General features: G+C 29.4%; 10 protein-coding genes and 1 non-coding gene across 15 annotated transcripts in view; 4 read left to right on the top strand and 7 right to left on the bottom strand.

Annotated features, from left to right (window-relative positions):
* Positions 1-4,672: 4,672 nt before the first annotated feature.
* LOC113852707 lies at positions 4,673-6,098 on the bottom strand. Of its 2 annotated transcripts, none has more exons than XM_027483053.1 (2): positions 5,568-6,098; positions 4,673-5,417 (listed from the first exon to the last, which is right to left on the bottom strand). In XM_027483053.1, exons 1-2 carry the CDS (start codon positions 6,055-6,057, stop codon positions 5,053-5,055), a joined length of 855 nt encoding a protein of 284 aa, XP_027338854.1. In that variant the 5' UTR covers positions 6,058-6,098; the 3' UTR covers positions 4,673-5,052. The 2 variants fall into 2 exon arrangements, with proteins under 2 accessions (XP_027338854.1, XP_027338853.1); XM_027483052.1 differs by having other exon boundaries at positions 4,777-5,420; positions 5,568-6,078.
* Positions 6,099-17,388: 11,290 nt separating this feature from the next.
* Positions 17,389-19,967, bottom strand: LOC113866123 (transmembrane protein 184A-like). Its single transcript, XM_027501014.1, has 4 exons — positions 19,889-19,967; positions 19,226-19,627; positions 18,791-19,081; positions 17,389-17,918 (listed from the first exon to the last, which is right to left on the bottom strand). The coding sequence occupies exons 2-4, from the start codon at positions 19,610-19,612 to the stop codon at positions 17,709-17,711; spliced, it is 888 nt and encodes a 295-aa protein (XP_027356815.1). The 5' UTR covers positions 19,613-19,627; positions 19,889-19,967; the 3' UTR covers positions 17,389-17,708.
* Positions 19,968-22,478: 2,511 nt separating this feature from the next.
* On the bottom strand, positions 22,479-23,654 carry LOC113852061 (disease resistance protein At4g27190-like). Its single transcript, XM_027482319.1, has one exon. It carries the CDS (start codon positions 23,652-23,654, stop codon positions 22,479-22,481), a length of 1,176 nt encoding a protein of 391 aa, XP_027338120.1.
* A 74-nt stretch (positions 23,655-23,728) lies between these two features.
* Positions 23,729-25,492, bottom strand: LOC113852063 (putative disease resistance protein At4g10780). Its single transcript, XM_027482320.1, has one exon. The coding sequence runs from the start codon at positions 25,490-25,492 to the stop codon at positions 23,729-23,731; it is 1,764 nt and encodes a 587-aa protein (XP_027338121.1).
* Positions 25,493-27,294: 1,802 nt separating this feature from the next.
* LOC113866099 (quinone oxidoreductase PIG3) lies at positions 27,295-29,478 on the bottom strand. 4 transcript variants are annotated; one of them, XM_027501007.1, is made up of 6 exons: positions 29,319-29,346; positions 28,915-29,222; positions 28,725-28,806; positions 28,424-28,531; positions 27,952-28,110; positions 27,438-27,810 (listed from the first exon to the last, which is right to left on the bottom strand). In XM_027501007.1, exons 1-6 carry the CDS (start codon positions 29,344-29,346, stop codon positions 27,614-27,616), a joined length of 882 nt encoding a protein of 293 aa, XP_027356808.1. In that variant the 3' UTR covers positions 27,438-27,613. The 4 variants fall into 4 exon arrangements, with proteins under 4 accessions (XP_027356793.1, XP_027356808.1, XP_027356805.1 ...); XM_027500992.1 differs by having other exon boundaries at positions 27,295-27,810; positions 28,915-29,478; XM_027501004.1 differs by having other exon boundaries at positions 28,782-28,806; positions 28,915-29,413.
* A 1,380-nt stretch (positions 29,479-30,858) lies between these two features.
* LOC113852615 (60S ribosomal protein L26-1) lies at positions 30,859-33,142 on the bottom strand. The gene has a single exon (XM_027482930.1). It carries the CDS (start codon positions 33,077-33,079, stop codon positions 32,639-32,641), a length of 441 nt encoding a protein of 146 aa, XP_027338731.1. The 5' UTR covers positions 33,080-33,142; the 3' UTR covers positions 30,859-32,638.
* LOC113853397 lies at positions 32,160-32,242 on the bottom strand. Its single transcript, XR_003502569.1, has one exon. It is a non-coding gene; the product is annotated as a small nucleolar RNA R38 (small nucleolar RNA).
* An 836-nt stretch (positions 33,143-33,978) lies between the features above and the next one.
* Positions 33,979-36,531, top strand: LOC113852867 (endonuclease 1). The gene is made up of 9 exons (XM_027483255.1): positions 33,979-34,113; positions 34,200-34,380; positions 34,467-34,574; positions 34,661-34,716; positions 35,029-35,112; positions 35,197-35,292; positions 35,619-35,683; positions 35,782-35,855; positions 36,290-36,531. The coding sequence occupies exons 1-9, from the start codon at positions 33,979-33,981 to the stop codon at positions 36,412-36,414; spliced, it is 924 nt and encodes a 307-aa protein (XP_027339056.1). The 3' UTR covers positions 36,415-36,531.
* Positions 36,532-40,736: 4,205 nt separating this feature from the next.
* Positions 40,737-44,790, top strand: LOC113852916 (lysine histidine transporter-like 8). The gene is made up of 6 exons (XM_027483315.1): positions 40,737-40,847; positions 41,743-42,147; positions 43,089-43,222; positions 43,501-43,928; positions 44,022-44,153; positions 44,305-44,790. The coding sequence occupies exons 2-6, from the start codon at positions 41,762-41,764 to the stop codon at positions 44,788-44,790; spliced, it is 1,566 nt and encodes a 521-aa protein (XP_027339116.1). The 5' UTR covers positions 40,737-40,847; positions 41,743-41,761.
* A 15,830-nt stretch (positions 44,791-60,620) lies between these two features.
* Positions 60,621-64,545, top strand: LOC113846659 (PAP-specific phosphatase HAL2-like). The gene is made up of 3 exons (XM_027475156.1): positions 60,621-61,157; positions 62,971-63,658; positions 64,054-64,545. The coding sequence occupies exons 1-3, from the start codon at positions 60,770-60,772 to the stop codon at positions 64,355-64,357; spliced, it is 1,380 nt and encodes a 459-aa protein (XP_027330957.1). The 5' UTR covers positions 60,621-60,769; the 3' UTR covers positions 64,358-64,545.
* Positions 64,546-71,184: 6,639 nt separating this feature from the next.
* LOC113852621 (uncharacterized protein F12A10.7) overlaps positions 71,185-71,412 on the top strand; it is an 832-nt gene continuing 604 nt past the window's right edge. The window contains exon 1 of the mRNA XM_027482937.1: positions 71,185-71,412. This exon is cut by the window's right edge and continues 604 nt beyond it. Within this exon, the coding sequence (XP_027338738.1) occupies positions 71,293-71,412 (120 nt within the window). The 5' untranslated portion in view covers positions 71,185-71,292.

Below are 71,412 nucleotides of genomic sequence, written 5' to 3' on the forward strand. Positions count from 1 at the left end.
CTTCAACCTTAGGGCAATATTGCTTTTAATGGGGTGGGTAATGTTATGAATTCAAATGGAATAGGAGAAATAATGATTAAGGATATTTTATTATGCTTTTTGCTAATGTGGAGGAGTGTGTGGTTTCTACAGAAATAAGGAAAAGTGTTAGGAAAAAAAATAACTAACTCCAAGTTGCATGATTTTGTACGGGGCTATAAATGATACTCAAGGCATAAAAGTAGCGAGGAGTGAGGACAAGAGTTATGTAGAGCCTTATTTTCTTTCTCTAAACATTCTCCTTGTCGCTGAGTTAATTCTCTGTATTGGTATAGTTGTCTCATTTATATAGATAACTATATTTCTTTATCATTGAAAGAAATACACTATTCATAATACTATATAAAGATATTACCATATTAATACATTGATTTCCTTTGTTATCGAGTTGTTATATTGGTGGTTTTTTACAAGTTTATTAAAATTAACCATTACTAAACCTGTTTCTAATATATGTGATCATATTTTACATAATTTTATTTACTTTCTTTTTGGTATACAAAGAGGCGAAGCCCCAAGAAAAACTTTAACAAAATTAGGAAACATACGATCAAGACCATCTTGTTTATTGCTATCTCACATCTTGATTTAAAAAATTAATTAATAATATATATATATATATATATATACTATAAAATATTACCCTTAATCTTGGGTTTTTTTATTTTTTAAAAAACTATTTATTAAAAGATAAATATTTCAAATAAATTTTTTGATTGATTTTTTTTACCACATGTAATTAAAAAAAAAATCATCACAAAAAGGGTGAAATTTTCCAAATCTTAACACGTGTTGAGATTTGAGAAGTTTCACCCTTTCCATGTTTGATATTTGCTTCTTTTTTTTTAAAATAAAAAAAAGAAATTAAGTATTGTCACTTGTAGGACAAGACTTGTGAGATTTTGACACATGTTCACGTCTGCAAGTGAAATTTTGACATGTAGTCACATATGCAAGTTTTACCTTGCATATGACGAGACTTTATTTAAAAAGAATAGTATAATCATATGTAGGGTGATACTTATTAAAATGAGCATTGAGATTGCTTTGTTCTTTCTATAAAAAAGAAATATATCATACAAAAATTGTGCTACACCAAACCACCTTGTCACCTCTTTATCTAGTAATAACAATAGTGAAACAAGTCTAAATTGAAACAAAAGATTTAACTTAACATGCATGAAAATGGAGACTATGGAATTATGGAGAAAAAGAGAGTGATAGTTGGGATTGATGGTACTTCACGCTCAAAGTATGCAATGATGTGGGCATTAGGTCAAGATGATTAACACAATGATAACTATGATCCCATACAACTTAGGTACAAAATATTTCACAATTCAAAATTTTATTTTTAAAAAATACTAAATATTACCACCAAATGTGCAAAACTTGTGAAATCTTAACACTTCTCAATATTTGATAAGTTTTGCTCTTTTATTGTGGCAACACTTGTTTTTTTTTTTTTAAAAAAAAAAAAAATCTCAACAACCAATAATGAAAAAACTAGTAAAATGTGACAAACAATTTCCAAACAACAAATTTTTTGTAAAAAATATATTTTTTAATAATTAAATTTAAAAAAATAAAAATAAATAAAATACCGTTAATTTAACAATAATAATAGTAATAATAATAAGATTTTATTATATCTTTCTAACTTTAACACATAAATCTATTAGTTTTTTAATAAAATATTACCTCTTTCTGTGCTTAAACTTATTCTCAAAGATAAAACTAAACAAAATTAGAATAGTTTTTAGTCTTAATTATAAGAAATAAAATATATTTTTAAAATTATTAATTATTAAATACTTTTTATGCTTTTATTTATTGTTAGGTTTGATTAATAAAATCTTTTCTATTTATTCACATAAGTAAATATATTAATTTATTTAATATATAAAATATAAATTTAAATATTTAATATTATATATATTTTTAAGGTAAAATTAGTGTTTTTGTTCTTCAACTTAAAGTTTAATTTAATTTCGTTTTCTAATTCTTTATAACTCATTTTAATTTTTTAATATTTATAAATATTTTAAATAAGTTATTTTTTTTTATTAAGAATCTAACTTCATTAATATTTTTTTTAAAACTTTTCTCACATGTAATATTTATGTATTGTTCATTCAATACATTATTTATTATCTTTTTTTATCAACTTTCTTGTTTCAACTTTTTTTTCCAACTCTTCCTCTTCATTTTATCTTTTTTTCATATTTCCTCTTTCTATTAAGCACCCTTAATTCCATCAAACTCATCGCCACACAGTTGCTCCTAACACTGTCTCCTCCTCTCTCACTGTTATTGCTTCCTTATCTTCCATCACTATCTCTTCTACATTGATAAGAACAAAGATATTTTCCTTAAGAGTGACAAAATAACCAGTCTATCCTAACCTGCCAGAAGCTTGCTCAAAAAGGCTAATTTGAGCCTATTTCATTTAAAAAATATGTTGAATTTTTCAATCCAACCAGTTTAAGAGTGAGGACAGACTAACCAAATATGTGAAAAAAGAAAATAAAAAATGGTTGATGAACTATGGATCAATGGATTAGCTAAGTGAAAATTAACAAAAAATTTTAAAAATTACAATAAATAAAAAAACATTTAAAAATATTTTTATATTAATAAAAATTAATTTTTTAAAATTTTTAAAAATAAAATATGAGCTGACAGGTTAACCCATCCTAACTTACCATTGGCAGGCTAAAACAGGGTGGGTCGATGAGTTCAAAATATTCAGTTTGACTTACTAATTTTAATGAGCTAAGTGGCTGACCCATCAAGTCAAACCTACTTTGACAACTCTAATTATCCTTTCAAGGTCGTGACAACACTTTAAATGCCCATCATATTTACTGCTCTTGTTGTGTAAAGTTTTAAAGAGAAGAAGAAAAGAAAAAATAAAAAAAAGAAGAAAGATTGAAAAAGAAAATAAAAGGAAAGAAAAATGCTAAGAAAAGAGAAAATAAAAAAAAAATACGATCAACAATACATAAACATACAAAGAAGAAGACAATTAAGACACATGTCCCAAAACAAAAAGTTTAACAAAAGATAATATATTTAAAATATTTTTAAAATTAAAAGATTAAAATTAATAAATAAAATTAAAAGATGAAATTTAAATTGATATTTAAATTGAAGGATGAAAACAATGATTTAAAAATATAAAAAATTATAATATATAACTATCTTTTATTAATTTTTATAAATTAAATATTTATTTGTTATAAATAAAATTCGTGCAACGTTGAGGAGAAGATTTAAGAAAGTGAAAGATGTATGTCACAAGTATGGGCACAATTAACTAGCCTATCCACTATCATTTATGAGAGAATTTTAAGACCCCATCCTTTCTTCTTAAAATCATAGATAGCTCTTTGAATAGACACGTCCCCTTGCCTTTCTACTCAACTATTTTTAGGAAGAAACACAATTTCGGTAACACATTTTGCAATTTCGATTTTGCTTTTTATTGTTTTGTTCTGTTTCTGGGTTGACTTTTACTCAATTTATAATGACGTTCCCATTGGGCGAAGGCCGGTTCTCTTACATTCAAAGTTTCGGACTTCGTTTCCTCTTTTCACATTTATTTTATTTTATTTTTTAATTAAGTTTTTGGTGGACTTTGACGCTATTTTTTAGTTGGGGTTTTAATTTAGGGCCACGTGTTCCCCCACATTGAATATGGAAATCCCATCAAAAAAGTTTTTCTGTTTAATTTTTATCTGGTCCAGCGTAAAATCAACTTTCCCTCATATTCAGTAAAAGAAAAGAGCACTGCATCGTTTCGTGAAACAATGTAAAATTTGTATTTCTTGGATGTGGGAAAATTTCACAAATAAATAAATAAAAACTTATATAATTAAGTTGAATAAAAAACTTAAATTAAATATAAATTTTTTTATATTTGCACTACTGTGAAAAGATTATATATATATATATATATATGCACACACATGTAATACAAAATCTAGAGATTTATTCAGTAAATTAATAAATCAATTAAAAAGTTCTATTACTAGCATATAATTTTCTGCAGATAGATTACAAACACGATTCACAAATTGTTAAATTTATGTAATTACTTAATTCTTTGTATTACACTTTCACTGAAATGGTAGGGAATATATCGAGATCGTGGTTACTAATTTGAAACAAATATGAATAAATAGTTTTTCTAAGCTAATAATTTTTTTTTAAAAAAAATAAATCAATTATGCATTAATTATTTATCGAACATATTTATATATAGGTGATGTATTTAATAAAAAATATGTTAAAGTGAAATAAATAAATTTTACTACCAAACACATGGATCAACCTCTGAATAAACAGTTTTTTTATTATTATATATAAGTATTTTTAATCTGTAAAATATTGCAAAGGATAAAAAGTGAAATATAAAATTTTATTAAAAATTACAAAAATAAATGTTATTTAATGCATTAATTATATTAAATTTTATAATTTATTTATAAAAACTTATATTATAATAATAAATTTAGAAGAAGTTAGTCATACCATATTTTGAAGAGATGATTAGCTGTAAGTAATTAAATCACTTTTTAACAACTTAAATCAACAATCTATAATTTGTGTGCACGTGTGGATTATTTTCAAATAAGCTATATTTGCTTTATTTTTGAATACGATAAAATGAAATTAGAAGCATTTAAGGCATTATCATGCTAATCAGCACATTCCTAAGAGTTTCTCTGTGTGTTTTGCTATTCTAAGCTGAACTTGAACCACATTTTTCATAAGTGGATCACAAGGGAACAAATAAAAGAAATAATGATTGTCATGACTCTAATCCAACCATAAACTTATATGGCAAAAAAAAAGAAAGAATTAAATACCCCTATTGCAAAGACCATTACTCTCTACACTGTAACTACACCTGTTGAAATATTTACAATGTATTTGTTTTTTTGGTAACTATACTATGAATATTCCTACAGAATATGAATGTGTTTTTACAGCAGAAAATGAGTGAGATTAAGCAGCACCACGGTTAATCATCTGCATGTATTGTTCCAAGGATTGTTGTCTTTGCAACCGCATCTCCTCGTTGAACTTGTGTATGAACGCTTCCACGCGCCGATTCAACTCGTCTTGACTCAGAGAGGGTTCTCTCCGCAGCCTCGCAGCAGACGCGCTCACCGTCTTGCTCCCATCGTTGAATGTCTCACACTTGTTCACAGTTGCTTCGGGTGGGCCCGCGTTGCCGCCGCTTTGCCACGTGTCACACTTCTTCATGTGTCGACTTAACGGCATGGATCGACCTTCCGTTATCGCCTTCCACGTGTTCTCCAACGTCTCGTGCCGTTTCACCTTTGCCACCACCCTCAACGCTCTTCCACCTACTAGTCCAAGTAAACGCCATACTTAATTACATGCAATTCGCAAAACGACAACATGCGCTGAAACTGAAACACTTATTCTACCTTTCTTTTTTCTTTTTCTTAATTAATAATTCAGATAAGGGAAAAAATGAGCGAGAAATCTAATACCTTCATAACTGGCTTTAGGCGGTTTCCGGTGACCGAACCTAGCAGAAACGAGAGGTTTCTCGTCCGGATATAGATATTCCGGCGCAATCTCCGTCGAGTCTGTTCTCATCAGCGTCATTCCTTCGTCGATTACTTTCTTCTCTTCCTCATCCCCCTCATCCTCTGCTTCTTCAACCGCGTCTGATCCGTTAACCAGCACGGCCTTCATTTCCAGAAGCGGCGGTTCCGGAATGACGTGCACCGGAGGAGGCGGAGGAGTTGGTTCGGGAGGGTGGTTGGGTTCGGCGGAGGAGTGATTGAACCTGGAGGAGGCGACGATGGAGATGATGATGGCGTTGAGGATGACGTAGAGATAAGGAGGCTTGAAGCACAAAAGGAAGAAGGTCCACAGGATAGGTAGGTTGGTGGTGGCGAGTGGAAGAGAGGCTTTGAGCCCCAACGCGGCGAAAACAACGGCGACGGAGATGAGAAGAACTTTCCAAGAAAACATGTTTGTTCGCCGGAAAAGTTAATAAGCTTTCAAGTGTTTGAGAGTGAGTGAGAGATAGAGAAGAGAATTTATAGAAAATGGAGTGGAGGGACGCTAGTCATGATGGAATCTGAACCGTTGGATACATGGAATCGATTAATGTGTATGACGTGGCTACTCGTGTAGGACCCTCTTGCTCTCGGTTTACTTTGCTTGGTCACTGTGTGGACTGGGAACTAGGCACCTTCCATATTTTTCTTCTTTTTTCTTTTTGTGAAGAAATTAATAGATATTATTAATTATGAAATGGTAGTTAATAGTAGATGTAGACTACATTCTTATTCTATATAATTATAATTATTACTAAAGTTGATGATGGTGGTGGTGGAGCCGTTCACCGCTGAGCCCGTCCAGCGTATTGAACCTTCTTAATTATATTGACCGATTAATCACGGAAAAGAGAAATGGTAATTTAAAGGTGGATTGGTAAGCTTCTGAATTAAGTTATCAACAAGCTACAACGATGAATTATAATTTAGGACATATCAAATCAAACAAAGGATAAGTAAAGAATGGTTTATGATATAATTATGAGAAGTGGGGTGATGAATTATAATTTATTAGGACTTTTTTTTTTCCGGATAAATACATATATTTCACGAAAGGAACGTTGTAGATTGACTGGTGCCTGGTGGATTCGGTAGAATGGCGACAGAAAAGGAACGGGTTTGGATATTTGTAACTTTTATTAATTTGTCCATAATCCAATTGACTTATAGTTAAAGAAATTTCAAAACAAATAGTCTATAGAAGTATATTATTAGATATAATTAAATTTTCAAAAATTCAAATTCTTAGTTTTTAATTTTATCTAAAGATAATGTATTATTGTATAATCAGACCAAATAACCTAGATTCATTCTCTTCTTCACAGAATTCATGAAAAATATACTTAATAATAACAACAATAATAATAATGTATTATTAATTAAACATAATTTCTTATTTGTCGTCAATTTGAGTAATGCCTATTTTTATATTTGATCATAATTTTATATATAATGTTATTTTTATTTGTTTAACCAATAAATTCTAACAGTATATTATCTAAATTATTCCCATCAAATCTTATAAAATTAAATGATGATAAAAAATAATTCTTATATATTTTAAAATAATGTATTACGTTAAACTTAATATATATGTTGGAGGAATAAAAAATAGATTAATATAAAATTTTAGAAACATAACTTATAGGATATAAATTTTTTAACATAGGAAAGTTTTAAAATAAAATTATTTAATAAAATATAATTAAATAATATATATAAAAAAAAACAAATTAATACGTGTGTGTCTGATTTATTCTCAATAATCAATCAACCGTTACTCAAGGAGGCTGCACAAGGACCCGCAAATGCTGATGCTTTGTGTGTGGTTCAAGGTTTTCCCTTCGCATGTGGCTTAAATAATTTTAAAATTTAAAAACATTTAAGATTAGTTATTAAATATATTGCATATATTATGTTAAAAATTAAATATTTTTTAATAAAATTATATATATATATATTTTGTTATCGTAAAGCTATAAAATTTATTTTATTTATTGAGTCATTTATCTCAATAGCGGAAATGACTGAAAATATTTTTGTGTCGTTTAATTTTTTCGCAATTTATTTTTAAATTTTTTTAAACAATAAAAAATTTATTTAAAGCAAAAATATATCAACATAACAGAAAATTGACTATTAGTATTTGTTTTAGAAATTAAAATAAAAGTTTATACTAAATTTAAACTTAAGTATATATACTAATAAAATTTATATATCAAAATTAAGCATATGAGAAAAAATAATTATTGTTCCCATCACCAACTTTAATTTTTATTTAGATTAAAAAAAAAACTTTCTCAACAGTATTGACTCTAAATTTTGATGTTAACTATTTATCGTCATACGACATCTCTCGTCTTTAAATTAAAGGTGTGTTTTCTTTTCATTATTAGAAGTACTTAGTAATTAGTAGTAAATTTAATTTAATTTAAAATTTTATAAAGACAAATAATTAGTTAAATGTAAAAAATAAATAAATGTAACTAATGGCCAAAATTAAAATATACTATTATTTTAAAATTTATGAAGTGTAACTAATCCTTTTTCTTTTCTTTTACATATATTAATTGATTAGACAAATTATCATAACTCAACAATCTTGTCGCTCCTTATATATGTTCAGCTGATTAATTTAGATTAAATGTATATTTTTGTCATTTTATTGGACGTTAAAAATATTGATTAATATACAGTTAAGTCGCTTTTGTAAACAAAACAAGTGTAACGTCAACAACCCCCCACGTCAACATATGTAGATGTTGCTATATTAGCCAATTTTACTAGTATATATCACTCTTTTTATAAACTGATTACAGATAATGAGGTATAACTTCTCCAGAAAGGGATTTGTTTACGTCAACCTAGAAAGCATGGGAGCTTTAGTGTTTCAAAATTGGAAAAAAGGATATTGTAAATTATTTTGACATGAGTGATAGTTCAAATTCTAATCTTTCATGTCTAATTAATTATGTCTGACTATTCCATGTAGCTTTGCATTTACCTCATTTCTTTTTATGCAATGTTTGCGGGTTGCGAAGCAGTTCATATATATATATCGCAGCATATTTAATGAAGATGGGCAACATGTGACATCATTTTAAAATACTTTATTGTAAGAGATTGAAGAGTGTCGTATCAAAATATCAACATAAAATGCGAAAGAAACATGCTAATTAAAATACTACATTACTTGCTATTGTAATATATAAAGCGTATTGTTATTTGTGATATTTGTCAATATTAATTTAACTGATAAGATTATACATTTTAATGTTTTCTAAAAAAGTATATGATAAATGATCAGAGATTAAATTAAATTTGGCGTTATAATATAAATACTATTAGTATATACGCATAAAAAAAATACTCTTGTAACAAAGGATTAATAAAGTGGCGTCAACTGCAAGTGCGTGCATGCATCATATCACATTCCACTTGTTCTTACAGGAAATAATCATGAGATAACAAAGTGCGTTAGTTATGATCATATTGAAAAAAAAATCGTATAGGGTGAATTTAATAAGTAATCAATTGCGTCTATTTTATGCATTTGACTAACTATACAATTTTGTTTAGAGTTGTTTTCGGAAGAAAATAACAGAATTTTATTTTAAATAAATATTTTTTAAAATAAAATATAATTAACATATTAATATAAATTTTATCATCATAAATAATATATAATTTGTTAATTTAAAATTAAAAAATAAGTCCTCTTCTCCAATTTGTTTTTCCAAACTGTCCTTACTTTACTCTTCCCTCTCTCTTTCTGGCTTAAACTTGAAGATTATCCAACAAAATTGGACATGGACGGTCATCATAGTTTTCATGCAAAATGAAGTCAGCAAGGCATAGGAAGAATATTGACTTCTGGTTAGGGAACAAGGCTTGCACAAGTGGATATATCAGTTCCATTGTTTAAATAATTAAAATCAATATTATGCATAAGATTACTCTTTTTTTTTTGTTTTATTTTGCTACATATACATATCCCAAAACTCACTCAAAAAATAGATAAAAAAACTAAAAATTGTCCCAAAATTGTTTAAAAAACATTTTCTAGTCGATATGCAAGTTGGTTACATATATAAGCGACATTCATATCTTTTTTTTTTTTTTTTTTTTTTTTTGTCTATTCGATATTATATTCCTAAGTGAGTATCTTAGCGGGTGACGGGTGGGCCATCTTTAAAAAGAGAAAAGAAGATAAAAAAAGAGGAAGGTGTAGTGTAGTAAGGTCATTAATTCCGAGCAAAGAGGATTAAAAAATTGAATGTTGTTTATAATATCTGAGAAAAAAGACAATATAACCGATTGATAATGACAAACCAAAATCTTAATTTGGACTTTTCAAACCGTAATTTGAGGAGGTTCTGGATGAAATATGCACACCACAAGCAGAAGCGGATTGGTTTTGTTTTGGTGCAGAGGGACAGTTTCCCACTTGGAAAGGCACAAATCTAAACTCTACCACCTGGTTTCTCCAGTTAAGAGATAAAATGGTCGGTTCAATAAAAAAACAAAAAGCATTAAACTTGAGAGCTTTCTTAACTTGATCCCTCTAATTGACTCCTCGTCTTGTTAGTTTAAAGGACGAAATTGCCTTGCAATTGCACAAAAAGTAGACAAAAACTTGCGTGTAATGCTGCCAAGCTCTACGGCCAAGGTAAAGAAACCCTTTCAACAAGATATTCCATATCTAAATATTAAAAAAAAAAATTCATATTTTCATATTATATATAAACTACTTTTATCTTGATAACTTTTGTGTGGTTGAGAGAAAAGAAAAGAAAATTTTAAAACAAATTAAATAAAAATTTTGAATTATTATTTCTAGAAAAAGTATTTTTTTTCTCCTCTTTATTTTTTTAAATAAATAAAAAATATTATTATCTATTTTTTTTTTTTTACTTTGTCCAAACTAGCCTTTAGTATTTTACAAGAGCATATTAAACCAAGGTGCTCTGGTCATTAAGTCCCCGAACCAACATTCTCCGTGAATTTGGCAATAATATAATTGTATTTATCATTTTTATGTATTTTGATGATGAAATTAAATTTTAGTTCATAGATATTGAAGAGTATGGAAGTTTAAAAAATATTTTTGGGTACGTCGTAGAATTAACTAAAGAGTAAATGATGATAATTAAATTAACGATGCTTGCGTATTTTCATGTGAGATATGAAAAGATATTAAAAAGCAAACGCGTCGTGATTTAGCAAAAGAAAAGGTGGGAAATTGATGGGGTTTAAGAGAGAGTTTGTGTCGGCAAAAGAACTGCAGCAGAAGCGGCTTCAACATTATCCTGGAAATTAATGGAAGATAATTATCATCAATCGACTCCTGTTTTAATTGAGAGCCTATTAACGAAACAGTTGTAGGCATTGGAGTCCATAACTGAGTAATAATATATTATCCTTCGACCACACCGAAAAGGATAAGCACGAGTCCAAGTTTCAGATTGTCAATATTGAGTAGTCAAGAGGGGAAACCTATGGATAAATAGGTAATATGTAGGGCCATTATTATTTAACTCTGTTAGCTTAGCTGGCGAGTAGATTAATGGCAGTTGGTAACGTTGAGATCATACACTAATTCATTTGCCTCATTCTTCCTTCTTATGCGAATGCTAAAGACAGAGATCATTAAATAGACATAGACTGTTTGATTTGTCGGGTTGAGATTATGGTAATTTGGCAACTGAACAAACGAGTAATTACGTGGAATGGTCCGTTAGTATTCGCTGTATGGTCAAAAAAATTAAAAGGATAGAGTAACGGTAACGGTTAGTAAGTATACACGTTTGAAGTGAGGAGCGTGGTGGGTGCTGTAGCTCGACACCGTTTCCATACACCGCCCATTGCTCAGGAGAAGCACAGCTGTTAGGCTCAGCAGGTCACAGCTAGGGGATATTTCTTACGTTGTTCTCTCCCGCTTATTGCCAATTAACAATTTAGGGTTTTGGTTTTATGATTTTTTCCAACATCTTAAATAATATACTTTTCATTTTGTATTTTTCTTCTTGAGTAATTACTTGATTGGTAGTTGAATATTTTGGTAAGCATGACATTATTTCCTCTTAATAATTCTCCTAACACTTTCTATTTGCTCAAATAAGAATATTAAAGAAAAAGGAAAATATTTTTAATATTAATATCTAAAATTTTAAAAATATTTAATATTTTTCTGATTAATAAGTAAAGTGATTGTTGAAAAATCATTATGAGAAAATCTAGTTATTTTTATTTCAAAATGTTAGTAATTTTGTTTTAACCAGTTAAAAAATTTAAGATAATTTGTTAAATATGTATAGCACTAGCCATAGTGTGGAATCCCGAGTCTAGACAGAATTTGTTAAAAACCATTAATTTGATCTATTTAAATATAGGTCTATGGATGTTTTTAGGAACTGATTTCTAATTGAGCATGAAAATCGTATGAGTGTATAAAGAGTTTTTGGGGAGGAAGCAAATTTAAGAATGATATTTTTTTTAATTAATAAAAAATTACTTAAATTATTATAATTTTATTTAAAATTTATTTTTGAACTTTTAATCATATAAAATAATTTATAAAATTATTGTAATTAATTTTATTTAATATTTTTAATAGACAATAAGACTAATTTATTTAATTTTTGTTAAATATTATTAATTGTCCATAAGTTTTTATTAATTTTAATTTTAAAATATTTTTTTTAGTTAAAGCAACTGATATTAAAATCATTAATATTATTATATAAGCTATATATGCATTTGAAAAAAAATAATTTATTCATTTTATATAATTAAGAATATTAATTAATTTATTATTATTTTTATCTTATAATTTATTTTAAGATATTTAATCTTAAAAATAAATATAATTTATCAATATCTAAGAAATTATTACATTTCAAAGATGTTTTTATTTTTCTTTCAAAATTATACTATCTAGTACCTTTGACTTTTAATACTAAATCAAAAATAAAAAATATTTTCATATATTTTAAATTGTTCAAATTTACTTTAAAATGTGGTAATTATTTTATTTACAATGTATAAAAAATAATCAATTTAAAATAATTTTTCAGGAGATTATATAATTTCATTCTCAATAATTTCATGAAATTATTTCTTTATACAGCTAATATGTTTTTTTAATGAAATTTAGGCTCTATATCCATTTCAAAAGTAATTTTTTTGATAAAAGTTAATTCATTTTTAAATCTATTTTTCTATACCTTTTAAAAAATAAAAGAAGACCTTTTAATTGTTCAATTGCATCATCAATACACATATTTTTTTGTCGCAATCAGGCAGTCACAATGGTACGGTAAAAATGTGGTTAAAAAAAATATCTTTTAAGAATAAAAACGTTTCCTAAAAAAATCAGAAAAGTCGCCACCAAAGTTTATTAAAGAAAACATTAAAAAAATTTTGAAAATTGATCTTTGAAACAAAAAATAAGTCAAGAAGTCATTTACATATAGGAAAGGTATTAGCATCCTACAACGTCTATTTTTTTAAAAAAAGTTACCTTAAATTAATTGTGTAAAATTTATTTTAATTTTGAAAAATATTTATTTAACCCCTAAACAATAATTATTATTATTATTTTATTTTAAAAGAAGAAAAATCATTTATTAAAATGTTGATGGATACCTTAAAAAATATTATTTTGACTTGACGGGTCTGATTTCCTCTCCTACGTATCCCCGAGTGTAATAGAAAACTCAAAACCACGTAATTCTATATAAAAATTGCAAAGTTGGTTGATTAAAACTAAACTTAGTAAAAGAAAATTTGTTTTGAGATTAAAATTATTTTCATAAAATTATAATGTTTAGGATACAAGATAACGCGGTTATACATGTATCCTACGAGAAACAATATAGAGGATGAAGGAAGATCACACAATTATATTGTAAATCGTTAAAAATATTTTATTTGTAAATGAAGTATTTGGATTTTAATTTTGATTATAATTAATGTTAAAAGAGAATTTAAGATAGCGTAAGTTACACATAAATCTTTTATAATTTTTAGACAATTAAAGGTAATGTAAATCACACATCGATATTATAAAAATAAAATAAAATAAAAAATCAAATATTTAGTTATTTAAATTATCAAAATTAGCAATATAACTTAAAAAAAAATTATATATGAAATTAATTCTATTTAATAAAAAGATTAAATATATTTTAATAAAAAAGTTTATTATTATTTAATTAAAGGATTAAACTTCTTTTGATAAATTTATAATACATAGAACCTAAAATAATGTTAATACACAAAGGTTTTATCAATTTATAGCACATAGCGGTAGAGTAGTTACACGTTAATGTTATAAATAGATACAAATATTTTATTATTTATTTATTTAATATTAAATTTCATCATCAAATATTTAAAATTATATAATATGATAAAAGATAATAATATTAAATAATATAAATAAATTATTGAAATGCAAATAGTAGAATAATAAAAAAATTAGGATTAAATCAATTATAATTATTTTTTATTATTATTCTAATTACTATTTTTTTAAAAAAATAAAAAAAATATATAAATGAGATTAAGGGAACTGAATAAAAAAAAAAAAAGAATGAAATATTTTATTTAACATAAATGAAATATGAGATAGATAAACATTTTCGGATAAAAGATGAGTAAAAAGTAATAATAGAAAAAGAAAAAAAATAATCTTGATTAATAAATAATAATAATATTAATATATATATATATATATAAAAGAAAAATAAAGTCAAGTTGGTCTCATATTTCTCTGTTTCCCCGTTCTTTACCATATACCTATTATAAAATATATAAAAAATGAAAAAGAAAAAGGCATGATTTCATTGATTTGAAAGGCTTACTTTATGTGTGTGTATAGCATATCCAGTGTAGGTATCGGGTGAATATTGCAGTGTCTCCAGCCTTGCACTTTTGTTTACGTTAAATTAAATAAATAAATAAATAAATAAATAAAAATATAAATAATGGTATATGTAAGTTTAGCTTCTTTCTTTATCTTATTTCACATATCCACACCCAGCAAAAAATTATATAGCTAACTCTACTTTCTCAGCTTTCTCGTTTTATCTTAGATTCACGTTCATTAAGCAAACTTTTCAAACCTTGCAGCCAGAAAACAATACAAGCGATACTCACAATGAAGAAAAGAAATACTTGGTAGTGGTGAGATAATAGAAATAATATTTTTCCTTCTCCTCTTTAACTTTTGATCCATATTTTCTTCTTCTTCTTAATATTCTTCCACTCTTGATTTTTAAACCCTCTCTAATAACCTTGCTTTCTTGATTTTTCATTCCCTCTAAAAATTGTTCTCTCCTCTCTGGAAAATTTTTGCTTTCTTTTTTAGAAGAAAAAACCATCCTTCTAAATTTTTTACTTTGGATTTTATGCTGGTCATTTAGGATTTTGTACAAAACACAAAAAATCTTAAGATTTCCTTTTCCATACTTAAAAATGATTGTTAATGTTGAGGTATAAGCCTGTACAATGCAGGGCTTTCGTTTCCAGAACCAATCTTTTTTTTTTCAAAAATTGTCTATTTTTCTATAAAATTTTATTATTTTATTTTTATATATTTTTTAAAAAGATTAGAGGCAATCCCTTGAAAGAAAAATGATTGGTAATCACATTTTATATTATAAATTTTTATTAACCAAATTAACTGCAAATAATCTTTCATACTAAATAATCATTTCTAACAAAAAAATTAAAAATTTCAAGATGATTTAGTTGTTAAACAATTAGCTTCATTTTTATTTTAAGATAATCACTAAGTTTGAAATTTTATAATTTTCTAATTTTCAATATGACTTTTTCAACGTGTTTATAAAAATTATTTAAGAATTAAGTTATGTATATGATCTTGTAATATTTTTATATAAAATTAAAAATTATAATATATAAAGTATTGAATATATAACTAAGTTAAAATAATAAAAGTTAATTGTCAACAAAATGAACTTAATTATCTTATTTTGATATCTCGATTTATCCTTTGATAAATATCTATGTTTAATTTTCAAATTTTGATGCTTTTTTTTTTAACTTATACAAATTATTTTAAAATTAATAAAATAAAAAATAGACTTAGTTTGAGATCAATCTCTCAATTAAAGAATATACCAACAAAATACATCAACAAATAATAATTTTTAAATTTTTAACTTTTATGGTCTTACCTTCAACATACTCAAAAGAAATATATCAAATGTTAATATTGACAATAAACTAGCTTCTTTCACCGCTTTAAATAAAAACAAATAGTAATATAATTATAAAAGATAAGAAAAAAATAACTGGATATTAACTAATGACATTCAAATTAAATATTAAATTAAAGAAAAATTTAATAAAAATTAAAAGAGTAGAGAATAGTAAAAAAAAAAAAAAAAATAGATGTAAGAAGAATATGATTAATATTAAAAAATTATTTTTTGGGGACCTAAGCTGCTTGGGCTTCACCAATGAAGGGTGATAGTATGATAGTTTTTTTTCAAAGAAAAATGCTTTTGCAAAATGTTTTATAAGCTTTTTATGTTTTTTCAAAAGCTACAGTTTTTTAGCTTATGAAGAAAGAAAATGATTTTTTTTATTTTTCTAATTATTGTAAATCTTTTATGTTTTTTCAATCAAACACTTTTTTATATAATAAAAAAACAAACAACACGTGTTAAAATAATTAGACCAATTTCAACTTGATACCAAGAAGTTGATGATTGTGTTGAAGCCATACCACAATTAGCTAGTAAAAATGAAATTCCGTGTCTTATAAAGGTCAAAACCAAGTCAGGGCCCCTCATTTGAACGTTTCCAACGACAGAAAATTGATTACAAAAAAAATAAAATAAAATCGATTGCAACAAAAATGTCTCATCATTAAATGTTTTCAATTATCAAATGTGATATTTAACTCCACCGGCAAATTGAGATGTCACTAATGGTATATGCATATGTCTGCATAAGTTCCTTCAAAGCATTGCGTGAGTGGTGCTACTCTCAAATGAGAAAACTCCTCCGGTACCACATTCCACATTCTTTTATATCGATGAACCCCAGAGGCATTCCAACTATAATGTCATCAAGGTCATCTTTATTATGTCTAATGGTGTTCTGTCATCATAACCCAAAAATACATTCTATTTCCACATCAACCATATGAGAAAACCAGTGGGAGAACTATTTGATTGTTAAATTAACATGGGTTAAAGAAAATTATCGTTTTGAAGAACACCGTCATAACTTTGCCGTCCGGGTCATCATAATCAAAATTGTCATATTAAAGAACTCCAAACGCCCAGACAAATAAGGAAAAGAACCCAGTTGCTGTTGTGTCATCAGGGTATGTGCTTTTATAGGCGCAGGGTATATTTAGAGGATGTTGCGGTTGCACGTGAGAAAAGATGCTCTAGGCGGTTGATAATAAATAAGAGGTGAAATAACATTAAGAGTTACGTATGCCATAAATTTGCCCATGGAGATTGTTAGGAGTTCGGAGAGAGGGAAGGCACAAGTTGTTTAGGATAGTTAATGTAGTTATTAGTTAATTAGAAGGGGTAAGATAAAAGATGTATGTGAAAAGGCATTCACATCTATTATCACTTGAAAATTGAGTATTAGTTCTTTGTAAAAGGAGCAATCCTTTGTGAAAGAGAAACCTCTGAAGGAGAGCTCTCTCTCTCTCTCTCTCTCTCTCTCCTTTGTACTCATGTTGGAATCAATCAAAGAAATATATTTTTCTTTCCCCTTCTCTATTTTCTAATTCAAGTATCTAACACAGTAATCACAACAATAATTATCATAAGCAAATTGCCATCCGCTAGATAGTAGATAGCAAGTGATGAAATAAATCCTTTAGTAGGGCAGGAAAATTACAGCAAGAAAGAAGACGAAATCTTCTAAGAGGTTATGGATGGGACCTTATACAGTACGAATAATATTCTTTATATAAAGAAAATTGGCATCAATGTTTTCATGTTTCTAAAAAAGAACTCTCACATACATCCCTACAACTGACTCTCTTTCTTTGACCATACCATATCACTCATTTTTCTTGTTTTGTTTAAGCATTTGCTCAACTTGCCCACTATATGGTGCAGCATGATAAGCATACTGTTGAAGAACAGAAAAGATAACCATCTCTAGACATACCAAAATATTCTGCATCGCTTCCTCAATATGCTCCACATCTAACTTCAAATGACGAGATTGAAGGATGCCCATTGCTGCTAAGAAGTCCAGCAACATTCCCTGCATATGACCATAGAAAATTCGTTAATTTCATGATAACAGCCCTAGGTAATGATACCGTTGTACATGAAGGATAACATGCAAAGAATTGAAGGTAAAGGTAAAAGGCAAACTGATGAATCAAGCAAACTGAAGGACAAAGTTATAAATCCATATTGCAAAATGTAACTGGCAAATCAAGAAAAGGAAAGACCCCTACGTCAAACAATTCTTGACAGAAAGTAACTGATAGGATACTGAACATCAAAATCCAAAGCTGTGTAGTGTTCAAAATTTGAGGCAAAAGTTAAGACCCTTAATTCTTAAGAATATCACAAAAAATTCACAAAACTGTTAGAGTTTTGAGTTTTGACTTGTCATAAGTAGTAGACAACCTCTGCAGAAATTGAAGTTAATTAAGTTAAATGATTTACTAATTTTATCCTTTGTCATCACTGGTCCCAGAGAGCTTGAGACCATGCAAATTGACTCTATCGGTAAATGACTTTGCCTCTTCATTTAATGTAAATATTCCCCCAAACTACAACACAATAGGAGTTTATGTTGCAAAAATAATAAACTTTAGTTCGATCGAATGTTTTTACAAAACAACCAAGCCTTTTTCTACTAGGTGGAGCTAGCTACAAGTATTAAATAACATCATAATGTCATATAATATAAATCAATTTTATAGACAAAGTGTCAAACTATTGACTTCAAAATTCTTCTTAATTGTTTCACCTATAGTATTCTTTTTTATATTTCCCTCTACCTCTAACACCATAATCCAGTAATCCACTACTATTTTTGTGTGTGTGTGAGCTCTAAATCTTTTCTACAAGGTCATTGAACTCAGCTAGCCTGAATACCATATAAAGGATGATAAAGTTCACCTGCCAAAAGCAGAAGAAAACAATTCCTTTGATGCATAGGAACTTCGCTAGAGGTTTGTGTGGTGCCAGTTCTTTTGCAAACACATGGTAAAAGACCACCAGAGAATACAAGGCCAACGACACAGAAATGTTGAGAATGGCAGTGAATATCCAGCTCAACCAAGTTGGATACAGTCCAAGTAGCTGTAATATAATCATCAAAATGGAACACACTGGGCGGATGACAACAAACTGCCATGTCCAATATTTTAGAAGCTTCAGAGTATGGTGGTTCAGCCGAACAGTATGAGGCTGCAGAAGATAAATTAACACTATTGTTAATACCATGACATCACCAACACATCATATGCATCCATGACCATTCACAAAAGTTGTGTGGATACTCATTCAACCATAAATTCACCACAATTCTAAGTGTGCAGAAGCAGGCCTTACCTGAAAGAGTGTCATTGGAAAAGAGTGGTGAATTTCCCTGCCTTTAATTTCATCGGGTACAATGTTTCTACTAATAGATATGTTCAAGTAACTATACATCAAAGCCAAAAACTTGGCAATGACGAGAGCTTCATAACATTCTTTAACAGACTCCAAAAAGGTGAAAAACTCCTTGCTTCCTCTAATATCCAACAGACCCACAAAGGAGACAAGTGCATAGAGAGGAGCCATAAGGATGATAATGAGAATAGCCTTTTGCTCTTTTGGGTTCTTCCAATAGAAGAGATGCTGAGAAAGTAACTGCGTTGTGAAATGCATGGAAAGCATAACACAAAACGCAGATCCCAGCACAGTAATCTGTCCAGGATTTAGTGCACTTAGATCCATTATTAATCTTAAAACCTGCACAACAAATTCAGATATAGATCAATCATCAAACTAACCCCAAAGAAAAAACCTGGGACCACTCTAATTTCGCCAACAAGACCAAACCATGTTTGTTTGATAACAACCTAGTTCCTCTCGAAATTCACGTACATAAGGATCACTTTGATTTGGAAAAAAAAAATAGACAAGTTTCCGGTTCGGAAAAGAAGTAAAAAGCAATTTTGATTTATGATAAACCAAAGGGACAAGGAAAAATGGCACTTCAATGAAACTCACCTTAATCGACGCGGCCTGAATAGTTTGACTCGAGCTTCCTTCAATGGCATGGAAGTGAAGAAAAGGTTTATTGAATGATAATTGTGTCAAAGTAAATTGAGATACGTGGCACCAAAAACATCTTGCCACGCTGCTATTGATTATTGTCAGCATCTTTGTGTGCTTCTTGAAATTTCTTACGCTTGATTTTATTTTATGTTATCGTGTATACGAAAATACAAAATAAAATGGCCTAAACTTAATTTAACATGGAGGATCCTTCTCATTTACGGATAATGTATTAGGTGAAAAAAAAAAACTAGTATCGTAAATATTAAATTAAATTATAAATTTAATTTCTATTCATAACATGTTTTTTAAATAAAAAGTTATAATTTAGTCCATGTATAAATATTTTTATATTAATCATTATCATTAAAAGCATGATAGCGACGTTAAATAAAAATACGAAAATATAAAAAAATAATTATATAAAAATTAAAATGTGACTAGATTAATTTATAAACAAGTATCAAGTATAAAAATTAAATATATACTTTAACAAATAATAAAAAAATTTAAAATTAATTTTACAAAATAAACAAAGTACTAAATGAAAAATTTACAAAATTTTAAGAGACTAGAAATATATTTAAGTAAACTTATATTTAATGATATCTCACATCTCAAAAATTATAATTTTTTTAAATATTCTATGAAAATTAATATACAATAAAAATTTTAATGTTAATACTTGATTTATTCATTTGAAGATAAAATAAGAGATAAAAATAAAAAAATATTAATTCTAACTTTTAAAAGTAAATTTAAACAACTAATTATAGTAAGCTTTTATTGAAATGAAAAATATTTATTTACACTTTTATAAATTTAATATAATGCATGCATTTTCGTCAATAAAATTTTTTCATTTTAAATGTTAAAACTCAATTCAAATGATTAAGATTAAAAGAATATTATAAAATAAAATAATATTTTTTTCAGTCAATGATAAGTATATTTTGAATACAAGATTAACAAATTCAACACTAAGAACTCAAATTAATATTTTTTTTTTATTTTATATGTTTATCTTTTATTATACATTAAGAATGAATAAAGTATGAATATTAATATTTTGACTATAATTTTTATTGAAGATCAATTTTTATAAAATATATTTAAAAAGGACTTTTTTCTTAAAAAAATTAATATCTTTAGAATATGATATAAGCTTGCTTAAAGATATAACTTTTAGTTTTTAAATATTTTGTAATTTTTTCATTTGATACTTTATATTTTTTATTTAAATAAGTTTATAATTTTATTTTTATTTTTAGTTTGAATACATATTTGATTCTTATAGTTGATATTTATTTATAAATTAGTTTCTATATGTAAAATTTATGTTTTAGTTCATATTTATGAGTTACTAAAAAAATTTGAATTTTGAATTTTGTTACTTATGGTGATGAAACTAATGTAAAAAATAATGGTAAAGCTCTTTCAACCACGAGATGATTCAGGTTCCTAAACTTCTTTTCAAATTATTTTTCTTCCTTAAAGTGGAGCTTATAAGTGAGGGCAAAATCCGTTGTTGTTCTTAGTCATTTGGTGTATAAAAGGAAAAAAGAAGAAGTACCTTGAGTTCATTGAGATACTAGAAAAGCATGGCTTGTTATACACCAGGATTTTAAGGGAATACGACAAGACTGTCACTAAACAAGAGTTTAATATATGTTACATTTAGAGATGAGAAAACATTGCTTGATGACATAATTTATTATTGTCTCGACGCATTAGAGGAGGAATTTGTTGTTATTCCTTAACAAAAAAGGAGACCTTTTCTTCATAGATAATTAAGTGGCACTTTATTCCAAAACATCATTTGATTGACTTCACAGGTTTTTAACTGTAAATCATATATCATATTGATATAGTGGTAGATTAATTTTTAAATTAATAATTAGTTTTACTACTATAAGATGTGAAACTCAATTAAAAAACTAGTTTTACTGTTATTATTAGCAAAACTCTATCTGCGTGACATGTGTCATTGAGAGGAAGTTTCGCCCGTAACAGTGACAAAACTTAAGTTAAAAATATGTTTGGTCAGTGTAAATGATGAAATTGGTGATGGTGTGTCTAAAAATACTCCAAACAAGAAAATTATTTTGATAAAATTATATTTTAATAAATAGTTTATAAAAAAAATATATTAAAATAAAAAAGGCCCCAAAAGATCAGCAAAACAAGGGGTACAGCTCTTAAATGAAAACAGCCTCGTGCTTGAATTGATGATGCTGGAAATGTCAGAAAAGAAAAGGAACAAGATCATGCTTATTACGAACATATTGGTGAAAATAGTACACAAGGCAAAATGAAGAAACGTGTGAAATTTTCAAGGGATGAGAGGGCTGTAACTTGTAAGACCGATATTTTTACCTGTGAGATATTGGCAATGCTTATTATGATTTCTCTCACAAATAACAAGCTTACTTTTTGTTAACAAACTTATAAATATTTAAATACAATGGAATAATTTATAGAATTACTATTCGTGGATGAAGGTAACGTATAAATGCCAATGAAAATCAAGAGAAAACATAAATTATAACGAGTGTACGTGGCGGCCAAAATAATCATTGGAAGAACTACCAACTTGATCTGACACCATTGGCACCTCTAAGAAATAAGTTTGCATTATTTGCTTGGCAGCAGGTTCATCCCACTCAAGTGAATCCCACCAATATTTTGTTCCTCTAATTTCCAAAGCAGGTGGTACCAATAGTTGCTGGTTAAAGCAGCCTACTGCATCATCCAGATCAAAAGGTAACCTCCTGAGTGCATCACAAGAAATCACATGAACACAACAAAGAGAACCTAAACTGATGAACCCACTATATATATTCTTTAATTTAGGCATAAATTCCAACCTCAACTTTTGTAACTTTGGCAAGAGAATTTTAGCTAAATGAATATTGTCTCCTCCTTCCCAACACATCAAGTCCTGCATACTGTTACAGTGACTGACTCTAATTTCTTCAAGATTTACTAGTTGGAGCAAGAGGGTCCCTGATAATAGATTCTTCAAATTTGGACAGCACTCAACATTGATGATCTTTAGGCTCATAAGTGTAGATGGTGTCACTACTTCACTGCATATCGTCTGCAAATTTATCAAAAATCTCAGCACCAATGTCTCCAGAGTAGATAAATCATTCTTCCCCGGGTCAACAATGTTTTCTACACTGTAACAGCAAACTACTGTACATTTTCTAAGCTTCTCTACATGCAACAGGCAAGTTGTTAGCTCTGTAACATCAGAACAATCAATAAACTTCAACTCAGTAGTATTTGCTGGGATTAGAACTCCTCTTTTTGCAAGGGAAATCCCAAGAAATGCCACACTCCTTTTCTCTGAAACTTCTTGCAGCTCTCCGGGTCCAACATTAAACTTGAACTTGTCCAGCTGAACCCAGTGACCAGATCTAGTATATAGATCATAGAGGTCAAAATACCAGAAATCCACTTCAAGAGAAGATAAAGTTGAGGAGGATATGATTTCATCAATACTGATTTCAGGGCTGGTTGGTGGCAGTGGTATTTGAAAGACTAGAGCATTAGATGCCAATAACTCTTCCAGAAGAGTTAGTGTTGACAGCAAACCAGATGGCAGGATTTGAATCATGGTGTTGGAAATATTCAGCCTTCTCAGGTTGCCTAACTGTTCTGTTCCATGTGGAAGTTCTTTTATGTTACGGGAGCAAGAGAGATCTAAAGCCATTAACTTTATGAGTTTTGCTAAAGAAGGGATTGCTCTTAAGTTCCAGCAATTGCTCACTAACAAGGCACATAGATTCACCAAGTTAGAAACCGATCCAGGCAGGGAATCGATCCAGTGTAAGAGAGATCAAGAATTTTTAGGCTTTGTATGAAATCAAAGAAATTATATGGCATATTTTGAGCAAAAGAATTGTATTGCAATAACAAGGAAGTGACACCTGAACACACTGGAGGATTGCCAAGATAGATATTTTTCAAGTCATTTTTCATTAGTGATACCCTTTGAACATCTTCTATCCACTCATCAATATGTGGAGGTTTTGTCAGTCCACTGCCTGCTTTGACAATGCAGCGCCAACAAGGATCTGTTCTCATGATAGTAATGGCCATATCTCTTATTAAGTCATGCATTTTGACACATTCCACTGCATTTTCAGTGGCATTTTCCAACATGCATGCATATTTCAGTTCATTCAAAATTATTCTCCCCTTTTGTTTGCTTGCTGCTATGTTATCCATAGTACCTAGTATACCTTCCCACATCCAATATTCAATCAATTCATTTGTATCAATGTGATCACCTTCTGGGTACAGAGCACAGAAAAGAAAGCAAGATCTACTTGTGTCATCCTTCAATTTTGTGAAACTGAACTTTAAACGAGAAAAAACTGATTCTTCCATTTGTTCTATATTGACAGTTGAAGCTTTTAAAGCCATCAATGAAATCTCCCATTCTGAAATATCAGTTGCATTTCTCAAGGCACGCCCCACAGTAACAATACCAAGAGGCAAACCCATACATTCTTGTGCCACATGTTTTGCAAGTCTTTGTATATCTGGCGAGGCCAATGCCACATCTCCAACTTTGTCCCTGAAGAGATCCCAAGCTTCATTGTCTGCAAGAACCTTCACCTTCTCATCCCTATCTGTTTCCATGCCTCGGCAAACACTTAACTTTCGAGTAGTTATTAGTAATTTGCAACCATTCTCTATGGTTGGAATGGGTATTCCAACTCTTTCAAGAGAGAATGGTTCCCATAGATCATCTAGAATCAAGGCAAATCTTTTCCTTCTTTCAAAAGCTTCAAAGAGTGCAGCAGCTCTTGTAGTTTCATCCTGAAATCCTGAAAGATCCATATCAAACTTCTCAGCAATAATCTTTTGTAATTGCTCATGGATCATTTCCTTTGAAGCACTAACCCAAATAACACTATCAAAAAGTCTATTCTCTCTTAGTAGACTGTTGTTGATTTCAGTCATGATTGTGGTTTTTCCCACTCCTCCCATCCCATAAACACCAATTTTTCTCACTCTATCATCCATTATGTAGTTCCAAATTCTGTTTAAACTTATCATGGTTGATCCATGTTCCATCAACCTTGCAATGGGAAGAGGATGCCCTTTTCTGGGTGAAGTTTCAGCCAATGTATTATCATCAGCAAACTGACCCTTCTCTAGAACCTCTCTCACCTCGAAGATCTTTTTCTCAATAAGTTCCCCCAACTTCATCCTTGAACAAATATAAATTGGTGAGGGTCCATTTTGTTCAATTTTCCTGGTGAGTTCATTTATTTCACTTGCAATCTTATCAACATTTTTAAGCCACAGTTCTACTGCTGACTTGGGATTCATCCCCTTTTGAAGCCACATTTGATTTAGCTTGGTGCACACATCCACCTTCCGGGCATCTAACTCTTCCTTCAATGATTTGAGCTTGTTCAAGTTCCTTTTGGGTCTTCTAAGGTGCCTAATCTGATGGCCAAGAGATTCATGGAAACAGTTATGTGCACAGAGACAGCTCATTACACCCGCGACTGCTCCAATAATGTTAACAGCCATTTCTAACCCAATTTGTATCTAGTAGAGACACAATCAAACGATTTCCAGTAAGACTTAAAATGCAATGTGTGTACGTATGGTCAATATGAATAAAGAAAAGAATTACAATTTTTTTCACACAACTACAATATACAGTTTAAACTTGGGAGTTAGAAGAATCTATCACTCCATGCAAAAGAACCTCACCATCTAAATCGAACTACTGCTTGCTGCCTATTGAATGAATTGGAAAGACAGTAATTAATGACACATTGAAGAGAAAAGCATAATATTAATAATCAGTTTTCATCATAAAAGGGCCTTTAGACAAAGTTCTAAATAACAAGCAAGAGATAAATCTTTATGTTAAGCTCACCTGATTGGAATTGATCACCAACTGTAATGAACATCAAATGGAGAAATCTTTTGCTTAATGCTGCTTTTGAACAGTAGACGTTGATTTCAAAGTCTTAACGCGTGCACAATCAACGGAACACTACAAGAATTTACTGTCCCAGGGTAGACATTTGATGCCAGTAAGTAATTATTTTCAAAATCGTTATTTGGTAGTATATATTTTAATCTAAATTCAAAACGCGGACTTGCGGCAACCGTTTATCGGGCATAAAATTTCAATCCAGGATGGAATTTGACTGTAATTTTTTTTTGTCCCTTTCGGTTCTCTGCACCGACACTTGTCCAGTGACTAGAAAAGAGGCACAATTGATCGGCTTAATGAATTTTTTAATATTTTTTAATAACTATTTATTAAAATAAAATTAAAAATAACAAATTTTTGTCACATCAGATTATATTTTATATTTAAATAACATAAAATTAATTTTTTTATTTTTAATTAACTATTTTATCTAAAATAAAAACAAAACTAATTAAAACATGACACATGTCATGTGTTTCGTATTCAAAAAAAATAAAAAAAATAAAATAAAAACTTTAAATTTGCAGTTATGCGACGTGGAGAGACAAAAAAATAAATAAATTTTGTTAATAGAAAAAGAAAAAAAATAAATGAGTTGTGCTGTGTGAAAATGTAAAATCAGGCTTAATGATTTTTTTAATTTTTTAATAACTATTTAATAAAATAAAATTAAAAATAAACATTTTCTGTATGGGACAAATTTTTGTCACATTAGACTATGTTTTGTATTTAAGTGAGACAAAATTAATTTTTTATTTTTAATTTATTCATTTTTGCCTAAATTAGGGACGAAATCAATCTGAACATAACATGTGTCATGTGTTTCCTATATAATAGGGACAAAAAAGTAAAATAAAAATTTGAATTTAATTTCAGTCACGAGAAAATATTAAATGAGATTAGAGGTGCAGAGAAAGAAAAATAAATAAATTGTGTTAGTAGAAAAAGAGAGAAAAAATAATTCATGAGTTACGAAATACATAAATGCAAACTTAAATTCAAATTTTTTTTATTGGATACGAAACACATGACACATGTCACATTGATTTTGTTTCTATTTTAGACAAAATGAGTAAATTAAAAATTAAAAAAATTAATTTCATTTTTAACATGGCAAAAATTTACCTCAAATAAGGAATATGTTTATTTTAATTTTATTTTAGTAAATAGTTATTTAAAAATATTAAAAAATTCATTAAGCCCAATTGATCATGTGATAATGCATCATTTGGTATAAGTGACGATGTTGTTCTTCATTTCAATTTAACCTGTCACGACGTTTTTGCTTATTGTTGTTAAAACCATGCACCGGTGACAAAATAAAAGATAGCAATAACCTCCAGTAAAAATATATTTTACTGTAGTTTAGTTTCCTACTAAAGAAGCCAAAGCAAGTTTGAATATCTATCTTATTATGCTCAAGTGATGTATACAAGGGTGGCTTTCAGGGATGGCTCAATTGAACACAACACAAGTTCCCGAATTTGATTCTTGCTAGTGATTCCGATATATAAAAAGTCAGTCCCTTGCATAATTAGCATATCAATTGCCATAAACGGTGCAATTGTGGAAATGAACTTGCCATTTCAAATTTTTTAGCTGTAATTTTGAACCACAACCTTATTAGAATCCTGAGATCATAACAAAGAAGTTCAAACACAAATGATCCAAATGTATGTAAGACTTCAGTATTTATTACAATGTCATGGCACAAGCAATATCTTCCCAATATGCTGGCTACTTTCCATAAGTCGGTGAGCTTCTGCAGCTTCGGAAAGAGGGAAAGTTTTGTAGACCACAGGCTTAACCTTTCCTTCTGCAATTGCAGGCCAAACATTTTTCTCCACTTCACTAATAATCACAGCTTTATTTTCAGGAGTTCTATTACGCAAGCCAGCCGCTGCACAGCATCCACAATTGTCATGTTCAAGTACAGTTAGATCCTACCATGTTTTTACTTGCAGAGACAAACATTTTCAGGTAGAAACTAAATTCCACAAGAGCATATATTAAAAAGGGTATAATCCAAAATTCGTAATACCTTGAACATTAAGACGCTTGGCTAATAAAGGTCGGAGATCTACTTGTGTAGAAACCCCTCCTTGAAAGCCAATAATAAAGAGCCTTCCATCAAAATTCAAGCTATCAAGATTTCTTTGGTAGTAGGATGCTCCCATACAATCAAGAATAACATCAACACCTGCCACCACGCATCAATTACGTCGTTACATCATGCTTCTCTATAAAACCGATAAAAACACAAACATCAAGAGGAACTAAGAGCCTGTTTGAAAGAGCTTATAGACAATTTATGAAAATAGCTTACAATTCTCGTAAGCTTTTTTTTAACTTATTTCTATTAAGTTCTACATTTAAATTACGGCATATGTCATTATATAAAAATAGTTTGTTTAATTAGCGCTTAATTAAACTGTATATCCAAACACACCCTAAATAAATTATTCTATGAGTGGAATGCTGGCAAATTACATGACGCGACCTAGAGATAGTACCTTGACCATCAGTTTCTTCTTTCACCCTGGCAACAAAGTCTTGTGTTTTGTAATTGATGGCCACATCAGCCCCAATACTCTTGCAAAAAGCTAGTTTCTCCTCACTGCCTGTTAAGCAATATTTAAAATAAAATATGGGCAAAATTGCTTGGAATTTCAACAAACAAACTGGAATAGTATATAATTGAAAGCAAGTGAGTTTCACTAATCAATACAGGTAATCTTCAGTTCCGCTCTCTGTCTAAATATATGAAACGTGAGTGTATTGTTGGATAACATGAAAAATCAAGCATTAACGAACCTGCAGTAACAAAGACTCTTGCTCCGATATATTTAGCTATCTGAATTGCAAATGTACCAATTCCACTGGAACCTCCATGAATCTGAGAATTAACAGATTAAAGTAAAAATATCAAAATTCAAATTAACAGCACAGAGAAAAGGGCAAACAGATGGTATGATATGTTGATGAATCAAGAGTGATAACATACCAATAAGGTTTCTCCATGAGATAGACGACTCATCATAAAAACAGTAGACCAAACAGTGCATGCGACCTCAGGGAAACTAGCAGCATCCTGGAGAGAAACTCCAGGTGGAACGGGAAGAAGTTGACCAGCAGGAACAGCAACTTTCTGAGCATATCCACCACCGGCGAGAAGAGCGCAAACCTGATCGCCGATTTTCCACTTGGAAACGTTTTTGCCGAGGGATAAGACGGTTCCAGAACATTCGAGACCAAGATAAGGGGAAGCACCTTGAGGGGGAGGGTAAGAGCCTTTCCTCTGAAGAGTATCGGCTCTGTTAAGAGCGGTGGCATGGACTTGGATCAGAACCTCGTCGTCTTTGAGTTGGGGATCTTCAACGTCTTGGAGTTGCAGCACTTCAGGACCACCAGGACTCGTAATTACGATGGCCTTCATTTTCTAATTAGTTATGCTATTGCTAATGCTATTGCTATGGTTGTTGTTGCTCTCTCTCCCTCGCTCACAATAGCTACCACACGACACTTCTCTTCCGTTCTATGAGGGCAGGATAGGATCGGATCCTAGTATCCTCCAAGGCCGGCTCAATCTTCTATTATAATTACAGTTTCATTTCCTTAATATGGATTTAGTAAAACTTTAATTTTACTTAAAGATTGACATGAAAAAAATTAATATTGTTATTATTATTTTTTTCATTATTAAGATTTGCTTTTACTATAATGACTGCAAATTAAGGTATGCGATAAATTTTTTGTGTTTCTATCATTAGTCTCTCTCTCTCTCTCTCTCTCTCTCTCTCTCTCTATATATATATATATATATATATAAGAATAATATTTTATATTATTGTTCTAAATTAAAAAATTTATAAAAATATATTAATTTGAATTATATAAAAATTGATTAAAATTTGACTTTATTATTATTATTATTATTTTACATATTACAAATGTTGATTTAAATTAATTTTAATAATATAACGTAAAAAGTTGAACAATTCAAATTAATTTTAATAGTATAATGTAAATATTTTAATAACATCGGTTTAAATTAATTTTAAAAAAAATTTGATTAGCATATTTTAGAAGATTCTGACGGACATGTATTTCTAGAGTTTTTGTAGAAAAAAATACAAATCGCGTACAGTATACTGTAACACGGGTCACTTGCACATACCGAAACAATACTCCAATCAGGGGTTGGTCTCCATAAAAAAATCTAATAATAAATATATAATTTTAAAATACTAAAGAGAATAAAAATATAAAAAAGTATGGCATACTATTTTCAATTTAAATTCTTTTTCATCCATTTTTTATTTTAAATATTATTTTAAAATTTATACATTATTTATTTAAAATAAATAAAAATAACTTATATAAAAAAAAATCAACTTACTCGACAAATAACTAATATAATGATAATTAATAAATTTTTTTTTTTTAATCAGTTTAATTTAAATCTGTAAACTTAAATATGTGAATGAATTTATCACTACAAATTTACTTTGTTTAAATGATACCAATCACTTATCACTTAAACCAATCATAAAGTTTAATAATAAATATATTATTATTTTTTAAATAAGTGTGTAATATTATTTAATTTTTAACACGATTTAATCTATTAAAACATTTTGTAAAACTTTTTAATTTGAAACATATACATAATATCATATTCTTTTGATTTTATTAACGTAAAAACCCTATATACATATGCACAGACACATTGATTTACTTTTACATCAAAATACTATCTTGATAAATAAAATATTAATGATGTACATATAATTGATAACTAAGTAAAACAATTTTTCATTTACTTTTAATTTATGATAGAAAAATCAATTTTATAAACTATAAATTAATTTTTTATTTATATAAAACTTGTAAACTTCTGATTTATCCAATAAAGAGAATCAAGTATTTTTTTTTTTTTATAATACAGACTTGTAGCTTGTTGAGCAAGAGGTATTTATTAAATCAAAATTAATTTTTATAACAAATAAATATTACACACGATAAGCAACCAATACGTGATAAATTTAATTAAAATGTATTTATTTAATAATTTCGAAGCAAAGTTGCATTGACTGACTATTGATTTTAATAAAACTTTGCCATATATAAATTTTTTATTGATGCAATGTTAAAATGTTAAAAAGAACGGTTTATGAAGCCGAAATCCAGTTCTTAAATTGCTAATTTCATAGTTCACCGGTGATTTTTGCCGAATTTCATTTAGAGAATTTATAATCTAATGGTTTTTATAACTCAAGAATTCTGTCTAGAGGAAGATCTCCAAAGCTTATATAGGAGACTCATTTTCTTAAAATCGCATTCGCGGGAATATTATCAACCTAAAAAACCGCATACAATTTTTTTAATTATAAGAGGTGAGATGACAAATGGACCTTTAAGTTCATTCGTCAACTGAAATTTTAAATTTATTGTTCCCCCTGATAGACAACAAATAAGTAATTCTATCAAAACTTCCAAATAATTATGAATCGAAAGCTAGACAAAAAATGTAGCAGATTAAAAAATGGAAGTGCAAATAATTCAACACGGAAGTGCATAGTGCAAATAATGACTTCCACATACATCACTCTCTCATCACAACATTTCGTACTGTCATCAAACTTAAAACTAAACCTAAACGCCGTCTATCGTCAGAAGAAACCTGACCCAGTTTCGTTTATCTTATCTAACTTAATACTGAACAGAGATGGTAGGAACAAACAATTTTTTCATGTCGAAATCAGAATCTCCAAAAAAAGATATTGTATAAAAAACCTCAGCAACACAAAAATCTAAAACACTTGAACTACTACGAACAAGCACACAACATCGCCTTAGTCAACACAATGCACAAGGACACAGTCATGCCACACATTTCCACATCATGCATACAATCAAAACATATAACCAAATTAAGCGGCACACCCACATATATTTGCCTGAAATTAACTCAAAAGGCCAGCAATGTACGATTCAACCTTAAAAAATTCACAGGACAAGCTATGAATAGGAAATAAGGAGGATGAGAGGCCAAAAATGTTAGATAAAAACACATGCAAAATCAATGGTGAAAATTGGACTTCCATTCAGCTTGATTTCAGCAGAATTAAAATTATGAAAACGAGAATTTTCACAACATAAAACTACGCGTTCTCTCTCAAATAAACACCCAAAGGATTACAAATGCACCCATACTACCCCTGGGTAATTTATTATAAAGCTTAACAGTGCAATGTCAGATTACAAATTTTCAGCACCTGCTATATCAGCCAGGGATAACTGTAAAATTGTTAATCTCATCATCCACAGCACCATGCACAACAGTCCAAGACAACGTCAAAACACAGTTCTATTCCACAACAGAATCACATAGTTCAAGCGGTAAGCCATAGCATTCTAAGAACGTTTCACAGGTAAAATGAAAAATATTCACAATCAGCTACAGTACATCGACATTCATCATTTTTAAGATCCAAATGCATATAACTGAGCTAAAACTACTAGCATTGCAATTAATTAAATCATTAACGCGAAAAACCAGAAAAGAGATAGCACGAGAACGTTTAATTAACATTAAATCATAAGAAAACAAAAGCCTTCAAAAAGGAGAATGAATAGTAGAGATGGAAAAAGACTACAAGATCCTCAAAGATGCATAACATTAGGTTTGTATGATTAATAAAAAAAGGGCAAAAAAGGGAAAGACACTAATCAATAGTCTGCATGATGTCTTCGGGAGCGAACTTTGTTCCCTTCTCCTTGTCTGCGGCGGCGCGACCCTTGGCCTTGCGGTCGAGGAGAGACTTACGATCCTTGTCGAGTCTGAGCTTGGTTATAACCACCTTGGAGGGGTGAATGCCGACGTTGACGGTGGAGCCGTTCACCTTCTCGCGCGTGATGCGCTCGATGTGGATCACCCACTTGCGACGGTACACCTGCATCACCTTCCCCTCGCGTCCCTTGTAGGTCCCACGCACCACCTGCACCTCGTCCTCCTTACGCACCGGCATCGACCGCACGTTGTACTTCGAACGTAGGTCAGTCGAGAGAGGCGCGCTCATCAACACACGCCGCACGCTCGACGGCGCTGTGAAATGAGCCTTCCGGCTCTTGCGGCGGCTGCTCGACACTCGCGGGTTGAACTTCATCTTCTCTCACACACTTGCCGCTGCTTCTTAGGGTTCTGCTGCCTGTCTCCAATTTATCGATGCATCTTTAGGGTTGGGTTTGGCAAGGTTTTTAAGTAGGCTTACGGGCTTCTTTTTGTAATTCAGAGGTCTGTTCATAGTTTGGGCTTTTGCAATTTGAAAGGCCCATTTTGCAGAACCGCATGCTACCCTGCTTGATGACGTCTGAGTAAATTTTTAAGTCCGTCCTCAAAATTATATAAATTATGTATTTTAATTCTTAATTTTTTAAAAAAAATTATTATCTAATTTAATAAAAAAAATATTCATTTTAGTTTTTTATTATTATTTTGTATTAAAAACTTAAAATAAATATTGTTTTACAAAACACTGGACTGAAATATTTTTAAAATATTAAGGATTAAACAACAAAATCCATAAAATTTAGCTTCTTAGAGGACAATTGCTTAAGCGTTAAAGATGAATAGCTAACGATGCATCCAGGCGTATATGGACAGTGATGTGGAGACTACTACTAACCACTAACGTGTTTGCTTGCTTGTGGGTAACAGTGTACCATAAGCAAAGAATAGTATATTCAAATCTACTCAACGCTCTTAATAGAAACAATCACATTTTATTTACGTTATAATTGCACACGACATTCATAATTAAGTTGCTGCTGCATTGTATATACGGGAATATGCCCCATATTGCTTGTAGTTTAAGGTCAACTTGGACGATACATTTTGAAGGGATATTCAAGTCTTGCACTCAATGAAAACCCCTTTCCGTGTTCTTTCAAGCCAATCAAATAAATGCCTATATATATATATATATATATATATATATATATATATATATATATATATATATATATGTATATGTAAGGTCAGCGGAAAAGAAATTTTAGTGAAGAGATGGGTAAGCTTGGAGGATTGTGGGTGTCTCTCCCATTTGGATTTCTCTTGTTATTTGCTTCTGCTTTGATTGGTGCACCTGCTACCCATGCCTGGAGTAAAGAGGGTCATGTGATGACATGCCAAATTGCACAGGTAATAGAATTCACTATTAACAGTGATAAGTGCTATGTTGGAATGGTAATTATAGAAGAGTAATAAAAATATTGGGATTTGATTAGGCACTTTTAGAAGCTGAGGCATCAGAAGCAGTGTACCATTTGTTACCTGAGGATGTCAAAGGTAACTTATCAGCCTTATGCATATGGCCTGACCAAATAAGGCACTGGCACAAATATAGGTGGACAAGTCCTCTTCATTTCATTGACACGCCTGATGATGCTTGCTCTTTTCAGTATTCAAGTAAGCATTATTTATATGTACTAACTATCTTGTTATGTGATCTCATTAAACCTATAAAATATTAATGCAAATATTTGTTAGCGTAGGGGATTGCCATGACCCACATGGCTTGGAGGATATGTGTGTTGCAGGTGCTGTCAAAAATTTCACTTCCCAGCTTATGCATTACAGAGAGGGGACATCTGATCGGAGACGTAAGGGGTCAACTTTCAATCCCTTGAGATGCTTTCATCATTCTCCTTAATAGCTTTCTTCAATTTCTCTGGTTTTTATCTTACAGATAATATGACTGAGGCCTTATTGTTCCTGTCACACTTCATGGGAGATATACATCAGGTGGGTGTGAAAAGCTTTTTAAGGTTCCTTTTTTCATTTTTTTTTAATTTCACTATGTATCTAACAACATATAATAAATAATTTAAATGTAGTAATTTGAATTAAAAATATATTTTTTAATAAAAACAAATTATTATATAAAAATTTTAACACGTTGATTATTTAGTGGTCCGAAACCATCCCATGTGTCAACGATCTCGAATTATACAAATTTTTTTTCCTTTAATACACTTTAAAAAATCCATTTTCTGAATATACCTTGTTACCAATTCCGTGCACTTTGACTAAAATTTTTGGGGTTTTCTTTTTCAGCCTATGCATGTTGGATTCACCACTGACGAAGGAGGGAACACAATAGAACTACGCTGGTTTAGGCACAAATCTAATCTGCACCATGTAAGCCTCATCTTCATTAGTCGTCTACATTTTGTAGTTACAAATCACTTTAAGTGACAACTTACTCTTGTTGTCTATGGTTAGGTGTGGGACAGAGAAATCATTCTCACAGCACTGGCAGACTATTATGACAAGGATGTCAGTCTCCTCCTCCAAGACATTGAGAGGAACTACACAGATGTAAGGCTAAGTACCTGTTTAGTTTATAATTGAAAATTTATTCTTATAGTATAAAAAATATATACATTTTAATAAAATATATATATATATATATAACAACAACAATCGAAAGGCTTATCCTGCTAGGAAAAAAAAATAGTATAGTTAAACCTAAATTTGAAATATTTTAATTACAGTTAACGATTCAAATTAGCTCTGTTAAAATTATCATATCCCACTTTAAAAGAAACTGTAACTAATTTTGTCAATCTCCTAACTTTTATTAAATAGGTGGATTCTTTTATTGGTTCTAATAAAATCAACAATCCCTTGTTTCTTCTGTATAGGGAATCTGGTCAGATGATGTTTCGTCATGGAAACATTGTAATGATATCTCTCACTGTGTAAATAGGTGAGTTCTCCCTCTCTTCCATCCCACAATCTCCTTTTTCTCTGGTTGTTCATTTTCAAATTCCTCACAGTGGATGTGTTTGTTTTGGAATCATGTAGTTGGGCGAAAGAGAGCATACAAATAGCTTGCAAATGGGGTTACGAAGGAGTTGAAGCTGGAACAACTCTAGCAGGTAAGCAAAGTCACCAACCATATAATATTGAAAGGCTTGTCTTTTAAAGTAAGAACTAATTAAAATGTTTGTTTTTATGCATAATAACTAATTCATGAAATTGCACCAACCTTATCAGTTTGAGGTTTACCAAATTGCAATAAGAAATGCATGTAATATATTCACAAACATACTTTTATATTAGCTACAATTTGTTAAAAAAAATAATCATCAGGTCTCACTTTTAATTTAATAATTTTTATTTATACTTTTGTAATTTTAATATAAATTTCAACAAATCAATGAAACCATGTTAAAAAAAAAATGGGTGAGAAAGTGTGTTATTACACTCTTCCATTACAATACGTACATTGCGATATCAGCAGCCGGAGTTGTGTACTCATTAAAAGAAAAGAATTTTGAGTAGTGACTATGCACCTATGATGTATTTGCAGATGATTACTTCGAGTCAAGGATGCCATTTGTGATGAAAAGAATAGCTCAAGGGGGAATTCGATTAGCCATGATTCTAAACAAGGTGTTTAGTGACTCTGAAGAAGCACTCGCGACAGCAACCTAGACCTACAAAAGTTTAGTGGTTTAAATTTGTTAATAACCAAAGGGTCTAACTTCATTTCTTCTCATCTGTTAGTCATTATATTTTTTACTCCTACCTCCATTTGTTGTAAGAAATTTCAGCGTGTATTAGGCATTGTACAGTTCCCCAAAGCTAATCAATTACTCAAAAGTACAACTATAGATAAGCATAGCAATTAATGATATGTGATATGCTTTTTCTCAACCCTTTTTTTAATCCAAATAACATTTAATTTTTATTTTTCTTGTTTTGTTTTTTATTATTATTTTAAGGAATACAATTTTAATTGTTCGTTAGTAAATAAATAATTTTTCATTAATTAAAGTGTGAATAGTGACTCAAATTAGTATATAAATTTTTTTAGTAGCTAATGTTTATTTAAGGGATAATATTTATTAAATAAAAAGACAAATATGTAATAGATATGAAAAAAAAAAGCTGGTTAAAATTATTGAATTTCATCATAAATCGCAACTTAGTCTAAATTACAAATCATAAATAAAAATAACATCAATATTTTCTTAAAAAATACATACATATTCAATAATATATAATCTAAATTATTTTTTACATAAAGATAGAATAAAAAATATGTAAAATTAATGTTTGCGATTTATTTGAATTTCAATTTAATTTTAAATAACAGAATCAATACAAGGGTGGACATGATAGCAATAGTAAAGAAATTGACAACGGTGGCAACTAACGTTGACAACAATGATAGTCAGAGTTACAATATTCGAAATTGTCGTGACTACATTAAAGGATAGCATTAGCATTGGAATGGAAGGTAACAACTGCGATAATAATAGTGATCTAATAACAACAATTGTGATGGTCATGGTAAGGGTGAAATGAAGGTCACTGCAATAACGATAGAAATGAAGCAGGAAAAACAATGGACTATATAAGGTCAACAAATGAAGATGGTAACAAAAGTAGTGTCATTAACAATCATAAAAGCAATTATTGAGACACATAAGATTATGGTGATTTAGTGAGACAATAACTTTTTTTAACAAAAGAGTAATTGAGTAGCGTAAAAATAATCCTAAAGAAGAAAAAACAATATATATGCTATTTCTTTCAAAGTCTTCTCCTTCTTTTAAGATAAATTATCAGTCCATGAAAATAATATGCATTGATCACTAAATTGTGAATTTAAATATAATAGAATATGCTGACTTATCCTACTATATTTTCATTTTAAAAAAAAATAAAAGAAATTCTTTAATGATACATTGGTTTAGTCATTTTTCAATTTAAAAGTTGATAAAAAAATTTAAATTCAAAAAGCAGAGGTTTTATGTGTCTTTAGTTAATATTAACCAAAGCAGAGCAGTATGGGTAGGCCTGGCATGAACCATGTGTAGAGGCAGAGGCAGAACAGAAATCATGGCACATTTGAAAGAATGGCCCAGTGAATCATCTTAAACAAGCTTTTGATATCCGCAGAATGTGAATATTATTGACCTTTATTCTTTCTTGTGAATATTATTTATTGACTTGGGTCACTCTTCTTACGCACAAGTACCAGCCCTTCCCTCGCTCTGTTTTCCCGACCTCAATAGGTATTTGTACACAACAGTGGAAAGAGAAGTGCATTTTAGAAATAATATTGTATATGCTTTATTAAAAATAATATTTAAAATTTTAATTATTTTATTATATATGCTTCTTTTATAATTTCATCCCTTTATTCATAAGTATTGTACAATTCTATCTTCACTTGAAAAAAAACCCATAACAATGTATTCTACATGTTTTCACAATTTTATTAAAATTATGTTAAATTATATTTTGATATAAAAAGTATAACTTACTAGAATTTTTTAACCGTAAACGTGTTAAATTTTCTTAATTTAATTTTCTCGGTAAAGTCCATTGTGACACTTTTTATTTTATTTTATGCAATTCAAATAATTTTTTATTATTTAATGGAGCAATCATTCTACATTGGTTTATTTGGATAAGTTTCTAGATAAATCCTTAAAAAATAATATGAAAATAAATAAAACTTTTCTTCTAAATTAAAAAAATTGTCTTCTTAAATTATAAACAGTTAAATGAAAAAATTTCTAAAAGAATAAAAGAAAAGAAAGTTAATTTTGATTTATAAAAAATGTATTTTATTTTAATACTTAATATTTAACTCACATAAATACTAATTAAAAATTTTATTTAAATCAGACTATTATATTATCAATTGCTACTGTAGATGTGGCTTTTTTTTTGTTGTCAATTTAGGTTTTGAACCTACGATTTCTCACATGCTACCCATCTTTAGACAAGGTATTGTTGCTTATAAAAAAAATAATATAAAAAATAAAAAAATTGTAAGTTGAAAATAATTTTGGCCTAATTTAGATAATTTTTAGAAAGTTTTTATAGAAAAAAATTAACATAAAAAATAAATAAAAGTTCTCTCATAAATTAAAAACAACTTATCTTTTTCAATTTTTTTTAAAAAAAGTTTTATTAAACTTCTCTAAAAGTTAAGAATATAAGTTATTTTTAGCTTATAAAAAAATTATTTATTTTTAATATTAATTTTTTTCTTATAAAGACTTCTCTAACTTTATCCAAATTAAACTTTATTTTCTCAAATTTTAGATAAGATAAATTTCAAAAAATTCTAAAAAAAATTAAAAAAAAACACAAGCTAATTTTAACTTATAAAAAAGTTTAATTAATTTTAATATTTAAGCCTAGGTTGAATAAAATTTTAAAAAATTAATAAAAAATATTTTCTTAATAAGTTAAAAGAATTTATTTCTTTAAATTTAAGAGAAATTAAATGAGATGACTTCTAAAAAAAATAGAAAAACATAATTTTTTTATAAATTTATTCAAATTGAGGCTTATTGTTTGACTCATAAAAATTTCATGAAAAGTTTATTTAAATTAAATCATTTTATATTGCTACAGTATCTGTGGGTACTTTTTTTCCGGTTAACGTGAGTGTTTGTATTCCGGTAAATATCTTTATTTTAATAACTTGTAGTGATAATTAGATTATAGAAAATTACACAACGGTCAAAATGAGAATGATCAAACATAGAACACTATGATGGTACGAGTTTCATGCTTAAAGGAAATCATTTTAAAAGAAGCAACACAATAATGTTTCGTGGTATATCATACAAACAAAATCATGCTTGTTAAGGTCAAATGGTCAACATGAATCACGCGCAAAACGGAGCATATCTGACACGCGGTGGGTGGGTGTCGGTAAATTCTAGTCAAAATTCTTTATCTTACTGTCTTACTTTCACTATTCCAAGGTTTTCATCTATGAGAAACCGTTCCTCTCTCTGTCTCCCCCATCCTTTGTTTGGGAGTCTGCCACTGGGAACACTCTGCTCAACTCCTCATTGCTACGCGCCATTCCCCTGAAATTATTGTTCATTCATAGCAATCATTAAACACTCTTTGCCAGAGAATCTCATGCTTCCTTTCTCACCAATCACATTATATAAATAAACATTGCCATTTAAATTTTAATTTCGTGAGCGAACTGAATGACAGTGTATTATTCAAACGATGACTTTCTTGTGACAATTATTAACATATTTTGAAGTAAACAAATGTTTTTACTTTTATATATAAAGATTACAAAGTTTTATATGAGCAATTTGGGAAAAAAAAAATAAATTATCACAAGAAATTGTTAAACCAAAACATGAGATACGTATAATTCTTATACATCCGCATTTAACATGATTGGGTATGGGTACAAAGAAAAAGCACAAGAGAATGCATTTATGAGAGGAGAACATGCTGTAAATCAAAATCATAATGTAGACCCCACTTCTTAAACTCTACATTGATTGATTAAGGTTTTGATTTAGACGTATGAAGTAACATGAATGATGGAAGAATCCCATTCGCTAGCTACCATTCCCGCCTGCACAATGGAGTGGTAGAACACAATCACTGCCGTTGAATGGGTCCACGTGGCCCAATCACATCGAATGATCAACGGCCACATTGTTTCTTCATGCATTGCATTCCTTTCGGCTACTTTTGCATCCCCGAGAGAGAGAGAGACCCACCAACACCCACTGTGCTTGTCGCTGCGCTACAACGCTCAACGCAATCAAAATCAAAGTGAGAGAGAGACACACACAAAAAAGAAAGTAAAGAAAGTGATTAACATTGTGGTTTCTCGGACCAACGTCATTTAACTCATTTTATATAGCCGCATTTCGAGACAGACAATGGGATACACTATCAATACCCCGTTCCCAAAAGAATAAATAAATATAAAGATCATAGTGAACTCAATCACTTTGAATTTCTCACATGAATGCTGCATTCATCTTACTTTCAACTTTCAACTTCTTCTCCTTGTTGTGATCTGAGTTTCTTTGCTCTCATTCCAAGCTTCATTATTTTGGTGCCTGTATATCAAGGTATTTTTACTTTCATGGTGTTGCATGCTTTATTTGTTCTACTTCTTGTTTAAGGCATTTTGAAAATACTTGCTGCTTGTTTGTTGGTCTTTATTTTCATGTTTATACATGATACATAGAGTTTATATGAGCATATGAGCGTATATACGGAATTTTCAAGATCACATTTTAAGCATCTTCAGATGGCTTTTGTGTATCTAATCACTGAACTTGACAGTTTAGATCCGATGCACAAATCCTAAGTAAATTCTTATATTATGTTCCAAGTTTGTAGTTCAAACTATGGTAGCCTAGGAAGGTGTAATATGATATCTAATTTGATTGTGCCCGGATGCGACTTTTACCCAAAAGCCTTACACTGGGGATGAGCTCAGGAAATTGCAGTTTGGTTTTCTTATGATTTACTAAGGAGCTCTGTCGTTAGCTTATATGGTTTCGATACATTGTTGTTCTGTTTCGTGACATTTTGAGGTTTTCCTTTAATTAACTTTTGGGATGTTGTTGTTAACAGTTTGAATGCTTCCGTCTATTATGGACTGTTCTTGTTATGGTGAATTCTGATTACCGTTATTAATTTTTTCTTTGACAATATGGTCAATAAAGTATATTCCTGTTCTCTCCTTCTGCCTGCAACCGACTTTGATAACAGCACCTGTTATAGGAAGTGTAAAATAATTGGATAAAAGCATATATTGTTGTATCATAACTTGGTAATCCAAATTACCATTATGAGATTTTCTTTTCTTTTACTCCAACACAAGGCAATTTATGTCGTGTATACACCAACAAAATCACAATTCCACCTTATATACGTGTGTGTCACTTTCACTTCATTCACATTTATTAAGCACAACTAAGATACTATTCTCAAATTTAGATGATTTTTTTTGGTCAGGTTATTTTGTTAGACTCATATGATGGAGGAGAGACCAGAAACAGAACTGATATCTATACCTGCCACACCAAGAGTGTCAACACCAGAGATATTGACACCATCGGGGCAAAGGTCACCAAGACCAGCATCAAAGGAAGCAAAATCATCAAATGCATGGACCCCAACCTCCTTCATATCACCAAGGTTTCTGAGTCCAATAGGGACGCCAATGAAGAGAGTGCTCATAAACATGAAAGGTTACTTGGAGGAGGTGGGACACCTTACCAAACTCAACCCTCAAGATGCTTGGCTTCCCATCACCGAGTCTCGCAATGGAAATGCTCACTATGCTGCATTCCACAACCTCAATGCTGGGGTTGGTTTTCAGGCCCTCGTTTTGCCTGTTGCTTTTGCTTATCTTGGCTGGTATGTTTTCCTGTTCACTACGTTACATTTTTTACACCATTGGATACTCGTTCGTTATGAGTCATTGTATAGTTTAGGCCAGTGTTCTGGTTTGATTGAATTAGAAATGTTCAACTGTAATGATCAACATTTTTGCTGTGAAACATCGTATGCTTTTATGGGTTCCTTATTTTTACTATGTCTCACCTAAAAGAGTATGTGACATATGAGATATTAATATAGTTTGTAATCATTTTCCTCTATGTTTTTTTGACTTTCAAGACTAGGGGAAAATATAGTTTGTATCTTACCACTTTTTAAGTGCGTTTAATTTCAGTCAAATCAGCTTGTTGCTATCTAGCAAGATGACAGCATGAGCACGCCTTTGTAACCGAAGCTTATTCATTTTTTTTCAACATAAATGAATATCTTGTGCTGGTGCATTTCTTGGCAATAGCGCATGTGAATTCTCTTTATTTTCTCTCCTTTATTTGTGGGCAGAAACATTACTTTCATACTAATATTGTCTCCTCGTCATGTCCTCCCTAGCAGGAAAGTAAGACGATATTGTAATGCGGGGCCAGTCTTTTACAAATATCAAAGTTCATCAAACATTTTATTGCTTGAATGGAAAGAAGGGGAAGGGGGGGGGGGGGACAGGTTGCTTGTCAATTGGCACTTTATTTTTTGCCTTCCCTGATTAACACATCCTTGTCTTAGTTAACAGTTCTCATTCTGTCATATATTCTCTCTTTTTGAAGATTGATAGAGCCCCCTTTTTCTCCTAATTTCTAATACTGTTTTGGAAGCACGTTTTGTGCAAGTCCTTTGACCATGTTTCTATTCTATCCTTTTAATTCAGTAGAATACGGAATTTGCCAATTGCCAATTGAGCTGAGTAGAAAAGGTTGTATGGAATTGTGGTAGCCCACTTACAAATGCTTTATCTAAATATTTTGCAGGAGTTGGGGAATTCTTTCCTTAACCATAGCATATTGTTGGCAACTTTACACCTTATGGATTTTGGTTCAGCTACACGAAGCAGTTCCAGGTAAAAGGTACAACAGATATGTGGAGCTAGCACAAGCAGCATTTGGTAAGCTTGTTTGCCATCAATTACTTTTTTTCCTAGCTAGTTGATGTAACATTGTTATAAAAAAGCTACTTAACACTGGAAATGCTTTGAAACATATGAGATATAATTGATTAATGTGTGGCTTTAAAACTAGTGTTTTTGGATGTAAAGTCATCCTCAAAGAATTGGTGGTTACTCAAACTAAATTGAAAGAGGCTTATTACTGTCCTAAAACTAGCATTGCTTGATTTGAAAAGCATCGTATCCCTGCAATGTTTAGTTTCTAAATTATTTTGCAGGGGAAAGATTAGGAGTCTGGCTTGCTCTCTTCCCAACTGTTTATTTATCAGCAGGAACAGCAACAGCATTGATTCTTATTGGAGGGGAGACCATGAAAATGTTCTTCCAAATAGTTTGTGGTCCCACATGTACCTCAAATCCTTTAACCACAGTGGAGTGGTACTTGGTTTTCACTTCTCTATCCATTGTCCTGTCTCAGCTTCCAAACCTCAATTCAATTGCAGGGCTTTCACTCATAGGGGCGGTGACAGCCATAACTTACTCCACTATGGTTTGGGTACTCTCTGTAAGCCAACAAAGGCCACCCTCCATCTCTTATGAACCACTGTCATTGAAATCATCTTCTGCTTCTGCATTTCTTGCCATGAATGCCCTTGGAATTATAGCCTTTTCTTTTAGAGGCCACAATTTGGCTCTAGAAATTCAGGTACTTACGAGTTGCTAAGAAATTGTTCTAGTTTTGTCTTATAATTTACTATTTCTATATAGTAAGTGAAGATATGCACATTGTTTCCTTCAGGCCACAATGCCTTCAACTTTTAAGCACCCAGCTCGGGTGCCAATGTGGAAAGGAGCCAAGGTTGCTTATTTCTTCATTGCAATGTGCCTCTTCCCTATTGCTATTGGAGGCTTTTGGGCCTATGGGAACCAAGTAAGTGAACTTAAAACTAGACCGAACTCCTAATGATACTGAAGTACAACTAATATTTATATATATATCATTGCAATGTGCCTTTACATGCACCCTTTTGTATTCACCACGCATGACGCAGCATCCTTAATTTTACCTTATTTTCTTGCAGATGCCTCCTGGAGGGATTCTCACTGCTTTGTATGCATTTCACAGTCATGACATTTCAAGAGGAATTCTAGCCTTAAGTTTCCTTCTTGTTGTGTTTAACTGCTTGAGCAGTTTTCAGATATACTCAATGCCTGCTTTTGATAGTTTTGAAGCTGGTTACACCAGTAGAACAAACCGTCCCTGCTCAATATGGGTGAGATCAGGTTTTAGAGTGTTCTATGGATTTGTCTCATTCTTCATAGGTGTGGCGCTTCCATTCCTTTCAAGTCTTGCTGGTTTGCTTGGAGGACTCACTCTTCCAGTCACTTTTGCATATCCTTGCTTCATGTGGGTTCTCATAAAACAGCCAACAAAGTATAGCTTCAATTGGTATTTCAACTGGATTCTGGGATGGTTAGGGGTTGGTTTTAGCTTGGCCTTTTCCATTGGAGGTATTTGGAGCATTGTGAATGATGGGCTGAAATTGAAATTCTTCAAGCCCAATTAATTTTGAATAGGCCATGCAAATGCGCATGCTCTTTACTTCATGCGTTTGCCAATGGTATCATATTTAGTGCAAGTTTTCTGTCGTAAGCTATATCTTTCGAGTAAGAGTTGATCCTATTAATGAAGAGAATGATCCTTGTATGGCAAAGTTAACTTTGCATGTTGCTCAAGTTCAAAAAATATCTCTCCGTGACTCCACTATTCCTCTTGATGGAGTTTTCTTATCTCTCAATGCCATAACTTGTTATATTTAGAACATGTAATGATTTGCTTTTCTTCATTTTGTAGAGACCTCTAGAAAAACAAAAAAAGAAGCACTCGTCAAGTCTTTCAAGTTGTAATTTTTCAGAAGTGAAATTTTCAGCAAATCTTCGGGCAAACCCCCTCCTTTCAACCTTTGTATTGATGGCTATTATTAATTTTGTTAATGATAAGCAGATAAAATCTTCAATTAGTCTAGTGAAAGATAAAATGCTTCAAGGAAAAATGTTTACCTAAGTAGTGTACTACATTTCGCTAACGAAAACTGAGCTAAATAACTAATTCCAATATACAATCTTAAGTCGTACATTTTCGAGTTATAACCACATTGGAAGATGACACTTGTTAATTGATTTTGTATTGCAAATCTGAGAACATTATGTAATGTCACTGACTACTACTACGAGTAAATGATGTGATCATATTTCAATGTGCTCATTGTCATATAGGCAATAAAAGCAAATGCGAGAAGACATATTTCAGAGTAGTTTTTTTATGCATTTGTTTTTATTGGGGTCACGAGGGAAGCCTGGAATCTTGAGTAGATCATGATCAATGTGTCAAGTAAGAACCATGCAAATATATCATACATCACATTCAACCTAAAGTTTTAACGTATTAAATATACCGGTTCTTGAACTTTTTATATATTATTCTTTGTCGCTTGTATATTACTCCACTTGTTTATTCTTAGTTAACATTGGAATTTATTCTTAGTCATCTCTTTCTACCACCCGATGTTATAAAATCCGACTAAACCTGGCTAGTATAATTGCTGGCCTGATTATGTAACTAATCCAAATAAGGTATTGGGGATCAATTATGAAATTGAACCAATACAAACTAGGTTAAAATAATACCAGATAGTTAACTCACATAACATCAATTACTATACAATAACTATATGCTAAGTGTAATATGTATTACATGTATGTGTCTATATGTATTCGACTAATTACCTTTTAGTCTTGACCTTTCAAGATTTATCCAATTATTTCGCCTTTCAAGAACTTTAAAATAGCACACACACTTGTTTGTCCTCTCGTACTCTCATGGAATAAAATTTTGTTATTGTTTATTAATGGAGCTGTCAGCTTGTTTTTTCTCGAGTCTGTTAAGATTATTCATCAATTTATTTTGTTGGTGACATAAGGGATTACGTGATATGTGATCTATATAGGACATAACATATTGATCTGTCGATGTTTTGAATTGCTTATACATGCTTATCGTCAATGACTCTGCTTAAAGGTTATAAAATTTCAACACTGATGATATATGAGATTACGTAAAAATACAGAGGAATTATTTGCCATAAAAATACAAAGGGCCATTGTGTTGGTTGAAACTGCAAAGAATAGAACAGAGTAAAAAGGGAAGGGAGGGATGCGTGGGGGTAAAGAAACAGAGGAAGATAAAGTCAAAATCCGGAAAAAGAGAGTCAACCGGTCAATGGAAAGAAAAGGTCAATAGGGGGGCCATATGCTGCTGTCCGCCAGTGGACACATTGAAAATAATGTTTTCTGTATTACATTATTTATTTTTTAGGCTTAGTTCTACTTTTATATTTTGTAGTTTAGTTTATATTTTAGTTTTTTTTAATTGTTAATATTTATTTTTTATATTTTTAATTGTTTAAATTAATTTTTTTAACTTAAAATATAATTTAATATTTAATGAAAATATAATAAAGATGTAACATAGCATTATTTTTTATAAAATTATGAAAAATATATAAAATAATTAAATAAATTTTTTATTATATATTATCTTTATTTAAATGCTTTACATTTTATAATTTATATAAATCAAATAATATATTATATTTTTATTATTTATTCTGATTATTAGATGAGATTTTAAAGAATTTTTTTTAACAATTATAAAACTAAAAAATAAATATCAATAATTAAAATATAGAAATCAAATATAAAATTATGCCTATTTTTTATTTAGATCACTCGTATAGCGGTCATAATTCGTCAACTGCGGTTCAAAAAATTCATATAATCTACGATTCTTTTAAAGATAAATATTTTAAAATAATTTTTATGATACTTTAAAGATTAAAAAAGTATTTTCTACCTATCATACGTACAATAATTATAAATTTTTAACAGTTATATTAAATATTAGTCATTCTTAAAAAGTGATATTAGAATAATCATAATTATCAATTTAAAAAGAGTATAAAATATTTTAAATTTATATAAAAAATTAAATAATATAGTCACATATAAAATAAAAATTTTACAATAAAATATTAATATAAATAATATAATTATTTTGATTATATAAATTTATGAAAAAGTATGATTTATCTTAAACCGACGACTCGCTCCTAGTTTATTTGGTTTAAAAAGAAAATTTCATTAAAATTTTTAAAATAGTTTCATTACTGGTATCATGATTTTAGATCTAATATATAAATATTTACCAAAAAAGTCAGAACAACCTGTGGAATATTTTTAAAAAAAATACAAACTTTACACTATAATATCAACTCTTGTCACTCGTACCTAGTTTAGGAATTACTTGAATTCTCATGTAATAATATAATTCTATTAAACTTAATGAAGTTCAGACAATACAACTACTAGTACAAGACTCTAAAAATAAAATGGTGGACAAAATTTAATCTTAATCTTCTCAACAAACATAAGATAGACCAAGGGTTACAAACTCAAGCCGAGCTCCTCACCCAGATAAGAAGTTCAAAGGAATTTCTTAAAGATATCTAAATCCTCCAACAAATACAACAATATAAGAGAAAAGCAATCAAGAGTTTTTGGCACAAAAGTCTACATTAATAGCAAGTCTTCATGCAACAGGAATAGAAAAAGAGTTTAATGAAATTATGCAGTTAATGTCACTAAAAATCTCACAAGCGACCTCTAAAAAAATTAACACAAAATAATTTAAGCCCAAATTCACTAGATGACATAGAAGATTCAGGAGATAAAAATAAAGATAATTATTACAGAATTTACTTTCCATTTCATCAAAGTTAAATCAAAAGTATCAACAAAACAAAACAAAAAAGAAAAAAATAAAAAATATCTTCGTACAAAGATAAGTCTGAAAAAGAATGTCAACAAAATAAGTATAACATACAAGATTTGACTTTAAAATAATATTTCCAAAAAAAAAAAAAGACAAGGAAGAATGTCTCTAAAGTAAAAATCCCTCTATATACACATCATTATTTCAAAGAAAAAATCATCAACAAATTCATGAGCCAATAATCTTTTTATAAAACTTTTATAATTTTTCTTTCAATACTTTGTATCGGTTTATCTTATCAGTATCAATACAAGATCTATTTCTATAAATTATTTTTTAATATTTTACTTTTTGCTAATATTTTTTTAATATTATTCTTTAAAACCCAAAAATTTTTTGTGCAATTTATATATTGTAGTTATCTGTGACTGTAGGAAGATTTGAAGAAAAAGTAAAATATGTCTTCTTATTATTTGTTTTTATAAATCTTTTTAATATTTTATTAAATAAATATTAGACAAAATATAAATATATTTAATGTCTTAAAAATATAAATGCATTTAATTTTTTAATCTAACAAGCAGTGTAATTTATTTAAAGATGTTACAGTAAGATCTAGAATTATTCTCTAAAAGAAACTATTCGAAGCAACTAGCAATTATAGCAAGGTTAGGACCCGTGGATGTGGATGTGGTTAATTGAATCAGATTAAGATAAGCCTTAGAAATGATGTCATCGACGGGGCAATTGAGTCACGTGGGCAACTGGAGTTGATGAATCCCCCTCCTTAGAGCATCGTTTTTGTCGTTTAGCTAAGTCCATAACCCACCCACCACATGTCCACATCCAAATTAAAAGTGGCTCCCTGCAATGTATAGTATAATAACCTTTGCACAGAAATAAATCATTGCTATTTACCTTATTTTATCACTTCTAACACTTTTACGATAATATATTACATTCTATTCCTTCATCATTTTAACGCTTTAAGGAATTACATATACTGGGTAACTTTCTTCTTGCCTCGAGGCTAAGCTGGCCTTCAAAAGCTCTTATGACAGATGTTTCAGAGGAACAATGCATTTTAAGCATTGAAGACTTGCTAAATACAAATACATCTCATAAAATTGGGTATCCTCTTTTGGATCCCAAATCTTTTCAATCGATTTTGAAAGGGAAAAAACATAAATTTTAGAGGTATAATTGAAGGCAACATAAAAGGAAAGAATCGCCACTATCTCATAATAGAAGACCAACATGGTTAATTCCTCAATCATCGTTAGTCAAGTGTAGAGCGTTAAACAGTTGCTCGATTCATTCAAATTAAGGCTTCCCATTAACGGACACCAATCGTAGTTAAATAAAATTCCGATCACAAAATGTTTCACGTGGTGAGTTTATATATCCAGCGAAGCATATCCATTCATTTTGCAAATTCAGTGAAAAAGCAGCAGCAGCAGTTGTATTCACTAGCAAGTGGCAGGAAGAGCAATAAAACAGAGAATTGGCAGACTCAGAAAAGAAGAAAAATTTGTACAAAACTGAAAAAAGGGCAAAAATTGTGTGGAGATGGTTTGGTCCTCTTAGTGGGTAAGTTGAGGAGGTGCAACGCATGCTGTGGTGCGTGAAAAGATGCCAACCACCGAATTGGCCAAACCCAACACAATTGCAACCTTCACTTGTCCCCGCTTTGGAATCGGACGCCTAGAGAGCCTCCCAGGAAAGCTTTTTCCATTGTTCCTCATAACACCCCTTACACTTGCACTTCCACCCCCCATTTCACTCTCTCGGTTGTTTGTGTTGTGCTTGCGATGATCCCTTTTGATACCCAAATGGTTATGCTTCTATGTTCTACTTCTTGACTTTCCTCGGGCTATTATATAGGACGCATGTTACTAAATTGCCCCTCGTTTGGGGACTATAATTAAAAGGCTTTGCCACTGGGTTGGACTCTTTCTTTGACCATCCATATTCCATGTCTTTCTATGGTCGTTTCTGTGCTGCCACGCGTTAAACTAATAAAGAACAAAATTTATATGTTACTTTATGAGTGGTGTTTATTAAATAACATTAAAATTTTATTTTAATCAAATAATTCCTTTAACTCAAACCACGTGTATTTTTTAAAACTTTATTTAAGAGTTTAAAAAGAGAGAAAGAAAATGTTTAAAGAATAAAAAAAGAAGAGAAAAAAAGTTAATTAAAGAATTAGAAGAATTTTAAAAAACTTATAGATCCTTCTTTTTTCATCTAAACATTTTTAAACAAAAATAATTATCAAATTAATTTTGCTCCTCTCTCTCTTTCTCTCAAGAAATCAACTTCCAGTATCAGTGAAGAATATCTGAAATTTAGAAAAAATAGCATAAAAATATTTGTGATAGTATACTTCATTGATAAAATATAGCGGGACAAAGCGACATAGACAATCCAACAGAGACAGACAACGTGTGTACGGTTGCCAGAGGCAGCGTCTTCCTACCTTTTTTGGTTCAAATTAGGTCGTGTTTGATAAGTATGAACTCAAATTTGAAGAATTTTTAAAAAGGAAAAGTAAAAGCTAACATGTGAACGTGCATAACTTTTGGCTTTTAGCAATTGAAAATAATCGGGGACATATAGTTATAAACCTTCCGTGCATATTTTCTGGTATTTGAATTGAGGTTGGAGAATTCAAACACAACATGTCACATTCAGTTTGAGTTTTAAATAATTATTCTTATCATACCAACTTAATTAATATCCTTCTATATTTTCCAACTTATTTAATTGCCTCATTTTGACAATGAAATTGAAGAATCACACGGTGAATAGTACAAAATAATTATTTGGAATCCGAGAGGACATGAGATTGTTTTCACTAGATCCAAATGGCTTGTCATAAAACAAGCAAGGAGAACCATACCTTAAATCCATCCAACAAAGAGTCTATTCAATTAATTGGCATGGTCTAAAATGCTAAGATGGAGAATTTCCATTGTGAAAGAAGGGAAATGAAAACCACGGTCATGATACCAAATCATTTCACCAAAAATGTTTGCATTGGCAAAAGCAGAAAGTCCTCCTCTTGGTCATGGAAAAGCGAATTGAATTCAATTGGGTAGTGGGTACACCGCACTCCCAACGAAGTTCTAAAGAAAAAGGTGATTGTGATTTGTAAAGTTGGACTTTGGAAGCCATACAAATACAACAACCACTTATAGACATTCACTAATTAGTAATCACTATCATAAGGAAATAATTGCAAATAAAACAGCAATCCAATTGCACACATGATATATATCATATATCAACAAAATTGGGTATGGCACTGTCCTATTTCCTATTTCCTATTACCACTTTAAGTCTAATGAGAAAGGTCTATTGTCAGTTACTCTGGCAGGAGATGGTCTATTGCCAGTGCGAGAGAAGACAGAAGCTAAACAGTGGACCAAACCCATTACTATTCCATTTTTCACTTGACCCCTTTTTGGGATTGAACCGCCAGAAATCCTGTGAGTGTTGCCTTCGATGCTTTTATCACCCCTTGTACCTGTTCTTGCCATCTTTTTTATTCTGATTTTAAGGAAAAATGTTGCTGGGTCGGTGATGTAGTCTTCAGTCCAAGGATGGTGGCTATAGCTATGGGAATGTGACTTTCTGACTCTGAAGCTTTGTTTTTATTTTTTGGTGCTTTAATGCTTTCACACTTGCTTCCTATGTATACAGCATTTGATTGTGATTTAGAATACAAGCTTTGTTCTCATTTCTTAGCTTTAATAATTGAAATGGTCCTACTCTTAACACTACTTTTGGATATCTTAGAGCGCGAACAAGTCATTTGACACTTTTGACCTTACCCCACAAACATTTAGTTATGAGATATGACAAACATTATACCATGTAGAGTAGCCAACACGTGTGAAAAGGCAATGGTTAATGCTAATATCTCCCTTAGCAAGTTTGGAAGTCAATAATAAATAAATAAAAAGTTTCACATTTTATATAAAGATAGAAGTTCAGTAATACATATGTGGGTGGCATTTCATAATTTTTTATCTTAAAATTTTGAATTGATACAGTATTCAACTCATGTGTAAAGCACTCTTTAATGCTCTAACAAGCGTAACCAAAAATAAAATTACATCCCAATAATAAATATAAAAAAAAAATTGACAGCCATTTTCTCATCTTCAATGTGAATCTGTATGGCTCATTTAATTGTAGCAAAGAGCATTCTGAATATAGATTTTTAAATGCTTTGAAATTATTATCTTATAAAAATGTTTACTTCTTATTTCTCACTCAAATGTTAGAAATAAGAAATTAAAATATCATGTAGTTGTTCAGCAAAATATCTAATTCATTTGCATTTAGTAATCTTAGATTAGATTCCTAATTTTAAAGTTTAAATATTTTTTAGTTTGCATATACAAATATTATATGTATGTTAATCTACGGCACTATTTTTTGTATTTTAATAGCATAATAATAATCCACATTTGTATATATTCAATAAGAAGTATCCATAAATATTTTTAAAACTATTAACAATCACCCATGTGTTATTAATGTATAGTTGAATCTGTATTAGAAAAACCAAATAACTCATTTAATACAATCACTAACACAGGAACTATACAAGAAGGGCATTAGCGTAAGGAGTAAAATTACTGATACTGATAACGTCAACAAGGTGATGTAATGTTAATGATGATGGCAAAGCATTATGGGGGTTTAAGTTTTTACAAATATTCAAATATCAAGAAAGAACTTTAAGAGATGTGATTTTAGAGATAGATAGGGGGTGAGGAGGGGAGTTAAGTTCTTCATAAAATCCAATACAATGATAACTTTAATAAAGGGTCCAATGCTATTATAGTTTTGTGACATAATGCAAATTATTCACGTGCAGAAACTCATTGTTAATTGTTAAAGGAATGTCCACAAACATGGCAAAATAAAGCCACACTGATCCCACTCTCCACTAACTTTAATTCTTATCGGTGTTAATGGGTAAATATGCTTCCATGTTTTTTTTATGAAGCCTTTGATCTAACACGCCAGCAAGGCACGCAAAGTGTAGAAGTAGCACTTATTTTTTCACACTCTAAGTAGCATTTATTAATAATAAAATCTCTAAGATGTTACATTGCATATAGACATGTAGCATATATTGGGAGGATCAATTGCAAAAAGCGTCATGATTGATGGTAATTAATTTAATTAAAATTGCTTGTATTAGTTATACTTTAGTGGAGAGTACCACTTGTTGAGCAAGATAATTGAAAAGTGGTGAAGCTTGTGCATGTGGTACTCGAAGTCACAGCTTTAACTTGGCACACCATGAGAAATTAAACAATTAAGTATGATGATAACGGTAGATTTTATAAGATTCAACATACAATATGGAAAATTTTAAATTAAAAGGAGATAGAATACGCGTCAATCTCATCTTCGTGGGAACCGACGCTCGTGAGATTTTTTTAACACCAAGTCAGGATTAAAATAAAAAATAATATTGGAGTGTAAACAGAAATGGGGTAGACTGAACGAGAAAGCTCGATTTCCGTCAAATTCATACTTTTTTATTTTTAACTTATTATTTACTAATCAAATTTTACATATTCTTTTTTTAGAACCAAAATTCTTTCGTTTTCATTTTTATTTTATTGATACTGAAAATTTTTTTGTACCATATAACAAGACTAAAAATATATCATGGTATATACTATTTTAAAGCAGCTACTTGACATGCGCAGGGTATGTTTTAAGATGATCAAATGTTCCCTTTATTTATTGTTTTTTTGCTGGAAAAAAGGGTGTTTTTTTATATCTGAAACAAGAGTAAAAAGAAATGTGATTTCATACGACTCATTGAATAGCAGATCACCATCGATTACAAGAAGAAAATATCATTCTCACTTGAGTATTTGAAAATCGTGCAACATACAATCTCAGCAGTTAAATATGTCTTAGACGACTATTTACATTGTAAATAAATAAATTTAAAAGTAATTTGAGAACTGAATTTTAGATTTTTTGATTCTTTAAGTGTATTTTTTTATATAATAACGAGGTTAATGATGTTAAGTAAACAAAAATAGCATGAACAATAAAAGAAATAATATTAAATTAAACGTAAACGTTTATAGAAATATACTAAATAAAAATGTAATTACAGGAACAGAAAATGTGAAATGGAAAAATAAACTGAAATGTAAATTTGCAGAAAAATAACATACGACTCTTAGCAATAATGATCATCAATGATTGTGAGTTTTTTAGTAGCTGATGTCTGACTTGGTGTAGAATTTCAGTATAGAGAGTTTAAGCGTATGAGTATAATGCAAAAAATTGTCCCCAATAATGTAAAAGCTTTGTAATATTTATAGATAATATATTTTAACCCCTCTTTTCCTTTTGCTTGCATTTTTTAGTAATTACTTTACGTGCGTTCTTCTTCTCAACCACTGTCACTCATTATTCATATTTATAATCGCTCATGGTTGTACCTTCTTCATAACTATTGTTGCCCATTGTTTCTTCATGCCTACGATCTCTGACCTTCAACTGGTGGTGACCGCTTCAAACTTTAATTTTTTTTAACATGTTTCTTCATCTTTTGAGTTTTATCTTGTCTTTAGGACTTAAAATAATTTCTTTATCACTTTCTGTTTTGACATGTTTTAAAGAAATCTTATAAAAAATCCTCATAGATTTAGAATAATTTCTCTTGTTACTTACTAGTTTTATGAAAAATTAGTGAGTTCTACCTTATTTCGTGGGCTTAGAATAAATTTTCTTGTTGATTCATTTTTTGATGAGTTTTGAGGTTATTTTCAATCTATGACTCAAAATTTTCAAAACACCTCGAAAGACAGTCTTTTTTTTTTTTAAGAGAAACTAAGGCTCTTCTTAAGATTTTTAAAACTCTTCGAAATTAAATCTATTTTTCGACAAAGAATGAGGCTCTTTTTTAATGCTCCAAAACTTTTTAAAAAATAAATTTCTTTCCAACTAAGGATTAGAGTTTTAAGATCCTCCAAGACTCCTTGAGATATAGTCTTCTTTTCAATAATGAATGAGACTTTTTTACTAGTTTTCACATAAATGTGCCAAAAAGTGATTCTTTTGACAAGATTTTAGGACTTGAATGTTTTTACAAGTTCATAACTCATCAAAATGTATAAATCTAGAATTCTCTATGATTTTAGTCAAAGCAAATAGTCTATCTCCTATCACGAAAGTCTAATAAAGATATTTGTAACTTAAAAAAAATTATTTTTCCCAAACAACGACAAAATAAAACAATTCAATTGAAATATATACCAATAAATTTTAAGTTATTGAGATTTTATTGATGGTATTTTTATCTAAGAAAATTATCATACTTTCAAATTGCAACCCAACTTTTTTGAGCGCAAATAGACATTCCTATTATGTTAGATTGAATGTATTTTTTTTTTTTCAACCATTTGACCCAAACTAACTCAAAGTTGGGTCGACTCTTGTATATATGGGTAGTGATGCCAAAAACCATCATTGGCACGTCAAAAAAAGATATTGTCAATGACTTGGGTTTATTGCATCTATAGACACACAACCTGATACTCAATCTTATAATGGTGTTTTTTGGTCGATCAATCTTATAATGATTGAGTTACATTATTTCTAAACCCAATTTAACTGGATTACTTCAAAAACTTTAATTTTTTAATTTTGAATGGATCAAATTAAGTTAGTGGGTTTGAATTGAACTCATTGAAATTTATGTAACTATTTTTCTTAAAATACCTTTAACAATAATTTTAATAATTATAATTTTTTCAAATTCTAAAATAATTTTCTTCTCTTTTAGAATTTTACTCTTTATTTTTACTACTTTTTCATTTTTCTTCTTTATTACTTCAAGCAATCATTGTTTCTTTATCATAGTCTAAGTATCATTGCTTTTAAGGCATTTTTATTATTTTGAATGTATTATAAAAAAAAAACAATTTTATTGTAAAAAACAACATATTTGTCAGCCTCTATCAACCTGTTAATATTTGTACTCTTTCAAAAATAAGTTTTCAGAATTATGATTTTATAGATTGAAAGTTAATTTTCAGAATTATTAACCATCTCTAAAAATAAGTTTTAAAAAATTGGAATTCTACACTTTCATATTACAAAAATTTTAATAGGAGTGTGAAAAAAAAAGGACATCTTAGAATAATGTTGGGACGGAAGCATCCTTTGTATATCTTTGTTCCAGAATCCCTGTTGCAAGGTTTTTTTTTTTTCTTTTTTTTTTCAATTTTTTTGCAAATTCTTGGAAGAATTCTAAAACTGCAACAATAATAAATAACAATAACAATAACAAGAATAATGATAAAAATAAAATTAAACAATAAAATTGAGTTTTTTTATTAGAATAATGTAAAAAAAAGGTGATGTTTTAACTCTTACATTTCACTTTTAAATAATTAAAGGTTTTATATATTTGAGGAGTTAGTTTTAAATGTTACGTAGTAGTTGTGTTTCAAGGCTATGTCTACTAAACACACGTAAGCGTGTATATTATAACCTTATCTTTTTAAAAATATATTATTATTGAGGGAAAAGAGAAAAGATTATTTATATATGTGTATATATAATTGAGATAATTTGATTATTTTCAGTATACGGAGATCCCACTTCCCATTTTCATCTTCTTACAGAAAATATATTGGTGTAAATTATTCTTATGTGATGTACCAAATAAATTTCTTACATTGATGAATAGTCTATGCAGAATAAATTTACAGTTAATCGGAAATGGATGAGATCATACATCCATATGCTCTACGTCATGCAAGAATCGCTTATCTGAAAAGTAAGAAGCGCTTTACATCGATCATTATCGTTTGAACCTAACAGGGGCAACGCTCTGACCATAATCTTCAGGTTATCCAAAAATTTCAGCATTTTCAGTGTTCTTATCTTTCGGTTTTGGCTACGATTTGCGTTTTTCTTCCTTTCAGACTCTCGCACGCACATGCAATAGTGTGTTCAAAGTCGGTTTGTATTACCTGAGAATTACAAGTTTGCTCAACCGGAGAATGTATATATAAATCTTCCTTCAACTATTTAATATAACTCCATTTATTGAAATTTAAATTCAAAATCACATATTAAAATACTACGCCCTGGTAATATAAATTAACTACTTTTTATATATTGTTTTGGTTTGCTAAAAAATCAAACTGATCACGAAGTGTATTAAAAAAATACGATAGAAAAGAGTGTTGTATGAACTGTTTTCTTCTTAAGAAAAACACAAAAATATAAGCAGGTCGTAAATCAAGTTACAGTGTTGATTTGCAAATCGTCCAAGAAAAACAGATGGAATTTCAAATCACAAACATCAATCTAGCTAGCTCAACCAAAATACAAATCCAAGGATTGTTGTCATCAATCATGAAAAAAACGTAATATAAAAGAGCTTTTGGCTATGTCACATAATCACAGACCAAAATCTTGAATTTGGATACTTTTACGTCTTAACTAGCTCCCCATTAAGTGGTGGTGGTTGTCATTAGCCATAATTATTGACCCAAATGACTAAATTGATTGGTTATAGTTCAGAATGCGGCTAAGAGAGAGTGATCAATCAGATCCAGTTATGACTATGGTTACACGAACGGTTGGTAACATATGTGTTTATGAGCTGACTCAATTACACGACAAATCCTTTTTTACCAAAATGAAAAGAAACCCTCTCTTCCTTCTTCCAAAACGGTGGCAGAGTTTTACTCTAAACTTCATGTTTATTTGTTTTACTGTTAAAATATTAATTTAAATAAAAAAATAGTTAAATTTATTTTTTAATTTTAATGGAAATGAGGTTGAACTATCGAAAATCTTTACCATGAATTGATTGTAAGGCCAAGATGTGTAGGTGCAGACCCAAGCATGCTTTTACTCTATTTGTGTTGACCGAAAGTGCCCGCACACCCCACAGGCCCACACCCAAAGGCAGTAACCCCTAATATTTTCACACCTTCGCTGTCCCATCAATTCAATTTCGGACTGCAATGTGCTAACTTTTATTTCTGTTGTTCACAAGAAAGAAATAAAATGTTTTTTATCATTATATTTTTCAAAAAATCAGTTTAATCTTTGTGTTTTTTTTTTATAAATTTATAAATATGGTTTATTAGAAAGTTATCACATGCCGCCTTTTTGTTGAATATGTTAATAATAGAGATTAAAAATAACAATTTACCAAAATATAATAATTAAAAAAGATATCAAAATTAAAAATAAAATTTACTAAATACAAGAATTAAAAATATGGTTAAGCAAATAAATTTCTAGGATGAAGTGAGGAGAACAACGCTTCAGAAGTGGTGAAGTGCTATGGAATTTTTTTTTAAAGTATTTACTAAAAAAATTAGATACTTAAAATTAAAGATGGTAAATATATGAGTTAAAATAATATATAATAAATGCACAATAAAATATTATCTAAGCGTGTTTAATACCAAACACAATTTAGTAGTCCTCTGAATACTAAACATAATAAAAATAAAAATATATCTCTTACTTTTCTTGTAGAAGAAACTCGACTACAAAAATATTTTTCTTTTGCTAAATTAGTACATGTCTTGAAGGTAATTTTAATAAGTTTAAATGCAAGAAAGAAAAGATTTAAATATAATAAAAGAAAAAGAGAAATAAGATAAATGATAAAAGGAGAGATAATCAAATAGAAGAAAGATGATAAAAAAAACTTTAAATAAAAAAATCTATTATATATGACTAAAATAATAATAATAATAATAAAAGAAAAATTATTATTATTAGTACTACTACAAGAGAAAAGAAAAATTTTCATGTGAGGGAGAAGAAGACCCTAAAGATGCTATCTATGAATAAAGTGATGATAAATTCTGTGGTACTCTAAAAACTTTTTAGAATATCATACATAAAAAATTATAATTAATAATATTTATATGTATTTAATTAATAAATTTATTTAATAATAAATTTTTTTTTTTTTTATATTTAAACAAGTTGAAAAGTGGTTATGATGTAATAAAAAATAAATAAACTAAAATTTAAAATAAAATAATAATATTATATTAATATATTTTTAATATTCTTAATTTTATTATTATTATATTAATATATTATTTTATAATAAATAGAAATTACTTAAATATAAAATATATTTTATTTAAAACTAAAAATTTATAAAAAATGATAAAAAATAAAATAAAAAATTTAATATACAATATATATAATTATATAATTATATAATAAATAATATAAATAATATAATTTTAAATAAATTATATATAATAATAGTTTTTTAATTTGTCACATTTTTTTTTTATTAATATAAATTTTGTAAGTATAGTACTATAAAAAAATAACACACACCTAAAGTAATTTGGCAGGGTTTGAAAAGAAGTGAAGCTGAGCATTTTGACCCAAAAAATAAAACACCAATGGGGCTGAGCATAATTGGATTGGATCATGATGTCACCTTTCCCCCCCATCGAGGTACAGTTTTTGTGCCGTTTGGATCAAATGAAAAAAAAACAGAAGCTTCATTAAACAATACTCTCTTTTCGTATTATATGCTACTTAAAAAGATTATAGGTTTTATTAATTATTATGATAAAATAAATTAATTTAATAATATATTTTTATTGTTACATTTTATAATAATCAAGGGGTAATTAAATTTAGAGTTATTTTAATCATTAGTTGACAAAAAAAGATCTCTAATAAATATGAATATTATTGAAAAGAAAAAGAAATATTTTTTAAATATTTTAAAATAAAATAATTTAAAATGAATTAAAAAATAATAAAATAATACTTAAAATGAATCTGAGGGATTAAGTAAAATACAATTGGCCGTGGCATGTTTAGTGATTTATATTTTCAGAGGGGTGTATTTTTACCATTGTCGGGATTATATTTTTTTGGAAGATAATAATAAAGGCCTATAATAGAAAAAAACATATATTTATACTAAATTTAGACACTTACATCATTTAATAATTTTATATAAAATTGGTAGCTTTAATCATTAATTTAAAATTTTTTATCAAATAGATTCATTTTATATAAAAAAATAAAAAATTAATAGATAATTTATCATTTTAATTTATTTTAATAAAAAAATATAAATAAATATCAAATTTTAAATAATATATTTATAAATATCTAAATTATATAAAATTGGATATATATCATCCTAAATATAATATAAAATAATTTACCTACCAGATTGTTTAATTTTCTATTTTATAAAATAAATTATCAAACGAACTAAGGGTGTAAATTTTACACCAACTTATAATAAGTATATCTGTACCGTCATCTAATCAACAAAAGAGTCAGTGTTGAATATATATTTAAAAATAAAATAAAAAAGACCATTCAAAAATGGATACTAATAAAAACAAATCCACTTTAACTTGATACCCCACAAATTAAAAAGAAAAATAAAAAATAGAAGCAGCCCTATTGACACGGTAAGCTCTGACAAATAGGGTTGGTTATGTTCGTTCATTATCTATCATCATTGCTCCAATGTATCTATAAAATCCCAATATCCCAATTTATTTTTGCTTCTCTCCCTTTCAAGTTTCAACATCAAAATAAAAACAGTAAAAAAGGAAAGGAAAAATCACAATTGAATATTGATAAGGTTGGGAGAGTGAGATAGAGATTGTTGTCTACTTGACATTATAATGTCTTTATTACATTGTTCAAGCTTGGGTACAAAACTCCCACGTACGAGGAAGGTGTACGCTGATGCCTTCACACTTACCCATGTAGTAAGACAACGAGGTTTTTGCTCCATCTATAAAGTGCCCTTCAAACTCTCAACGCAGCGCATTGGTTTTGTATCAAAATTGGACCAAATTTGCTCTTCTCCTGTGATGGAAGATGAACACAAAAACTTGGGTCTTCTCTCTGAGGCAGAGGTGAATTCCAAGGAATTGGAGGTTGCTGTGAGAGCAGTGCAAATGGCATGTTCCCTCTGCCAGAGAGTGCAGGACACTTTGATTTCCAAGACTGCCACTAATCATCTTCAGGTGCACTCCAAAGATGACAAATCTCCTGTTACAGTTGCAGGTAATTCTAGTAAAGCTCTTCTTTTTGCTCTCAATTCATTGTTGGTACTTGCTGGGGCTAATACTTAAAAAAAAAAAAAAAGGCAAATGGGTTTAAAATTTTCCACGTGGGTTTATTTGGATTTGTGCATTGGATATATTTTTTTAATCAAACAGGAAACATTAATTTTAATCAAGATAGTTTACGTTATCTTGCGGCAACTTTTGAGGTTATAGTTTTGGTATGTTAAATAACTAAATTGTGAGGAGACTTTACAATTTTTTGTACAAGGCTTGTGGCCTTTGCCTAAGTTGCAAACATGTCTAGTCAAATTATGACAAGTGGCTTGTTCATTGGTTCTTGAAGGCCAAAAAGACTCAAGGACATAACCAAATCAATAGAGAGAGGAATGCAATCCTTGTCTGATACACAAGGACATAACCAAATCAATACTTATTTTCTAAACTGGCTTTAAGTCAAGAGAAAATCATTGGTATGGAAAGTGACTTTTGAATTTGGAGGGTTCAAGGATTTTCGAAGGTTCACGTTTCTAATAAAGGGAAGTAATGCGGTTGGTGAAACAAGCTGCCTTCCAAACTCTTTTCTTGGGCTCTCTTTTGTCAAACAGGACTACATATTACTGCGATCAAAAGGGTGTATGATTGGATAGAACCTTGGTATTATTACCACTGATTTTGTAAAGTGGTTTCCAATAAGGTGGAGACAAGGGTCATGGAATAAGTGCAAGGAGAACACTCTGTGGAGTCCATATATTGGCTTGATCAGCTGGTTAATCTGCCATAAAATTTTTATTTTTTCCAGGAGATATGAACCTAACTCAATTGCCCGTTTCAATTTCAATTTTCCCTATATTTTATGTGGCTTCCAGGTAGGAAGGCGCGTGATTCAGTTTTGGTTTATATTCTGCAATATATAATTCTAAACGGTGACTTCAATGGCATCATCTTGTTCCATTAGCAAACCACTTTTGACTGAAACGATTTATTTACCCGATACTTAAAAATGTATTATTTTACCTCAGTCTTGGTTACACCACGTCAGATACATGGATATTTGGCTTTTCTTATTTTGCTCACTGCTACCCTACCCTCCAAGAAAAGGACAGCGATATCTATAACTTACTATTTTCCTTGTTGTTAGCAAAATAAGAAATTATATCAAAACAAAAAGAATGACCGCAAAGGAGAAGGATAAGTATCCTATTAAAATAATCCAAAAAACAAAAACATTGGAGGAGGAAAAAATGTTTTTCAAGATTTTAACAAAGAAGGGTCTATGATCCCTTTGGATGTCTATCAAAAAGATTCTTGGAAGGCCATATACTGCGCCACCAAATAGCGGCTGTAGGCCCTTGTCCTGTTAAACACCTTGCTTGGATGCTTTTCTAGAGTAGCAGTATCTAGGACTCTGGAAGTAACATCCTGCTTTGGAAAGAATAGAATTTTTCCAAAAGATTGATGATGTTGTTCTCTATTGAAAATGTTGAGGTAATTTTTCAAATTACTGGTAAGACCAAATTGGAAATACACTGAATTAGTCTTGATCTTCACAGTATAATTTATCATATACCTTATTCTGTTTTCTCCTTCTAAAGTTCCAATGTATGCATAATCATAGGTTTGATTTTCTTAAGTAAAGATCTATCATCAAATTTATTCTGTGTTCTTGATTATATTTCTTGACCACTTCTGTCATATGATGGTTGAAGCCTATTTGTCTTGAGTTTTGTGAAGAAAAATTTTTGGGCTTGATTGGTACATTCATGCTTACAAATGGTGTTTATATTTACCCTATATTATGCTATTTAAAATAGATTGGAGTGTTCAAGCAATTGTCAGCTGGATGTTGTCAGAATGTTTAGGGTGTGAAAATATCTCAATTGTAGCTGAAGAAGATGTTCAAACTCTCTCCAAGGCTGATGCATCAGAACTGTTAGAAGCTGTGGTTAAGACTGTGAATGAATGTCTAGCTGAAGCGCCTCGATTTGGAGTTCAGAAGCCAAAATCAACTCTTGGAACTTCAGAAGTTCTTGAAATCATTAGTCGCTGTAACTCAACTGGAGGTTCCACTGGAAGATTTTGGGTACTGGATCCTGTTGATGGCACGTTAGGCTTTGTACGTGGAGATCAATATGCTATAGCTCTAGCACTCATAGAAGATGGAGAAGTGAAACTTGGTGTTCTTGGATGTCCTAACTACCCAATGAGGAAGGAATGGTTAAGTTATCATCACCGATATCATAGGATTGTATCCAAGTTGACTCCTCCAACTTCTGAAACTTGGAACAAAGGTTGTGTGCTATATGCTAAAAGGGGTAGTGGGAAGGCTTGGATGCAACCTCTGCTCCATGTCAATAAGATGTTTGTGTGGCCAAACCATGCTAGAAGAGTTTCTGTTTCTTCCATTGACAATCCTGCACTGGCCACTTTTTGTGAACCGGTTGAGAAGGCCAATTCAAGCCATTCTTTTACTGCAGGGCTGGCTGACAGTGTTGGTCTCAGGTGCATTTATTTTTCCATTTCATTTCAGTATCAATCACTCTCTACCTCTCCTATTTACTCGAGTTATACTCTTGTGATTGTCATCCTATAAACATTATTAGCATGGGAAATATGACTATCTTCTTTTGTTACTTTCAAGTATCCTTATCAAATCAATGCGAGATACATATTAAATACTCTTGAGATGAAGAGGCAATTAAATATGATGGAAGGCAGAATATAATTGTGATTAGTAGTTGCATATTCCATACTTAAGGACTAATTAAATTCCCATTTATGTCTTTAAAAATGATGAATAATCGAAAAAATCTTTGGGGAAAAAGGCACCAAGACAGCATAAATTTATTAGCATATTTCTAGCTTTATAAGATAGCTCTTTTTCATCATGTGTGCAGGAAACAGCCCTTAAGAGTATACAGCATGGTGAAATATGCAGCAATAGCTCGGGGGGATGCTGAGGTGTTCATGAAATTTGCAAGGGCTGGTTACAAGGAGAAAATATGGGATCATGCTGCAGGTGTTATTATCATACATGAAGCTGGTGGGATGGTAACAGATGCTGGAGGACATCCCCTAGATTTTTCAAAAGGCTTATATTTAGAAGGCCTTGATCGTGGTATAGTTGCTTGTTCTGGAGCCACACTACATAGAAAGATAATCAATGCTGTTGATGCCAGTTGGGGTTCTTCTAGCCTTTGAGGCTGTTTCGATTAACAGAAATGTATACACAACAAATAATGTTAATATAATTCATCTTTTGTTATCTCCTTTACATAATATCTTAAGATCCCCCTGCTTCACCTTCAGTTATTTTTTATGTTTTGCTAACAGCATATGAGCTTGTTAGCCTGAAATTACTATTGTTTGGCATTAATAACACGAAGTTTTCAAAATTTCTTAGCATAAGGAGTGCGATTTACTGAATTCTTGGAGAGGGATTCATGGACTTATAAAACTATTGCAACTCTATCCAGTGTTCACCTTCTGGGTAGCATCCAGCTCTTGGTCAAATTTCTTACTTTGTCCCAAACATGTCACATTATAAAAATCAAAGAGAAAATAAATGTAGGAGATGATTTACTTGTTTTCACCGTGTAGATCATTTGGTCACATGAAAATGTCAAAATAGACCAACATGGACATTCAATTCATTTTGAATTTTGACTAGTCTATGAAAGCATCTAACCGATCGATAATGTAAATTAATTTGAATAACGCATTCACCTACATCATATGCATACATATTATTCATATTTACACAAATTTTATTATTCAGTTACAGTTAATTTCATCTCTAGTAAATTAAGTTGATGAGCTTGATATCAATTTGATATTGATATGCTTCCTGTATTAATTTATAGGCAGTGAAGACAGAGAGGCTACAGAGGAAACGTGTACTAGTCACATTGAGATGTTTGTAAGATGAGCACAATGTATTAATGAGGGTGCAAGTGCAACCCAGTTTTTGACAAGTAGTTTTCTTCTGCACAAATTGGTTTCAAAAGTCAGAAACTTCATTTATTGCATTGAATAGCCTGTTGATTTTGGTACCTCAATTTTGACTTGTTTAGAGCTTACCTGAGAAAATAAAAGTCGGTCCTTTTACCTGGTATTGATTAGTAGCCTTGTCTTAATCAGTAAACTATACTTTCACAATTGAACATAATATTGCTACACTTGGACGGTACAAAAATAGTCTTAAGTTTGATTCCTTTAGCATGTCTAATTTAATAATCAAACAACTTTTCTTTCTTTTATAAACTTTTAGTTAAAAGGAAAATTTTTTGACAAAGGGATCATCTCTCCAAATAGTATACTGTATATCCAAACTTGAAAGTCATAAAAATTATTTGTGGTAGGCCTGGCCTTGTTGATTATCTCTCCCTTCTTCAACTTGTTTAGTGGCAAGTTTATTTCAACAATCACACCGTACATTGTGGCTTGTGTTTGGTTCCCACCATGCAGCTAAGAAAGGATGAGACAAGCAGTGAATTCTTGAAAGAAACTTTTTTTGCTTCTCTTCTTGTTAGCTTTTGCAACACTTTTGTGTGTCACCTAATTAAAATGAAAAGAAAAATTACAAGAAAAGAATGTAGTTATTTAATCAAATGAATCGAGGGATGACAGAAGTATTTGAATTTATATTAATGCCACTCAAGAAAATTTTGGATTTAACAAAGTGGAAGATTTACGTTAAAGAGCAACATGAAATGTTATATTCATTGATTGAAATATTAATGGTGAAGATTTAAACTTAACATAATGTATTACAAATGTACATGCATTTAGTCACAATTTCAATTATTATTTTTCAATCAACGTCTATAAATTCTCACTTTACCATTTAAAGGGAGTTCTTTATTTTAGAGGAGACAAAAGTTGATTTTTTTTTTTTGTAGAAAAAATTAAGAACATTTTATCTAAATTGTGAAATATTGCACATAATAAGAATATATATTATATATTTTTATTAAAAATCATAGCATTTAATAATATTAATGCATTAAATTATATTATATTTTAATAAAAACTTATTATATAGATGTTATTATGTGCAAGAAGAAATATAACACTTTTGAGTCATTAATATGGATTTTAAAAGTATATGGATCCCAACCTCGTCCCTTAATCAATTGTCTGCTAAAGGATAGACCAAAATGATCATAGTTTCAACTCTCGAGAATTAGGCATGTACTTCTGCGATCAAAGTGAATGGAAAGTGGGGAAGCTCACTCCAGAACCTCTTGACCTTTTGAAATGTGCTTACTTTTGCTCATGAACATGCATGCATTCTTATGTGTCTGGCCACTGGGGACACGCCAAAGCAGAATGAGAATGAAATGTCATCTGTTTTTCTTTTATTTTTCGGGTATAAATTACCTTGTGCCTAATGGATAGTAGTTTATGGAATTCAATTATGTTAACTTATGTTTGATAAGTATCACTTTCAGTTTAAAAAATCAATACATAGCTGTTTCAGTGTGTCAAAAACAGCTATTATATCTATTAAAATTATAGGATTTTCAGCTTTTTAAAAACTCAATTGTAAATTTTATTTTGAACTGCAAAAAATTTATAATAGAAGAAAAGTTAACAATTTTTAAGATTATAACCGATTGTGGTTGTATATAGAACTGTGTATAATTTATTCAAGAAATAATTTGTATATTAATTTTAATTACTTTCATAAACAAATACACACACACATATATATATATATATATATATATATATATATATATATATATTTGTCTAGGACACCAATATTTAAAAATTTATATTAGACTACGCATATAACATTTGAAAAAGAAATCATATACTTCTATTAATGGATGAAGGGGCCTTTTCTAATTTACATAATAATGAAGACCATCATTTTTTAAAGTCTACATTAGTATATTAAATGTCCCATATAATTATTTTTAGGAGTCTTTTCTTTACAATCATTTTCTCTTAAATGTTATTGTGAAAGGAAAAGTTTGAACTTGATTAGCGGAAAATGGATATGTCCACAATATAGGATGCAAAAGCTTAAGTCATTAATAATACATTACATACTGTTCAAGATGGAACGTCACAGTCTATGCAATTAGTGAGATTTAAAACCACGTAATGCATGTGCGATTAGCTGAACATTAATTAAAACAACTTGTTACGAGATATTTGTCGCATGTTCAACATTAACTAAAGGGTTTTGTTAGCTTTGGTTCTTAAGAATCCATTTAATCTTTTAAAAATAATAATTTTTATTAAAAAAATATATTTATTATATTGACGTTATTAAGTAAAATAATATTTTTTAATTAATTATTATTATTATAGTTATTTAAACTCAATTCTAAAAGGTAAAAATAATATTTTTTGTTAAAAAAATCATAAATATACAATTTTTTCATGATTTTCAATACAATCCAATATAATTTGAAATACAGCTCTTCTATTTCCAATTTTAACCAATATGCTAAGACACTCATTAGCAAAATTGATTAATGTTAAGGTTAATTTCATATATTTAAAAATAAAAAATTTTATTAAAAGATATTATATTGTGAATATAATAAATATTTAATTTTGAAGTATTTTAATACTTTAAAATACTTAAAATTAATCTTAATAACCAATATTAGTATTTATTTTGAAATTTCAACGATCAAAATATGATTTTACATTGTTGTTTACTTGAGTTATCACATTGGAGTTCATTACCGTCATTGGCCATAGCACGGAAAAGTCTGAAACAAACGTCTTTCCCTTCTCACAACTGGTTAGGCATACCATGTGCGCGTCACTTAATTACATTCCATCCCCCTTTATTTTATATCATTTTTAAATTATTTTAAATTATATGTCATTTAAAAACTTATTTTTTTAATTATTATTGTTATTTTTATTATCATTTTCAGTACTGCATGTGTAACTTAAATCATCTTATAAAAAATAAGAAACATAAAAGAACATGCTTAAGTGTTATTTGATTTTTTTTAATTAATATACATTATAAATATTTCAAAATTATTCTTCGTTTTTATTTTACTTCCTATTTTTAAAATTTTGAAAATATTGTAATTCATTCTATTCACAAAACTAAAAACATAATAATATTTTTTAATTGTTTATAAAAATATATTAGCTGAAAAACAAATCGAACACGCTTTTGCCTGGTTAATTAGTCCAGCGCCAAGTAAAATTAATATCAACTAAACCATCAAAAGATCTTTATTGCGTTTGCAGATTAGATGTTAGGTTCATTTATTGCATGAGACTAACTCATTCCCCTCCCTAATTTGTTTGAGTTCTTAAAATTATAAAAATAATTGAAAGGATGTATAATTATAAAAAAAAAAAGAGAAATTATAATTAAAAGGATTTGTAATTATAAAAAAAATAAGAGAAAGTAAAATTATTCATGTACAGGAGGGTGGATCGCTTTAGGAGAAAACTTTTATCTAAAGATGTTTTCAGATTGGATTAGGGTGATTTTAAAGATAAAAATTATTTAATATAATTTTATGATTTTAATCAAGTGAAAAGCAGAGGACTTTATGAAAAGCAACACAAATGCGACTTTGGTAGTTGTCCAAATATTAGTTAAATAAATAAAAAAATAAAAATTACATCATTTAAAATAATTAATATAATTTGATCCGTGGAGTAGTTGTGGAGAGGATCCATCAAAGGTTAACTTGTACTTCCCATTCTTTATTCTTTCATTTGCTCAAATGCCACCTTCCCTCATGTCGGTGTTCCAATTCATTTCAGAGAAACCCAACAGCTTCGGCTTTCCGAATTAGCTTTCAAAAGAAAGGAGACAAAAGGAGAATAGTTATTTTATCATTTGAGGGTTTTTAGATAAGAAAGAAAAGTTATATAAATCTTTTAAAAATATTTAGTTTGAATATCAAATATTTTATTTTAAAAAAACTTATAATTTGATGATTTAAAATATATTATTTGAATATTAAATTTAAATTTTTTTAATAGTCTAAATCAAAGAATTATAAATCTTAATAAAAAGGTGAGAATTTAGAATTATTTTTTATGTGTATTTTATTCATATTTTTATTTAGTTATCGTTAATATAATAATTTAAATTAAATTTATTAAATATAATAATATTTTTTAAGTATAAATAATTTAATTACTCTATTTAAATACAAATATTTAAAATAATTAATTAATTATTTTACCTAAATAAAATATTTTAAAATTATAAAAATTTAAATAATATAATTTCAATTTCTTAATTTTTAAATTTTATGTAATTTTTAATTAACCAACAAAACTTTTGTTTAGAAAGAAATAAGTTTGGCGAATCAAGCTGAAATTAGTACTTTTCTTGTGAAATAACACCACTTCACTTCCCCTGTTTGAATTTCGTCTCCTGTGATTCAAAATCAACTAGAGACATATCGTGGTCCATCAAATATTTCTTTTCCTTACATCATTAACTAAAGAATTAAAATAATTATTAATAATAATGCTTTATTAAAAATTTTATTTATTGTATTTTTATAATTTTAACACAATAAATATATTTTATTTTTATCAAAATTTACTGTTTTTTAAATATTTAAACTTATATTTAAACACTGAAATTAACAAAACTTATTACTAAATTACATTTTTATCAAAAACATGAAGATAAGTGTATTCTTTAAATTTTTTAACAAGATATTTTATTGTTTTATTAATATCTTAAAGAGAATAATGAGAATTTTCTAGAATATATATATATAATTAAAAAGTATATACAACAAAATTTGCAAATGCAGGGGATGATATTCTCCCTTATGCATAATTTTGCTACAACCATATATGCGTAGGAGCTATACATACCATACCATTATGCAAAAGGGCTTTCAAAGAGAAGTGGAATTTTAACTTTTCAATTATGCGCTTCCTATAACTGCTAAACTTTAAAAAGTAAGCCATTTGTTGACCAAACAACAAAAATCATGCCATTTTTAAACTAATGCTTTGCTATTGGTTATTGAATAAATGTTTTATTTTCTATTAACATTTTTTTTAGACTTTAAACATTTAAAAATAATAAATTTTACTAAAATAATAATACTTATTGTTAACACTTTTATATTTGATATAATAAATACTTGTTACTTTTAATTGTTTAAAATAAATTTTAACAATTGAAGCTAAAATTTATTAATATTAAACGAATAATTTTAAGCTTTTATTTGATCAAATTAATTGAAAGTTATCATTCTTACAACTAGGATTGAATTATATTTGTGTGATGAAACTAATTGTACAACTGATTAAAATGTGTTAAATAAGTAAAAAGAAAGTGTTAAAATTATTTTATATAAGTGTAAATTATTTAAAATATAAAAATATTATAAATTAATTTCTAATAAATTGAATTATACTTAGTTAGCTTTGAAAAAATAAAAGTTTTTTTATCCGCTAAATAATTTTATTAGCTTATTAGGAAAAAAATAAAAATAAAAAATAAAATGTTAAATAAGTTATATAAGTTTGTAGTAAAACGACTCTAAATTTCTCTATATTCATATAATTTTTTAATAAATAAATAAAATTATTAGAAATTTGTAGCAAGATATATTAAAGTTTATATTAAATATATCTACAATATTACATCTTTTAAGCTTGAGTTTTATTATATCCTTTAACATTTTTTATTATTGAATAAAATAAGTATTGAAAAATAAAAAATATTTAATAATTAAAAAAATTTATAAGAAAAATAGTTGAATCATTGCAATTTATTCTATAAGTTTTGTGTATATGATTTGAGCACAACACAAGATACTTGAGGCATGGTGATGAAAAACATGGCACATAATGAATAAATAATTTGACATGCTAGTGAAGTTAATTAGCCTTAACATTGGCATTACATAGAAGTTAAAATTGAGCTTGAACTGGAAAGGGCAGAGAGAGAGGGAAGAATAATAAATGAGTGCAACCTACTAGAACATCATAAATCCTCCCATCTGTCCTCCACACCCTCCCAATAAATGCTTTTTCTTTCCACTAACACTTTTAAATATTCCACCCCAACTATCTACCCTTTCTCAATTCTCATCATAACACATGCCACAAACTCCACTTCTTCAACACAATCTCATTTCAATTCCAACCTTAGAAGAAAAATGATACCCAAGATCACCTTTGCTTTCTTCACTCTACTCCTCATAGCTTCACCCTCTTTGGCGACCCGACCCGCATCCACTCCTGATCAAAACAAGCACTCCAAAGACAACAATAACAAC

The sequence above is a fragment of the Abrus precatorius genome, unplaced genomic scaffold (assembly GCF_003935025.1).
Source record: "Abrus precatorius isolate BTA unplaced genomic scaffold, Abrus_2018 Scaffold10, whole genome shotgun sequence".
NCBI lineage: Eukaryota > Viridiplantae > Streptophyta > Magnoliopsida > Fabales > Fabaceae > Abrus > Abrus precatorius.

Excerpts from the sequence above, each read along its gene's own strand:
- LOC113866099 (XM_027500992.1), bottom strand. The coding sequence starts at position 29,346 with ATGAAGGCCATCGTAATTACGAGTCCTGGTGGTCCTGAAGTGCTGCAA. Across the intron at positions 28,807-28,914 it reads CTCATGGAGAAACCTTATTG|ATTCATGGAGGTTCCAGTGG; the intron begins GTATGTTATCAC and ends GTTAATTCTCAG. Across the intron at positions 27,811-27,951 it reads CAAGCGTCTTAATGTTCAAG|CGGCTGGCTTGCGTAATAGA; the intron begins GTATTACGAATT and ends GATGCTGTGCAG.
- LOC113852061 (XM_027482319.1), bottom strand. The coding sequence starts at position 23,654 with ATGGCTTTAGATCTCTCTTGCTCCCGTAACATAAAAGAACTTCCACAT.
- LOC113852867 (XM_027483255.1), top strand. The coding sequence starts at position 33,979 with ATGGGTAAGCTTGGAGGATTGTGGGTGTCTCTCCCATTTGGATTTCTC. Across the intron at positions 34,381-34,466 it reads TTGCTCTTTTCAGTATTCAA|GGGATTGCCATGACCCACAT; the intron begins GTAAGCATTATT and ends TTGTTAGCGTAG. Across the intron at positions 35,113-35,196 it reads ACAAATCTAATCTGCACCAT|GTGTGGGACAGAGAAATCAT; the intron begins GTAAGCCTCATC and ends GTCTATGGTTAG.
- LOC113852707 (XM_027483052.1), bottom strand. The coding sequence starts at position 6,057 with ATGTTTTCTTGGAAAGTTCTTCTCATCTCCGTCGCCGTTGTTTTCGCC. Across the intron at positions 5,421-5,567 it reads GCCTAAAGCCAGTTATGAAG|TAGGTGGAAGAGCGTTGAGG; the intron begins GTATTAGATTTC and ends TACTTGGACTAG.
- LOC113852615 (XM_027482930.1), bottom strand. The coding sequence starts at position 33,079 with ATGAAGTTCAACCCGCGAGTGTCGAGCAGCCGCCGCAAGAGCCGGAAG.
- LOC113846659 (XM_027475156.1), top strand. The coding sequence starts at position 60,770 with ATGTCTTTATTACATTGTTCAAGCTTGGGTACAAAACTCCCACGTACG. Across the intron at positions 61,158-62,970 it reads ATCTCCTGTTACAGTTGCAG|ATTGGAGTGTTCAAGCAATT; the intron begins GTAATTCTAGTA and ends TATTTAAAATAG. Across the intron at positions 63,659-64,053 it reads GCTGACAGTGTTGGTCTCAG|GAAACAGCCCTTAAGAGTAT; the intron begins GTGCATTTATTT and ends TCATGTGTGCAG.
- LOC113852063 (XM_027482320.1), bottom strand. The coding sequence starts at position 25,492 with ATGGCTGTTAACATTATTGGAGCAGTCGCGGGTGTAATGAGCTGTCTC.
- LOC113852916 (XM_027483315.1), top strand. The coding sequence starts at position 41,762 with ATGATGGAGGAGAGACCAGAAACAGAACTGATATCTATACCTGCCACA. Across the intron at positions 42,148-43,088 it reads GCTTTTGCTTATCTTGGCTG|GAGTTGGGGAATTCTTTCCT; the intron begins GTATGTTTTCCT and ends AATATTTTGCAG. Across the intron at positions 44,154-44,304 it reads TTTGGGCCTATGGGAACCAA|ATGCCTCCTGGAGGGATTCT; the intron begins GTAAGTGAACTT and ends ATTTTCTTGCAG.
- LOC113866123 (XM_027501014.1), bottom strand. The coding sequence starts at position 19,612 with ATGGATCTAAGTGCACTAAATCCTGGACAGATTACTGTGCTGGGATCT. Across the intron at positions 19,082-19,225 it reads TTCCAATGACACTCTTTCAG|CCTCATACTGTTCGGCTGAA; the intron begins GTAAGGCCTGCT and ends TATCTTCTGCAG. Across the intron at positions 17,919-18,790 it reads TTTTCTTCTGCTTTTGGCAG|GGAATGTTGCTGGACTTCTT; the intron begins GTGAACTTTATC and ends GGTCATATGCAG.